This window comes from Lycium ferocissimum, chromosome 7 (genome assembly GCF_029784015.1).
Source record: "Lycium ferocissimum isolate CSIRO_LF1 chromosome 7, AGI_CSIRO_Lferr_CH_V1, whole genome shotgun sequence".
Lineage (NCBI taxonomy): Eukaryota > Viridiplantae > Streptophyta > Magnoliopsida > Solanales > Solanaceae > Lycium > Lycium ferocissimum.
In genome coordinates this window covers 41,619,507-41,680,454 of record NC_081348.1, presented here as the reverse complement: position 1 = coordinate 41,680,454, position 60,948 = coordinate 41,619,507, and the positions used below count along the sequence as shown (strand labels likewise).

General features: G+C 34.5%; 7 protein-coding genes across 14 annotated transcripts; 1 reads left to right on the top strand and 6 right to left on the bottom strand.

Moving 5' to 3' along the window:
- Positions 1 to 555: 555 nt before the first annotated feature.
- Positions 556 to 8,348, bottom strand: LOC132065106 (ribosome biogenesis protein WDR12 homolog). Its single transcript, XM_059458347.1, has 14 exons — positions 8,041 to 8,348; positions 6,183 to 6,283; positions 5,065 to 5,171; positions 4,547 to 4,582; positions 4,349 to 4,434; positions 3,952 to 4,019; positions 3,759 to 3,869; positions 3,534 to 3,656; positions 2,343 to 2,486; positions 1,805 to 1,919; positions 1,516 to 1,652; positions 1,387 to 1,422; positions 1,201 to 1,300; positions 556 to 988 (listed from the first exon to the last, which is right to left on the bottom strand). The coding sequence occupies exons 1-13, from the start codon at positions 8,210 to 8,212 to the stop codon at positions 1,208 to 1,210; spliced, it is 1,329 nt and encodes a 442-aa protein (XP_059314330.1). The 5' UTR covers positions 8,213 to 8,348; the 3' UTR covers positions 556 to 988; positions 1,201 to 1,207.
- A 4,617-nt stretch (positions 8,349 to 12,965) lies between these two features.
- Positions 12,966 to 28,318, top strand: LOC132065110 (pentatricopeptide repeat-containing protein MRL1, chloroplastic). 2 transcript variants are annotated; one of them, XM_059458351.1, is made up of 19 exons: positions 12,966 to 13,377; positions 16,147 to 16,996; positions 17,171 to 17,399; positions 17,761 to 17,824; positions 17,913 to 18,057; positions 18,261 to 18,376; positions 19,303 to 19,431; positions 19,585 to 19,758; positions 19,882 to 20,046; positions 22,183 to 22,323; positions 22,487 to 22,586; positions 22,941 to 23,049; positions 23,165 to 23,256; positions 24,276 to 24,366; positions 25,160 to 25,391; positions 25,484 to 25,576; positions 25,899 to 25,947; positions 27,259 to 27,352; positions 27,622 to 28,318. In XM_059458351.1, exons 1-19 carry the CDS (start codon positions 13,045 to 13,047, stop codon positions 27,854 to 27,856), a joined length of 3,441 nt encoding a protein of 1,146 aa, XP_059314334.1. In that variant the 5' UTR covers positions 12,966 to 13,044; the 3' UTR covers positions 27,857 to 28,318. The 2 variants fall into 2 exon arrangements, with proteins under 2 accessions (XP_059314334.1, XP_059314335.1); XM_059458352.1 differs by having other exon boundaries at positions 12,967 to 13,377; positions 16,240 to 16,996.
- A 717-nt stretch (positions 28,319 to 29,035) lies between these two features.
- On the bottom strand, positions 29,036 to 31,002 carry LOC132065105 (uncharacterized). The gene is made up of 3 exons (XM_059458346.1): positions 30,650 to 31,002; positions 30,443 to 30,524; positions 29,036 to 29,947 (listed from the first exon to the last, which is right to left on the bottom strand). Exons 1-3 carry the CDS (start codon positions 30,787 to 30,789, stop codon positions 29,147 to 29,149), a joined length of 1,023 nt encoding a protein of 340 aa, XP_059314329.1. The 5' UTR covers positions 30,790 to 31,002; the 3' UTR covers positions 29,036 to 29,146.
- Positions 31,003 to 31,237: 235 nt separating this feature from the next.
- LOC132065104 (auxin-induced protein 15A-like) lies at positions 31,238 to 32,059 on the bottom strand. The gene has a single exon (XM_059458344.1). It carries the CDS (start codon positions 31,702 to 31,704, stop codon positions 31,447 to 31,449), a length of 258 nt encoding a protein of 85 aa, XP_059314327.1. The 5' UTR covers positions 31,705 to 32,059; the 3' UTR covers positions 31,238 to 31,446.
- Positions 32,060 to 35,404: 3,345 nt separating this feature from the next.
- Positions 35,405 to 36,115, bottom strand: LOC132065103 (auxin-induced protein 15A-like). The gene has a single exon (XM_059458343.1). The coding sequence runs from the start codon at positions 35,864 to 35,866 to the stop codon at positions 35,588 to 35,590; it is 279 nt and encodes a 92-aa protein (XP_059314326.1). The 5' UTR covers positions 35,867 to 36,115; the 3' UTR covers positions 35,405 to 35,587.
- A 1,528-nt stretch (positions 36,116 to 37,643) lies between these two features.
- LOC132065101 (U11/U12 small nuclear ribonucleoprotein 65 kDa protein) lies at positions 37,644 to 44,800 on the bottom strand. 7 transcript variants are annotated; one of them, XM_059458337.1, is made up of 13 exons: positions 44,470 to 44,794; positions 43,464 to 43,727; positions 42,766 to 42,837; positions 42,392 to 42,616; positions 41,892 to 41,973; positions 41,528 to 41,710; positions 41,091 to 41,255; positions 40,833 to 41,000; positions 40,317 to 40,404; positions 40,073 to 40,131; positions 39,867 to 39,932; positions 38,255 to 38,393; positions 37,644 to 38,135 (listed from the first exon to the last, which is right to left on the bottom strand). In XM_059458337.1, the coding sequence occupies exons 2-12, from the start codon at positions 43,640 to 43,642 to the stop codon at positions 38,310 to 38,312; spliced, it is 1,371 nt and encodes a 456-aa protein (XP_059314320.1). In that variant the 5' UTR covers positions 43,643 to 43,727; positions 44,470 to 44,794; the 3' UTR covers positions 37,644 to 38,135; positions 38,255 to 38,309. The 7 variants fall into 7 exon arrangements, with proteins under 7 accessions (XP_059314320.1, XP_059314324.1, XP_059314321.1 ...); XM_059458341.1 differs by having other exon boundaries at positions 37,644 to 38,111; XM_059458338.1 differs by having other exon boundaries at positions 37,644 to 38,106; positions 43,464 to 43,730; positions 44,475 to 44,793.
- Positions 44,801 to 53,455: 8,655 nt separating this feature from the next.
- LOC132062219 (auxin-responsive protein SAUR21-like) lies at positions 53,456 to 53,755 on the bottom strand. Its single transcript, XM_059454835.1, has one exon. The coding sequence runs from the start codon at positions 53,753 to 53,755 to the stop codon at positions 53,456 to 53,458; it is 300 nt and encodes a 99-aa protein (XP_059310818.1).
- Positions 53,756 to 60,948: the final 7,193 nt, after the last annotated feature.

Genomic DNA, 60,948 nt, shown 5'->3' with positions numbered 1-60,948 from the left:
GATTCAACAATCGCAAAAAAATGTTTTGGATTCCTTGGGCTTTGTTTTTTGTGGCTTCGACATACTGGACCAAGAAAATGGACTGATGCTTTGCGTATTTGTACCGGAAAATTTTGACGCGTGCTTTATGAACATTCTTCCACTTGCAAAGAAAATATTGGTAATGGAACTGCTTTTTTCCTTTAAGGATTCAACAACGATGACATACCCAGTGAAATCTCACAAGTCAAATCTAGAGAGGATGGAGTATAGGCAGACCTTACCCCCAACATAGTGGAGGTGAAGAGACTGTTTTCGAAAAGCCCTTAGCTCAAGTAATGAGAACATAACAAATAAGGGAAAGCATTACATAACATTCAATAATCTTTAAGGATTCAGTAAAGTGGTTCCTCTCAAGAGGTTCTACATTATAATAGTCGAACACAAAATCTTTAATTAAGAAAGGAGGCATGTCAACCATTTCATCACATTCCTTGGTGATAGCTTGCAGTGACTCAATAACACATAAATCAGCGTAATTGATCAATATTTTTCTTATTTATCCGTTAGATACTAATAGTCTAACAACATTCTTTCATTTTCAAAATTGAATGTTTAAAATACAGTTACCATTTATCTTCCAAGAAATTCTTAACAAATCAATTCCTGATAATGATCGGATAGTCAGTATTCCCCAATAGGCTAGTTCAATGGTAAAAAATGGTACCGTTTAAACTGTAATACAAGGATCGAGTTAGAATTTCAAATAACTCTGAACCAATTTGCTTGAGGTTAAAAGTCTTGTAATAAAATGCAGAAGCTGCAAAGGTACATCCAAGAAATACAACTTCACCACAGGAGTATATGATACAAACCATGTGCAGTTAGCATAGACAAAATTGCTTCTGAAGTAAATTATCAGAACTTCAGCTTGACCCAACCGATTCTATTAGTAAACTTGCATTAATCTTTTGGCGCACAGTCGCCTCTGCAACAGGGGATATCAATCCTGCAAGAACAAATGTTAAATCATGTAAAACACATCAACCATCAATCTCTGAGTATGTACTACCTTTGTCCTATCAGAACTTTGATACAGATAAAACTCAGCTGTATCATGAGTTCTAATCCTTTTTTCTAAAATATTATTCTACTCCCACTGAACTAAGTGATGAAAGATAATTGGTCTCAAATGTCTACGCCAAAAAGAGAGTAATTTACCTCTACATCACAACACAAAAATGTCTGAAGAGATGCAAAGCTTCGAGTCAGCCCCACCACTGATTACACTTTCTCCTTTCCACCAATCCGCACACAATACCTGTATAGACAGCCTGATGTTTAGGAAATACTAATGTAATAGAACAAATACTCATAAACCAGATTTTAGAAGGCAAAATTTAGCACCTTGTCGTTGTGAGTGTCAATGACAGCAAGGGGCCACTGCAATACAATTGTTTTACCCAGGAACAGAAAATGTAAGTGTTTATAAAAGTTGTACTAGTAATAATAGAGACGTTAAAGTGTAGTACTAACCGCAGTTCTCAAGTCCCATAACATTACTTTCCCGTCATAAGATGCAGAAACCAAGTGAAACCATGACTTTTCATGCCACTTGCAAGCGGATATCCAAGAACTGTGTGATGAGAACTGATAGACAGGAGCTGAAGTACCTGTTAAGTGATATAGTTGTGTGACGTAAGGTCATCAGTTACTTGAAGAATAAACACAGAGAAAAGATATTTAAGCACAGAGAAACAGGGAGTTAAAGTTCAAGTAGGTGTTTAAAAGTGCTTCTGCAAGTTGGACAGAAAAAGAAAGAAACCTGGTTTGCGAGGATCCCATATCCTAAGAATGGGGTCAGAACCACCAGCAGCAATGAGGGCAGAACCTTCACCTCCACCTCCAACATCAAGGCAATTAATGACTTTGTCGCAATACTGTTGAAGAGGAAGGTGATCATTATCCATACTTTTAGGATAATACAGTTTCAAGCCCTCAACACAATAGACTAAAAAAAGAACTATGCATCTTGGCATTACAAAAGTTCAAAACTGTGGCTACTTATCATTATGGGGCGGTAGCTTTTTCTTCAAGGTGGTGTAATTTTTAAAAATATGAGATTGTTGACAGCCGAAGAGAAATGTTATCTCCGACAGAAAGTGAAAGCTAAATCACTAGGAATAGCATATGTAAGTGCTACACCTTCCACAAAATTTTCATAATTTCGTGTTCTGCAAATTGGAAATTTATTTCGCTCCCTCCAATCCATATGTCTGTTACTTTATAGGAAATACTAGCCTACATGCACGGGACACTAGAAATGTGACTGGAAGAACAGAAGAAAAGAGATGGCATCTCACCAGATTTAATGAATCCTTGCCTATCTCAACATCCCATCTTCTAATAGAGTGATCCCATGATGCTGAATAGATTGTTTCATCTTGTGGCCACACCACGGAAGATACACATTGTGTATGTCCTACAAGTGTAGATTTAGCCTCCTCCTGTGAGCATAAGATGTGACAGAAATTTTTTGAGTACACAATTCGGATAACAACATTAGGAAAAAATATTTTAAAAAAAAAATAAGAAGAGAGAGAGAGAGAGAGAGAGAGAGAGAGAGAGAGAGAGAGAGAGAAAAAGCAAAGATTAAGCAATTCAGAAAGATATAATAAGAGGAGATAACACCTCTCCTGCTAGCCAACGACTGACATATTTCAAAAATCAATTTTGACATTATTTTGGTCCTTCAGTTGAACATTGTCATTTAAGGAAATCAGAAGGTTGTTTGTCTTTCACCAAAAGGGACACAAAAGATTTTGTTAATCAATATCATTTGTCAATGAGATACAACATAGAAAGTCAGAGACACATTGGATCAAAATTGTAGCTGAAACAGCTTTGAAAAGAAGAATATAATGGCAACAAAGGTGGTAGATAAGGAACAAGGCAGGAAGCTAGTGGACCACCAGGGATGACAGGTATTGGGAACGAAGAAGAACAAGTACTCCCTCCAGTTCCATTTTATGTGATGGCATGTTAAGGTTACAAGTTTCAAAAACTTTATAGTCACAGAAATGTTATGGCATATTTTAGACCAAAAGTTCCAAAAATCTTCATTTTTTTTCTTAAACATGTCACATAATTTGGAACGGAGGGAGTAGCAACACAAAGTTGGAGGCTCTGCAGGAAAAAGGGTGGGACAATTGGATGGGTGTGGCATATAAGAGATAGGATGGAGAAGGGTGCAAAGTAGGGTTCAGGGAAGAAAATGTTTTCCAGAAAAGTACAAGTAGGTTGTTTTGTTACGTGTATGCCTTGCACTGGAAACTTAAGCCACAGCAGCCACAAACTGTTCTTTCCTCCTTTTTCACTGATTTTGAGAACAAACACATTACCCGCTCTTTGTTTTGGATAAGGTAGAAGTTAGAAGGGACATGTTATCCTTATTAAACAGGTCATGGATTTTTGTACACTATGCCGCATGAAATAGATGTATTTTTCTGTCTTCACTCTTTAACCTAGACAGGTTAGAAGAAATGTAGTCATACTTCTACTTGAGGATCTTCCTTTTCGGTATCCTTCTTCCTTTTCTTGACTGAAACTACATCACCTGTATCTGAGCCACTTGCTTGCCACAAAGCTATTTGGCAATCCCAGGACCCTGAACACACCTGTCAACACAATAAATACTGGGAGTCAGTAAAAGTTCTTAGAATCAATTTCTTCGTAATTTAAAAGCTTCAAATGATCAATTAAGTAAAGAGATGCACGACCATATCTCCAGCAGGATTTGCTGCAATACTTTGAACAGAAGCATTATGTCCATGTAAAATCTTAAAGGCTCTAATCCTCTTTATCTGATCCAAAGACTCATCTGCGTCAAACTTTTAAGCCAAACAAATACTAATTAAAGGAAGATGATGAATTAGGCAGTGAGTTATAAGTAGTGCAGGCACGTCATGTTACCTTCCAGAGCCGCAGTGTCCTGTCCTTGGAAGCCGTGGCTACTATTTGATCAGCACCACTTTGAGGCACTAAAGAAAATAAAAGGTATAAAAATGATAAACAAAAAGACAGAATTGCGGAAAAAATGAAGCACGGAGAATTAGATATCCAGGAGAAATTCAAAGTATAGTCCACATGATTGTCTTAGTGGTAAAGTGTTTGGCATCCAGTGTATTTCAGCATTGCAAGGCAAGTTAATAGAATGGATATCAACAAGAGATATTAACCGAAAAAGAAATATCAAAAGCAGGTGATCTGGGAGTATGAACATGGTATCACGGATAAATGATAATGGCAGGACGATAAAGCATAATGCTAGAAAACGAGCAACTGAGGAGAAACCATCTCCCACTGATACCTCTTGGTGTGACAACACAAACAGAAGTAATTGCACCAGTATGGCCCTCCAATAGATGTGTACAAGATCCGGCAGCCTTCCATATTCTGATTAGCACTATCAAGAGTTAGGTTGACACATTAACAGAAAAAAACAAATAAAACTGAGTTCTGAACCAAAAAATGCAATCAGCAAAAAAATATACAACCAGCTGATTACCTTCCAAAACCATCATAACATCCAGTCAAAACAAACCTGATAGATCACAAATATGCACATCTTGTCAGTTAAGGCAATCGTTCATTGTATGGAAAGAAGATCATTATACATTCTTAACTGTCACCAGCCAATATTTTAGGGAAAATAGCATATGGAGGATGAAATTTAACTCAAAAACACTTGGAACAAAAGCAGCACAATGTAATAATATCAAAAGTGTTGTCCTCAGAGATCTAGTATGTAAGATATCTATAAGTGAAGTGAATGCACAATAGACTTGGAGTATAATGTACAGAGATCCAATAGCCAGGGACATGAAACCATTCCTTTTAGTTATGTTATGCAGGCTCTCTATTTTTTTAATTTATTTTGGGGATAAACCACTATTTTCTTTCAGTAAAGAAGTTCCTTTAGAAGCATACAAACACTATGTTAAGTATATTAAACAAAGAAAGATATAGAAGGCGGACAATATTACAAGGATCGCACTGAAAAACAAATTTCACACTCATGCTTACTTAGAATTAGAACCATCAACTGCACTGACCCAGTCATCATGCAGAGATGGCTCTTCTTGTTTTCTTGGAGCCACAGCTCTAATGTACTCAATCTCTAATATTTTCTCCTGTAAAAATATTAAAAAAACAGTAAGAAACAGAATAAGGAGTATAAGAGCCACTGAATAAATGTATAACATAAGGACAATGTATTTTGTCAAAAATTTTAATCACTTGTGACTGAAATGAGCCACTTCTGGCTAGTGAGCGAGAACATACGAGAAACAACTAGGAAGGAACTAGAATTACAGAGCAGCAGTACTTCTAGAACCTTCAGGTATGCATATCTTTTTGCAATGCGTGCAATTACTTCAAACACCTCATAAGCTAAAGGAGACTAATTTATCATTTCCGGAAAGAAATTGTTTTCACATTACACTACACTGACTACAATTTTTTGTATTGATTGGTACTACACTATCTACAATTTTGAAACAGACCTTTTAATACTTTGGAGTTGGGAGTGCAAAAGCACACAGCAGGAGACAGTATACGTTTGGATTTTTCTACAATTTTGAAACTCCAATAACAGATGCAATTGCAAGCATAAACGAATTAAAACCCATGAAATAATGCAAAAGAACAATCCCACTAGCAGCAGCCAGTAGATGCTTTGTGGAATTAGAAATAAATCTAAGTAGTGGGTGACAGCATTTGAGCTAATCCAACTGTTAGTACAAGTTCAGCTCGAGCTCGGGCCACTTACATCAACTTTATGACTGGCTATTCATCCTTTTCTAGAATTTATTATAATTATTATTATTATTATCATCATCATCATCATCATCATCATCATTATCATTCTCTATCAGTCATTATGCTCAGATAAATTGAAGCAACAAACTTTAGCAGAATGTGATTACACATTAATGAAGCCACACAACACACTTCTGTTATCGTGTTTAAAATCAATGTTAACATGAATGTATAGAGTTCATGCTATATTTTCTTTGGAGACAAGATTAACCAGCTTCCATAAGGATCTTTTGATTTTTAAGTTGGTCTGAAGAGACAAAACAGAACTACTGGAATTTTGGTCATTCTAGCAGTCAAGAAGTGATTTCAGGAAAGAAACTTACAGCTGAAATGCCCTTGGCAAGGAGAAACTCTTCAAGTGACATGCGGACCAGTTCCCCATCAATGAGAAAATCGAAAGGCTCAGGATTCCAATCATCCTTTCCTAATAACAATCAAATGACAAGCAGGTAAACATACTAGTAAAAACACAACTAGCAGAGCTTGTCCAGTATACATGAGATCAGGCCCTTTATTTAATTAAATATGAAAACTGACTCTTTTATCTCTGATCCCAAATTTAGACACAATAGACAATTTGATAGTCATTTATAAGGATAAAGAAGCTCAGTTATGGCAACCAGTGTCCATAATAACAAAGCTCTTGGACCACAACCAGCAATCTATTCAACCCTTTATTTAATTAAATATGAACCTGACTCGTTTACTCTGATCCCAAATCTAGACACAATATACATTTTGATAGTCATTTCTAAGGATAAAGCTGCTCAGTTATGGCAACCAGTGTCCATAATAACAAAGCTCTTGGACCACAACCAGCAATCTATTCAACTTGTCAATTTAGGTTAAACAAATAGTCCCTCTGGTCCGTGATAAGTGACAAGCTCGTAGCTGAAAATACCAACTCCCAAAAACAAATAGGTATTTTGACTAAGTTACCCTTAATTAAATAGTACATTCAGATAGAAATTAGAAAGACTTTAAAAAGCTGCATACTTAGTTGATTTATCCCTTATTACTATTTCTTTTTCTTTTTCTTTTTTTTTTTTTTTTTTTTTTTTTTAAATCAAGATTACCCCTTATTACTATTACAATTACAATCAACATTTCAGAATAGTTAAATTGTTTTATCTCCTCATCATTTAGATAATCTAAGAATGACTCCTTGATAATTCGCCAGATAAATCAATAAAATATCAAATCTGACTTCTATATACTCCCCACAAACTAGAAGAAGCTCGTGGGAAGGTTATTTCATATAGTTTCTTGATAGGGATAAATTTGGAAGGAAACAATTAATACTTCTTGATTATGTAAAAAAATACTTATTTTAGACCAAAATAAAAGGCCAAAAGGTCATCTATTATGGACCAGAGGGAGTACCTATTTAAAGAAATTTACAAGCTCATAGCTTAAACAAGTGAGCTAAGCCAGTCCATTAAGCCAAATTAACAATTAAACTGAGTTCTGTACAACAGTAACGATGAACCATCATTACCACAAAAATCTACTTCAGTATGAACGACTATATCCTCTACAATTATACGTAATTTATTTATCTACAGCAAAAAAGGAACCCTTTTCACAACAATTCAAACATAAAAATGGTCCCTTTAGTTTGAGGGTAAGTTCAAAATAGTCCTTAAGCATGCACTTAACAGTTTTAGTCCTTTTAAGTTTGCCAAAAGTTAACACTTTTAGTCTTTGTAAACTATTTATCGAACTATGTCCGTTAGATTTGACGACAGTGGAAAAAGATTTAACTATAAACACCAAGAAAGTCTCGTCAAATCCTAAAATATGCCACACTAGAAACTACACTAAACACTAAAAAGATATAAAAAAATATAAAAAAAATAGCAGAAGCTTCGGAAATGGTACCTCTAAATATGAATTCCCGCTAATTTACTTTTTTTCATAGTTCCAGTCAAATCTAACTGAATAAGATAGGTAGATATTTGACGGAGACTAAAATTGCTAACATTAAAGGACCAAAACTATTAAGTGCATAGTTAAGGGACTATTTTATACCTACACTCAAACATAAGGGACTTGGTATATTTGTCATTTTCTGTGAAAACTAATCAATCAACTGCAATCAGTCAACTATATGAACCCTCTAATCTATCCATTTTCCGGTTAACAAAATATAGAAAATTATTACTAGGAAGCAAGAGTTACCGGATTTAAGGAGGTTGTTGACAATGGAAGAAAGGCCGAAACGGGTGAGATTGGAAGGAATAGCAATGGAAGAAGGCGGGGCCTTAAAGGGGGCCTTCAACTTCGTTACAAACCGGACTTGTATACGCCTTGCAGCCTCTTCCATGTCCTCATCAATATTCATTTTCCCCATCAAATAATGGATACAGTGGGATTTTAGAGTGTACGTTGCCCAAATTCGTAGGGTTTAAGGCGTTAGTTTGTGCAAGTTGGCGGGTGGAAAGACTTTGACAAGAGGGTTGGCCCTTTCTTTTTTCGGTTTGTACGAGTTATTTTGATAAAAATAACAAATTTTATTTCCATAGTTGACAATAACATAGAAAAAATGCGTTTAAGACATAGCATATCCAATGTATTTAATAAATTTCGGATTGAGGTAAATTAATATACATTATACATATGCTTGAAAACTGTGCTCAATTATTATATCATTACTCCAGTATATATGTTTAAAAATTACCTTTTACTTTATGAATAAATTTTATTTAAAAAAGGGAAAAGGGTCAAATTTACCCTCCAAGTATGGTTTATAATTTAAATTTGTCCTCCATCAAAGTTTGGGATCAAATTTGCCCTCTCCATCAAAGTTTGGGATCAAATTTACCCTCCAAGTATGGCTTATAGTTTAAATTTGCCCTCCATCAAAGTTTGGGATCAAATTTGCCCTTTCAGTCGAAGTTTGGGATCAAATTTGCTTCCCATTGGATACTTGATAAATTTGCCCTTATATGGATGGAAATGCGACTTGGACTCCACAACAAAAAAATTAGCCACGTCGGATCCACATAGGCTCCATGTAGACTCCCAAACTCAATTCTCTTTTTAACCCATTTCCCAATCCCAATTCTCTTAACCCGTCTAGACTATTGCTGACACTAAGGCACATGTAGTAATGTGAAAAGCCGGAGTTTTAATCGCATCGAGGTACACGCGTAATGCATAAAATAGGAGGCATGTAACAAAATTCTGCAGCAACAACAACGAATGTTTGATACGACCAATGATTCGTTGTTCTCTCCAGAAACATAGAATTTATCTAACCAGCAAAACTTTCTTGAACATGACATCTATCTTAGGTGAACTTCGATGGAGCTAACTTAACTCATTATTGTCTCCTCCCTGTCAAAAGCTCTAAAAAACTATTCAAGAGAACTGAAAATGAATTTTCAAAGCTGAACTGCACAAATTTATTTTGTCATCTTGTTATCACTTTTGCAGGATCATAACTTTTCCGATGTTACTTTCGGTATACATTTAGGAATATATTCTGAGAAAACTATTTTCCTCTGTTCAAAAATGCTCTAAAGAGTTCATGAAGAAACCTTCACTATGACAAAACAAATGTTGCAGGGGCACTTTTTTTTTCCCAAAAGAGTGAGATTGGGTGTACGTGGAGCGCATGTGGATCAACGTAGCTAACTTTTTGTGTTGTGGAGTCCAAGTTAGACTCCATATAAGGGAAAATTTATCAAGTATCCTAACGGGGAGGGAAAATTTGATCCCAAACTTAGACAGAGAGGGCAAATTTGATGCCAAACTTTGACGGAGAGGGCAAATTTGATCCTAAACTTTGACGGAGTGCAAATTTAAACTATAAACCATACTTGGAGGGTAAATTTGACCCTTTTCCCTTAAAAAAATTATCATAGTACAAAAAGTAAAAAATGATAAATATTGATAATTTTAGAGAGTAAAGAGGGTATTTGATCGGTAGAGGTGATCTTCTGAGTGCCCGATGGTTGAATGACTTTTCTGTTATAAAATAAAATAACCATGGCTTTACTAGGTACTCCTTCCGATTCAAAATAAGTGTCTACTTAATCTTAAGCACCTGCTCCTAGACAAAAATATGTATTTTGACTAAACTATTCTTGATTAACTACGTAAAAACACACTTATCCAAATAAGGGTAAATTCGAAAGAAAAATATTTTTTTCTTGATTATATAGGTGAACACTTATTTTGACCCAAAATAAAAATATTAAAGAACACTTATTATAGTTTGAGTGACTATTCGAGTGACAGGCTTATGGTAAATTTTAGGCATGTAAAGCTGTATTGATTGTCTTGGATTCTTGAAATATTTATTTTACTTTATCTAGTGAAATTAAAATAATAAATAAAGACTCTTCGAGTAATTACATTATTATATAAAATAAAATTGAAAAAATAATATTTTTGTTTTTTATTCATTTATTTTAACTATTTAGATAGGACTTTACTTTCATTTAACTTTTTTCACACATGTTCTTGGATGAAATTATGCCGATTTATTGGAAACAATCTCTCTACCCAGATAAGCTCCGGATGCCCTTCTTTTGGGGTGGTATTTAAATTTTGCCCCTCATATTTGTGGTCTTCAAATTTTGCCCTTCGGCTAAAACCCATGGTTCGGTTCGAACCCCGCTCGCTCAAAAATTTTAAAAAATTTGCAAAGTATAGTTTAAATTTCGCTATGCCCCCTTAAAATGTTGAAAAAGAGATTTTTTAGTTATGTTTAACTAAAAGTTCCTGCCGAGAAAGACATTTTGCCTTGAAGCATATATATATATATATATATATTTTTTTTAACTTTTTCAAGATAAACTTTTAGTAATGCCTTAACTAAAAGTGTGCCCCATAAAACATAACTAAAAGTATGGCCTATAAGGCGTAAGTTTTCCTTAAGGCATAACTAAAAGTTTGCCTTAGAAAGCAAAGTTTAAATTTTGCTATGCCCCCTCCGGCAGACTTTTAGTTATGTTTAACTAAAAGTTTCGGCAGACTTTGCCTTTATATATATATATATATATATATATATTTTTTTTTTTTTACTTTTCAAGGTAAACTTTTAGTTATGGCTTAACTAAAAAGTATCTAAAGACATAACTAAAAGTATGCCCATAGCGGAACTTTTCCTTAAGGCATAACTTAAACTTTGCCTTATAAGGCAAAGTCTATGCCTTAAAGTTAACTGCCTTATGGGGCATAATTTTGTTATGCCTTAACTAAAATTCGCCCACAAGGCATAACTAAACTATGTCTTGGGAAAAATTTCGCCTTATGGGGTATTTTTAGTTATCTCGGATCCGGCATAACTTTAGCTTTTCCTTAAAGATGTATGCTCGATCCAGCATACACTCCCCGATCTGCCTTGCGAAATTATTTTTTTATTTTATACGTGAGCGGGGGTTCGAACCCGAACTTCATGTATTCGCCCACCTTTCCAAGCGAAGGGCACAACTTAAAGACTACAAATATGAGGGGCAAAATTTAAAGACCACAAATTTGAGGGGCAAAATTCAAAAACCACCCCAAAAGAAGGGCAATCCGCGCAAAAAAAGGGGATATTTTCTAGGGAAAAAAACATTATTAGCCAGCCCAATGTTACGATTTACTTTTTATAGCCCTAAACTACATATAGCCATAAACTTTGTTTGCAAGGACAACATTCAAACTAGAATAGAAAGGAATTACCATGCCTACCGTTTGCTTAGATCATGGAAATGTGATTTTGTCGAACAATTTCCCAACAAAAGATCCCATGAGGTTCTCTAACAAATGAATCGTATCATTATTCTAGATCTATTCAAGTGTACAGTTTAAAAAAAAAAAGTTATCATATAATTTTTGTGAAAAATATCACAACACCAGATTTGTTATTCTCATAAAAAATTATCTTTTAAGTATCAAGCACTCCATTGAAGGGTACTTGAACATAAAAAATACATATTAATGATATGCATTTAATTTATACTCACTATGTATGCATGATACATGAAAGATGGGCAATGTATAAACTGGGTATACACTATTTATGCACATTATACATTGAGCCTACGGTGTATAATTCATGTATCTTGGGTATGTACTTACGATTTATGCATGTTATACATTGAGCCTACACTGTATAATTCATGTATCTTGGGTATGTACTTACAATTTATGCACATTTTACATTGAGCCTACAGTGTATGATTCATGTATCTTGGGTATGTACTTACGATTTATGCATATTATACATTGAGCCTACAATGTATAATTCATGTTTCTTGGGTATGTACGTACTATTTATGCACATTATACGTTGAGCCTGCAGTGTATAATTCATGTTTCTTGGGTAGGTACTTACTATTTATGCTCAATATACATTGAGCCTACAGTGTATAATTCATATATGGGTATGTACTTACTATTTATGCACATTATACATTGAGCCTACAATGCATAATTCATGTATCATGGGTATGTACTTACTATTTATCTATGAAAACTAATTGATTTTGTTGTAAAAATCAGAAAGTATTCACCCAAATTTTTGATAAGAATGGGGGCAATGTGGGTTTATGAATCCCCTATGAATATTGGAGAAGAAGAAGTTGTGTTGGGCGGGGCCGTGGTGGTTAAGGGTTATATAACGGGGAAGTTGTATGAGGATAAAACTTTTAACTTAAATAAAGCCTAGAAAGAAGGAAAATAATGGCTTAAAGCTATTAATACAATTTCCTAAATTGTAGGCTTAGATATTAATGGTCCCCTAAGTACTCTATTATTCCGCCAAAAAAAGAAAAGAACTATCTCCAAATGTCTAAAGCTGATAAAGAAAATTAAATAGGTTTATTTTAAGTTTACACTAGTTATGGGCTGTTATATGAGTTAATTTTTTTATTTTCTACCCTCCTCGTACCCCACTTTGTGTATGTTAGTTGTTATTGTTATGTTGTTGGATGGAAGAAGTTATGCTGCATATCCTGCTCTTTACTTTTTCCGATTTTGTATTTTATCACAAAAGAAAAGAGGAAAAAGGAAAAGATAAATGTCTAACGGCTCAGATTTCAATACATAACAAGCCACGCAAGCAACATCGTTCCTTCCGTCAGCTCCATAACTTCCTATCCAGTCATCACTCTATCTTCAAGATGAATAACTAGTTGTTGAATTCACTCCTCTCCTCACTTCCTCTTCTTCTCCAATACTTTCAATTTCATGGACTCAACAATCTTCTCTCCAAAACCTCTCACACGTTCTCTCATATCTTGTTCTCCAATCTCCTCTTCTCTTATTCCTCGCCGCCAATTTCTCGCCGGTTATAGTCATAATTTACTGCCACCTGGCGGCCTTCTTCGCTCGCGGAGGAAATGCCGAAATAATATCGGCTTTCAATTCTGCTCGAAAAATTCGAGATTTGTTCTTAAAGCTTCTCTTGACTCGCAAACGGTTGTAGTTGTTGCATCCGTTGTCACTATCTCTGCTCTTTCTATCGTCTTTTTTGAATTTAACAAAAGAAATAACGACAATGCCAATGCCAAGTTCAAGGAGGTAAGCTCTACTCTGTGAATAACATTACCGTTCACTTTTTACCTTTTTTTTTTTTTTGAAAGAGATGCCTATTTCTATAGTTACTCAACTAATATCTTTTACATCAAAAGTCACTCAACTAATAATTATTTCAGAAAGTCACTCAACTTTATTTCATAACAGAAAAGTCACTCAACTATAACTCAACTATAACTATTTCACCTGCAAATCACTCAACTATTGCTATTTCACCTACCGGTTCAGTTTTTACGTGTTTTTGTTAAAGAGATGCCAATTTCTAAGAGGTAAGCCTGGCAATTACTCGGTGTATAAATTCACTAGTTCAGTTTTGTTGCTAGATGTCGGTCAGTACGGAATACGGTTGTGTCTGAGTCTGTATACGTCTTTAGTGATTCAATTGTAGTACATGAACATGCTGTAGTGTAGAATGTAGATGTCCATAGCTAAATTCTGTTCTCATCATTTGACATAGATTATCGTCGGTTCAGTACATGCTGTATGTGTCAATTTTCTCTAGATCTATGGAAGAGAAATTGGATGATTACATGCAAAGCTAAGAAGAGAGAATGAAGAACAAGTGATTCAACCGTGTATATATATAGGCAGAATAGGTCGGGATCCCCCTGAATTTGTCGAGTTTTATTCGGTGTACACCTAAACTTTACGTTGGCATAATTACCCCTTGAACTTGGTAATATGACAGCCTCGACCCCCTAGATGCTGATGTGACAAAGAGCGTGAATGCACTCTCTTTTAGGCGCGTGGAAGGGATGAAAAATCGAAAATTTAGCTTCCAAGTGGGGTATTTTTCAACTATTAATTGCCACATAATCAATATAATGATTCATTTGTTTCAATTGTATTTCTCTTTGTTTTTTCTTTATATACATTGCATATTTTATCCCAATTGCATTTTTTCTTTTAGATACAATGATTATTTATTTCAACATGTATTTTTTTTTTCTTTTTTTGTTTTGGATCCAAATCTACGAACCTTAGTTGAAACTCTATTTTTTTAGTCAAATAAAAAGAAGGTTTAGCAAAAGTAATGAAATTTAGACGGTGTATTTTCTACAAAAAGAAAGTTGTGTGTTTTTCTTTTCATGCAATGACTATTTATTTCAATTCTGCATTATTCTTTTTTCGAGTCAAATTCGTAAAATATTTTGTTGGAATTTTATTTATTTCTTTTTGAGATGCAATATTTATTTGTTCTATGTGCATTTCTTCTTTTCCTGGACAAATATATAAATAACTTGATTAGAATATCATTATCTTTATCGAAAAGAAAAAAAATATAGTCAAAATAGCATTGTTCCGGGCTCTTTTTTACAAATTTGGACCGAAAAAAGATGATTCAATTAATTGGTGAACTTAAAAAGGTAAAAAATATAAATTTTATTCTTAAAAAAGGCCACATGTACAAAATTCATGCGGCAGCGTGTATATCACACTCTCATGGGTTGTCAGCGTCCAAGGGGGTCGTGCCTATCATATTGTCAAGTTGAGGGGGTAATTTGGCTAAGGTAAAGTTTAGGTGTGCATTGAATAAAAATCGCCAAGTTCAGGGGGTCCCGATGCATTCTGCCTATATATATATATATGTATAAAGGCTGATGAGCCAGCTGTCAACCTAATTATCCAGCTAAGCATAACTAACAACTAGGTTAACAACCTCTAACTGACTCCACTAACCGACTCTGCTAAGCTCATGTGCAACACATGTGCACTGCTCGAAGTAGAGACTTTTTTTTTTTTTTTTTGAAACTGGTAACTTTCTGCTCGAAGTAGAGACTTCAACAGTATGAATATGCACAGAAGGCTAACTCTTAATTTGCTAATCTTCAATTAGTAATTTGGAGTAGTGTCTGAGTAATATCAAGGGGAAATATTAGTAGTTTTTAAAGTTTAGTTTGATAGAGAAGTTGTACATCAAAATTTACATGTGAATAGTTACAAAAATTCATGAGAATTACATAAATTAATGTACTAATAGAATGTCCTAAAATATGAACTCTCATGTACGGACTCTAGCGTAGATGTCCTTAGATATATGCTAATCATATAGTTTTATGTGGATTGTCATTCACCATGTGCTGTTTGAATATTCTCCAAGGCAAACTCTTTGCTAATCTTGCAGGACTGAGAAAAGTGATAAAGGTTTAATACTTGTACATGTGATAGTTCATGTGTTCTAGTTTTTGGTACAACATACTCATGCAAATCGTGATAGGTGGTGAATTTTCCTGGAAGCAACTGCTAAATAAAACAGTTAGACATGGAAAAAGTCTATAAACGTAGCGGGGCTACCAAATATTGGAAATGCTTTGGTTTGCCAGGATCAGTTCTGACACGCGAACAACTATTTTGCTCTCGTTTTCACCATCTTCTAAATTCTTTTTCTAGTTTTGAGTTGCTTCATTTATCATTTTATTAACTCCCATGGGATACTTGAATGTCATTTAAAAATGTCGTGGAAGTTAGTACATTGTATATGAGGGAACCAATCTGGACAGAACACAACCCCTCTTGAACTATGTTTCTCAGTGTTTGGTCTTAATAGTCATCTTGGAAACATTGGACTCTACCATCTCAGTTCTTAGTTGCTGAATAAATTTATAGAAAATTGAAAATATTATGGCTGAAGTTTTCTGGTCATTGGCATCAAAGTAAGACAAATTTTTTCTCAACACATTAGCAAGAGGTGTTACAGTTGTACCAGAGTTACTTCAGGAGGACCATATTTCTGATGTGCACACTTTTTAATAGATTTCAGCTGAGTTAACTCATGCTCTGCGGCGACAAATAAGACATGTGATGAACTGGTTTCCACGTCATGTATTTGCTCTTATAAACATACAGGAGGAGAAACCTGTCAAAAACCAAATGAAGGAAGTAACCAAAGTCAGCAATGAGTGTGAGGATGGGGGGACAAATGTGCTGCAACATGGTGGAACCTCTTTGAAACAAACGTTCATTACCAACAAAACTGAGTCTCCCGATACTAATCAGTTGGCTCATAGTTCCGATGGCTCTTTGACCTCAGGGGCACCTGGACCTAATGAACACACTGAATCAGATGCAGTACCATCTTCTTTTGTGGCAGAGTCGAATAACATTTATCTGCAGGAAAATCTACAGGGAACTAAAATGAGTCACATATTGACTACAGAGGAAGTCAGAGAACCTGGATCTAATTCACACACCGAATCAGATGCAGTACCATCTTCTCTTGTGGCAGAGTCGAATAACATTTATCTGCAGGAACATCTACATGAAGCTAAAATGAGTAACATATTGACTGCAGAGCAAGTCAGTTCAGAGCGTAGTGTTGCTTTGTTTCCTGCAATCAACATAGATAAAAGAATTGATGAAAGCATGAAAATGGACCCGGAACTCATGAGGAAGGACGGATGTAAGAAAGCCCATAAACTTGTTGCAGAGGATGAAGTCAATATCCACAATCTTATTTTCAGGGACTCTGCACGCAAAGAGCTTTACTCGTTCTTTGAGGCATCTACCAAAAGTTTAAATGGTCAAGAAGCATTGACTTCTCATGCTTCCCTTCAACACATTGGCGTCTTTTCAGCCCCCTTAAAAGTATCTTCAGTACGAGCAGGTAAAGCATCTTTTCAGATTCTCATTATCCAGCAGGGTGTTCTACGAAAATGCTGCAACCTCATCATTCCATTTTATCATATGTTTGTACATCTCCCTTGAGAATTCTTTTTTTCGTGGTTTGTTTGCTCTTTCCTTCAGTATTGATTTTTGATGAGATTTAGTTATTTTCCAGAGGCTTTGGAGGAGAAAAGGCTTCATGGATGTTATAAAAAAGGACCATCCAACAAAAACGACTTTGCCAAAAGAAAGCATCATTTCACTAAGAAGGAAAAGAGTATTCTACCGGACAATGGTACCACAAAACAGTTTCAGATTCCTAATCCAAAGGGGATCCAAGTGTGTGATGGACCTCATCCATCCGACCAGTTCAGGACTTATCGCCATTTCCTTAGAGAGGGCAGGTAACCTATTCTTTGACAGGCTGACTTCGTTCTTTGGACTGGTCTTATGCTTGCCATTAATAATATTAAAGGTTTAGCACGTAGTAAATGATATTTCTGATGTACTTATAAAAAAATGATACCTAGGATGTCAACACGTCAACATGTTCTCCTGTTGGATTTTGTTCTGCTTCTTTCTTAACGAAGGGTTTGCACTTTATGAAAACATTCAGACTTGTGAGTTACGGGATTAAGCTGGCAAAACTATCGAAATGATGTAATTGGTTGAAGTAAAATTATGTAACCACTGGCTACGGGACACCCTTGGTCTGTTGCTCTTGTTTATACCATTCGAGCTCATGCACAAGAATTCCTGCTGCAGGTTGATGGACTGCATAGAAATCCTTGAAGATATGGGAAGGCGCGGTTCACTGAATATGGATAAAGTAAACTGGGAGACTTCTGCTTATATTCACTTCATATTCTATTTATGAAATTTGGCTGGTTCATAGTTTGTTAAAGCTCACATTACAGGTGTACCATGCTGGTTTCTTCCAAGTCTGTAAAAGTCAAAAGGCGGTGAAGGAAGCTTTCCGTTTCACCAAGCTTATCCAAAATCCAACTCTAAGCACATTCAATATGCTCTTGTCTGTATGTGCAAGCTCCCGGGATTTGGAGCGTAAGTTTTCTTTTTCTTGATGCTTATTCCTTTTTTTTTTTTTGGGGTAAGGTTCTTCGACACGGGTAGAGAGGACAAAGTGCAAGGGGATGTTATCTTTTTTCTTAAGACTTTGGAAATCAACTTTCAATAATTTCTTCGGAAAATACAAGCATTTGTCTTTATCCCATCGTAATTATGGTCAATTTATCGTGTTTGCTTAGGTGCTTTTCAAGTGCTGCAACTTGTCCGTGAGACTGGACTGAAACCGGACTGCAAGCTCTACACTACTCTTATATCAACTTGTGCAAAAGCTGGAAAAGTTGATACCATGTTTGAGGTAAGTACCGCCATTGTGATGTCTCATGAAAAATTGTTATATTTATAGCTTATAGGTGATTTCCATTCAAGGGTCTTTTTTTCTTGTTCTTAAATATCCTCTTTATGTGAGTGAATGTCAGGCCTGTAAGGTCTAATATATCAACAAAATGAGTGTTGCAAATGTGGATGTTAAGTTTGATGTGCGCTCATACAATGATTATAAATGATCACATTCAACAAAAGGTACAAGTAACACCGACGATAAAATGAGAGAAGGTCGCTTAATATGAGTTGGTTATGCCTTACGTCGACCTCCAGTTGCATGGTCCATAGACGTGAACCATGATAATAGAAGGTGTTAAAAAGAGAAGTTCTCTAGAAAGACCTACAATCTTTTGGAATCTATGTATTTAGAACAAACTAGATGAAAAAGATGCATATATGCATACCAATTAGGTTGTGATTAAGGCTTGGTCATAAAATTAGTACACTTACATTAGATCCAGGATGAGTCTTATTACTGTTAGATATTTGTAGTCAGTAGAAAATGTATAGAACTACAGGTATTAGAGAAGCTAAAATTTATTGAATATTAGATCGGAATAGGTCTTAACAGAGCGAGATGGATAGTGAGGGATTCATATAGCCGATCTTATCTAGCTTGGGATTAAGGCATAACTGTTGTTTGTAATTTTCAAATATCTTCCCAACAGGACAATGACGTCAAAGAGTACTTCATAGGGGAGAAACAAATTCACTTTCTTTCTCATAATTGCTTTTTAGACCTAATGATAGTTGATATGCTGCGCCCATTAGTCGCATTAGTCGCATTAAGGGTAATTTTGTTTTTAATATAGGTAAGCCTGCATGAATTCTTAGATTCGTATTGCCTATCCTTGCACCCTTATATGCCATCTTTCGAGTTGATATTTTCTGAAGTTGTAGGTTTTTCATGAAATGGTCAATGCTGGAGTTGAGCCGAATGCTAATACATATGGTACACTTATTGATGGTTGTGCTAAAGCTGGACAAGTTGCGAAGGCCTTCGGTGCCTATGGTATAATGAGATCTAAGGTATGAATTTATCTACTTAAGGTATATAAGATTTTAGAGGGTATTGCTTTAACTTTTCATTTGTATCAGCTTATCATTACCAAATTGTGCTGAAAAGTGACATGTACTTAGACAGCCGAATATCTCACGTTGGATTCCTGTTGTATTCAGTAGAATGTGAAGCCAGATCGTGTTGTATTCAATGCTCTTATCACCGCTTGTGGTCAATCAGGAGCAGTGGATCGTGCATTTGATGTCTTAGCAGAGATGAGAGCAGAAGCACGACCAATAGAACCCGATCAGATTACTATTGGGGCTTTGATGAAGGCATGTGCAAATGCTGGTCAGGTATATGTGCATTCTGTTTTTAGATGTTTATACTTGAAATCTATATCTCTGTTGAATGGGATTGATGTTCCCACATTCAGCTGCTCTTCTATCATAATTAACTATTGACCTGAATTGCTTTAGGTTGATCGAGCTCTAGAAGTTTATCGTATGATTGATAAATGTGATATCAAGGGCACACCAGAGGTTTACACAATTGCTGTAAATTGTTGCAGTCAAAGTGGTAATTGGGAACTAGCCTGCAGCATTTATGATGACATGTCCAAAAAAGGTGTTAATCCAGATGAGGTACTAATTTTTAAACTTGCTGTGGTTGCATGTTTGGAGATTCTTTTACATTTTGATGGCTTGAAATTCTTAATTATTCTTCAACATATTATGATGCTCAGTACGCCGACTGGGACAAGAAAATGTGGTTTTCGACGATGATGACATCAAACCCAATTCTCAACCACCAAATATTTCTGTGAGTTGACAGCAGTTAGAAAGCTTAGGATACCGTTAATCCACAAACAAGTTTGGAATCTTCAACACCAAAACTGAAATGCAAATAAACCCAACTATGACACTGCAACTGAATTCCAGCAGCTTTTGCCTTTCCTGCCAATGGCATCAGTAGACAGTTTCTTGGACATTAAGAGTCAACCCTTCAGAAAGGCTCCAGAATTTTCAAAGCTTGCTTCCGTATTGCTGTGCGGAGAATTCTTGTCCAAAATGAACCCCCTCCTCTGAAAGTCAAAGCCCAAACTAGAGAAATTACCAAAAGCAAAAAGAGAAAAAAATTCACATTTAAAATACAGAACTTATTTAAGAATAAGTGTCTGCACAATCTGTATTTCTGGTGTGTAATAGCAATATGTTCGTTAACCTAGACCAGAACATGGATTTACTGGAGTTGTTGGGTAGGAGAGCATAGCAGTCTGTCTGGTTTCTCTGTGTTTTTTTTTTTTTTTGGGTATCTTGCTGTACCATCTTGGTGCTGTTTCAATGAAACTTTACCTCATTAAAACAAGGTACGGAATATTTAATATTACAGATTTATCAGAATAACAATTCTATGAGCGGAGCCTTTTTGTTTTCCTTTTTAATATTAACAAAAGGATTTTTGCTTTTGGATGATCAACAAGTAATTGTAAACCTTCACACAATGTGACATCTACAGAGATTCATATTGAAACACAATATGGATGAACAATACTTTCCATCATTGCTTTTGAAATAGAGGCCAAGAAACACATCCCGTTGTGTTTCGACTTGGAAAGAAAGAGGAACATAGACTCTTTATTCTTAGTGATGGAGTTGGGATTGAATTTCCTCGAATAGAAGAATGATTTATTGTAAATATAGGAAACAACTTGGTCCTGTATAGAAGATGTTTTTTTCTTCTACAGGAGGTGATACATATGCATTCTTGGTCTTCTAATCCATATCAATATCCGTTGCTCTTCGCGTTCTTAAGATTTGCCAAGGGTCTATCAGAAACAGCCTCTCTGCCCCCAGACGCCACTTGTGGGATTACACTGCGTATGTTGTTGCTTCGTGTTGTTAAGATCCAATTCTAAAAGGAAGAATTCAATAGGCATCCAATGTTCCTTATATTAGATAGATAAGATAGGCCTAGTATTGATCTTACGTGTTTCCCCATCCATTTGAGGAAGATATGTTAAGTGATTGCCAATCTTTTTACCTGAATCATGAAGTTTCATTTTCTTTTTTCTTTGTATGGATTACTTCAGCCTTTTCATACTTCCTGCAAGGTGCTGACCTATTACCCGGTTGTTAGTCTGTACTTTACCTTATCAAAAAAAAATAAAAAATGTCCTGTTGATAGTCCTATTCATATACACATGATTTAGTGAAGGTAAACTTTTGATCTGAATAATATACATTCAGGCGAAGCATTTAGAGGCATTTTTTTTTTCCAGATATCTATTATCTTCTCATCGAATTATCTTTTTTTGAAAATTGTATTTAATGTCAGCTGTTCTCCTGGGAAGTACCCTTTGTTTCTCCTTCTTGCTCCAATTTTTGTTTGTTTGACCTTAATCTGCCCAACCTCTGAAGAAATTTGTTGCTATCATAGAGTATTATGCACTTCCTTGGGGCAATTTCATCCAAGAGGTATTCTGGCTTTCATTGTTCTATGTGTGCGAGTTTAGCTGAGTCTTTCTTTTTCATTTTGTTTTGATTGATTAGCTGAGTCAGGTTTCTTGAAATACAAATTTGTTGGCCTCTATCTCTAAAATCATGCTTCTCAATCTTGTTGCTGAAATCAGAGCTTAATGCATCACTATCTATCTCCATCTTACATCATTTTGTCAGCATTAACTTTGCCACTGAGATTTCTTACTTAAGTTCCGTATGTTTTATTGATAAGATAAGCAATTAAATTTAAAAAAACTTAAGTTCTGTTTATTTGTGCAGATGTTTATCAGTGCGCTGATAGATGTGGCAGGGCACACAGGTAAGTTGGATGCTGCATTTGAAGTTCTAGAAGAAGCCAGGACTAAAGGCATAAATGTGGGGTCCATATCATATAGCTCATTGATGGGAGCCTGTTGTAATGTATGAATACTGTTCCTTTTTGTGTTTCCTCGTATATACGAATGTACAAGCTCTGCTTCCTTATGGAAAAATTTAGTTTATATGGAACAACACGAAAAGTTTAAAAAACACACATTATGCTAATGCGACTTGGTCATTAAACACTTCTCCATTCCATTTGCAGGCAAAGAACTGGCAGAAGGCACTAGAATTGTATGAGGATATAAAAGGCATCAACTTAAAACCAACTGTTTCAATGATGAATGCACTGATAACTACATTGTGTAAGTCACACCTTAAGCTTTTCTCGGCATAAAGCATCTCACTGATGCTTTTTTTGACTCCAAATGTCTGCACTCGTGTTTTTCTTTCTCCTGCTTAGTTATTAGTTTCAAAAGGTTCATAATTCAATACCTTTATGTGGTCTCAGTCCATTGGTAGAGCTTGAAGGTTTCTTTCATGATTCAGAATTATGTTCAATAGCTGCTTTATAGACTTTCTAGATCTTCATCTTATTTTCTGCTGACACCTACTATGTTTATAACAGAGGATGGCCTTACTTTATAGGCGTCTGTATAAGTTGTTTCCCAGTTCTTAAGTATTTGCTTATTTTCCTCAATGAGATATGTTTGTAATAGGTTACGCCGATCAATATCAGAAGGCTCTGGAAATTTTTTCTGAAATGAAGAGAGTGGACCTATGCCCTAACACCATTACATACTCCACTCTGTTAGTGGCGAGTGAAAAGTAATAGCTTGAACCCTTTACATTGAGGTTTATGTATTATGATCATTTTCTCCTGTCAATATATCATTTTCTGTATATCTGAGTTTTATCATTTATTTCTCCTATCTCATGACAGAAAGGATGACTTGGATATTGGCCTCATGCTTCTTTCTCATGCTAAAAAAGATGGTGTTGCCCCAAACCTTGTTATGTGCAGATGTCTTCTTGGTGAGAATTATAAGCTTGTCATTGCATTGATTTTGCTAATCTTAACTTGATATACGGTGCTACAACATCACCAAAAGGATTGACTGCTTTTCTTTTATTTTGATATGTTCATTATGGTGGAAAATAAATGTTTTAGGTCCATCTAACAGATTAACAAGTTGAAATTGATCCTTCCATCGCTGAGACCAGGCACCTATATTATGGTTGACACTGACAGGGAACAAAGTTTCTGGGAACTTTTCTTTCCAGAGTCTCTATTGATGCTCATGTGACAGTTATGGTTACATCCACATTACATGGCGGGAACACAAGGATGAGCCTATTCTCTAAACCTCCAAGCCCTATTGCCTAGAAGGGCCTCATAACCTACAAGTTATTAGCCTGCTCGCTGGTGGATTTTCTGTTGGAACATTTATGCACTAATTGATCCTTCCAGCAATTCTTAGACCAAATGGAGGTCATAAAAGATGACATCATGACACCTCTATGCATAGAAGACTTTCTAAGCCAATGATAGACTTTCTGTTCATGTCCTTGTTACACGGTGACCACGAATGGATGGCCTACCCAAAAAAGAATGGAAGTGCATTATTTTGGCCAGTCTTTGCTAACTGTGTTATGGCGCTGTATACTCGGGCACCCCCCAGGGGGAAAGGACTTTTGCTAGTCACACCATTAGCAGTTGGAACTTCCTTCAAAACTGAATGTGCTTATTGTGGCATTTGCCCATATCCCCATGGTGACAATGTAAGGAATGTTTTTAGGATATCATCTAAGTTTCTAGAAGATTGGCATGCTTAGTAGATAAGCCAGTATTAGTAACCATGCCCTTACCTGGTCATTATAAAGGAGCGGTTCACAATCTTCTGCAGCTTTTGTTTTTTCTTGTCCTTCATAACAAGAATGTCAACTAGTCCTGCCATTGTATCTCAGTCATTCTGTAGCAGTGGATCTTTTTTTGTTGTGTCATTTGTTTTGGGCATCACAATTATTTGATTATTTGGATTTTTTTTTTATAGCTATGTGCTTAAGGAGATTCCAGAAAGCTTGTACACTTGGTGAGCCTGTCATGTCTTATAGCTCTGGTCGCCTGCAGCTGGACAGTAAATGGTATGCTTCTATTTAATCTGCTACTGATTCTGGATGTCTGTTAAGAAAGGATTGCAGAAGGAAAATTATATACTGTTATAGTGACGATGGAGTTGGCTTTGCCAGCTTTAACTTGATGTTTAAGATAAACATCTCCATCTAAAGTGCCTCAGGTGATAATTTATTAGTACCTTTCTTTATTGATATTTGATTTCATTTTTATCAGATACGAATTCTAAAAGCTTTGAAATGTTTAGGCCCAACTTCTATTAAGATGGATGTAAAATTATCTTTTAGTGAATGCCCTCAATTTCTTTGTAAAAGCAGTTGATATAAGAGGCGTATTGAACATATTGTTACAATCATTTATTGAGATAGCCTGATTGTCATTTTGATTCGTTCAGCATATTTCAAGGAAAATTTGGCGTACAGTGAGGGATTGTCTTAAGAATATTCTTTTCTTGAGTGGATATTCCTTTCAGGCTCAAGTGGGATTGGACTGCTTGTGCCTAGTCCAAACATAAAAGATGTCACTAATGTTAATTATGCATGCTGGCTTTGTTAAAGGAGTTATTAGTACACATAGTTGTCACTAATTCCTAGCACATTTGTGGCTGAATTATTTGAAATCTCAGAAGTTTGGGCTGGTGGATTTATCATCACATCTTTCATGTCTCTTTCCTGTTTCACCAATTACATGTCATTGAATCGGAGAAGAAGTTCGTCCCTTGAGTGGCTAAACGGCTCTTTATGGGCCAGGAAGATTTTTTTAAAATTTTTTTCCCCACTCATGAAATTCTTAATTGATTTGCAGGACATCTTTGGCCTTAATGGTCTACAGGGAAACAATTGCAGCTGGTGTGGTACCCACAATGGAGGAGCTATCACTAGTTCTGGGTTGCCTACAACTTCCTCGTGATGCATCCCTAAAAGAAAGACTTATTGAAAATCTAGGATTAACTGTGGAAACAACAAAAGTCTCAAACCTTTGCTCTTTGGTTGATGGATTTTGTGAATATGATCCCCGTGCCTTTTCATTGCTTGAGGTCCGTGGTCTATCTTAGTCATCGTGAATATGATACAACTTCATCTTGTTAGTTATGTGGTGGATCATCTCGCATATTTTCTTGTTTCTCAGGAGGCAGCTTCACTTGGAATCATCCCTCTGACATCCTTCAAGGGAAGCCCTATTGTTGTCGATGTGAGGAATTTGCATATTCATGCAGCTCAGGTAAGCTTGTCTTAATGGGTAGTAAATAAGCTTGACGAGCTTAATCGGTCTTGGCGTATTCACTCATAATTGTGAGTTTGTCCGTTTTGGCTGCAAAGATATCTTTCTCTTTTCCTGTTTTTATGTCTCCCCCTTTTGCAGGATTCCTAATAGTTTTTAAGAATTAGGAAGTTAAAATTTACTTTTCATGCATAAAGATCTGTATTCCTTTTACTAATCTTATACATTATATGGGTTCCCCATCCATTTTCAAAACAATTCTGCTGCTGATACTTTGTTTGACAGTTTTCTTTTTCTTATGATTTTTCTGAAAATTAACCAGGTATATCTTTTGACTGTCCTAAAGGCTCTCAAGCATCGTTTGGCTGCAGGTAAAGAATATTTTGCTTACTTAAAATGATATTTTTGTCTTTAGGTGCTATTACTTAAGTATTGCTAATGCATGCATTTTATTCCATATTCTGTCCTACATAAAATAATACATCACACAAGGTTGCTTGTAGTAGTAATGCAAAATTTTATACTAGAGGTCAAATATTGTACTCCCTCCGTTTCAATTATATGAACCTATTTGACTGGACACGGATTTTAAGGAAAAAAAAAAGACTTTTTGAACTTGTGGTGTAAAATGAGGCACATATGTTTTGTGTGGCTATAAATCATTGCATAAAGGTAAATTTTTTCCAACTATGAAAAGGGGTCATTCTTTTTGGCACGGACTAAAAAGGAAATAGGTTCACATAAATTGATGCGGAGGGAGTATTAGTTATGCACAGTTTTACATCTTAAACCTACTTTGTATTTGTTATGTGAAGTCTGCATTAGCAATGTACAGTTGTGTATTACAACAACAACGACAACATACCAGTGCAATCCCACAGGTGGGGTCTCGTATGAGGGTAGAGTGTACGCAGACCTTACCCTTTCTCGTAGAGATAGAGATGTTGTTTCCGATAGACCCTCGGCTCAAGTAAAGCATTTCAAAGCCATGTCCTCGGTAAGCTTAAGATGCGTCATGTCCTGTCTAATCACCTCCCCCAATACTTCTTCGGCTTATGTCTACCTCTCCTTACATCGACAATTGCCAACCTCTCACACCTCCTCACTGGGGCATCTATGCTTCTGTTTTCACATGCCAAAAAATCTCAGCCTCACTTTTCTTCTCTCGTCCACCATGGAGGGCACTCCCACCTTGTCCCGGATATCTTCATTCCTAATCTTATCTCTCCTAGTATGCTCACACATCCACCTCAGCATCCTCGTTTCCACAGCTTTTATCTTCTAAACATGAGAGAGCACGGGCCAACTACTGGTAGAGTTGTGTATTAATTATGCGGAATTTTATTATACCAGTTTTGATTTATTTATATGGAAAAACTAAGATGTACCAAGTTTACGGTCATTCAGAATAAGAGAATAAGAATTCAAGGGAACACTTATGGATCAATTCACAAGAACGAAGTTATTTCTAACGAAAACAACAACTTATTTCTTGAATAACACTGGGAGCTTACAAGACTACATATTATTATAGTATAAAGATAGAGCAAAAGCTTCTTTATTTCCTTATCAAAAATTATAAAATAGAGAATTCGAAAAGATCACAATACTGGAAATTTCTTCACCGTTAGAATATTTTGCTTTATGTTTAACATCTCTTGAAATGACGGAAAATCATGCAGGTGCAAAAATACCAAACATATCTATTCTACTCCCTGTAGCGGAGTCACATATCCAGACACCCACTGGCGAGAAAACAATTAAGATTGCTGGAAGGTAATGAGAGCTCTTTTCCTGAAGAAATTTCCCTTTTGCATGTTCGTGTGATGCTGCTTGCTTTGTAAATAATCACATACGTAAAATCTTTTTTTCATCCACAAAAAGGAAAAGATCTTTTCTTTTCTCCTGGAATTACATTAATAGCAGAACACCGAAAGGACAACTGTAGGACTCAGAAAATGATGTTAATTGGTAGTATAACAAGTCCTGCATTTCTGGCACGAATGACATAACATTTTTCTCAAATTCTCTTATTTGGTCAACAGGATCAACCAGGCAATTGCATCACTTTTGAGGAGGCTGGGTCTGCCTTACCCAGGGAACGAATCGTGTGGGAAGATTCGAATCAACGGTGTTATTGTGAAAAGGTGGTTCCAGCCAAAGTTTGAATCCCCCTTCAGTTGGAAACACACAGGTTTGAGCTTCTCCCCGACACGGCTACGAAAAGGAATAAGCCATCAACAGCGTGACATTCGAGCTGGCAATTTGTCCTTAGATTAGGAGAAGTTCAAGGAGGCTAATGAAACATAGACATCACATTGTCTTAATGAATTGATGCTTTGGTAGAATCACCATGATACAACAGAGTGCTGTAGCTGCCAGTTAACTTTGTAATGAAAATTGGAATACTGGCCTGGTGACTTTTTGATGCCAGAGGAGAAAGAAGCAAGAAGCATCCAAACCGAGGAAGCCTTTGTACTGCACAATCCGTGCTCATCAGTTGGACTATGTTCGGAGCAGTGGAAGTGCCACTGGTTGTTTCATGTGCAGTTTTTGATATTGAGTCGGGCTTATGGTGATAAGTTGATAAGTGGCTATTTTTGAGATGGATGTGTAATGTTAGCCAAACAATTCATAAGAATACCAGTTAATATGCTTACCATTGATAGGGATTTTGTTTGCAATTAGCACCTGATCCTCTCAATATTCATAATATAATAACTGTACCTTATTACATGCTAATTTGCAAAAGCAATAAAACCATACTTTTTGGCTCAAATTAATCACCTGCCCAATACACAAGACGCAAAGTTGAATATGGAATAAGAGTACATGTATTAGCATTATGATGATTAAACTTTTTAAAAGTAGAAATGCCCTTAAAATAATTTTTTTTTTGGTAAAAGTAAACAAATTTCATTAGAAAAGGCGTCAAGTAGATGCAAAGTTACAGAGAGAAACTTAAGCTTCAAACATAAAGCTGCATGAAGCTAGATTGGTGAGCAAAAACCTGTGCAAACAGTCTAAACCTATGCTACCTTAGAAACTCTGCTAAATAAGAGTCAAGGAGCCAATAAAATTCAAAAAGTTATCAACACTGTTTACAGGAGTATGGAAATGCTAACTAAACAAACTAACTAAGCAGATTCCTTTCAAAGAACTGGTAGGAGTTGATTTTCTATCAAAGCATCTATTGTTTTTTTCTTTCCAAATACACCAGAAGCTGGCTGTTGGGATCATTCTCCAGATCGTTTTAAAATGGATTTGTCAACTCTCCATAATATCCAGCTTTCAAAAGCATCTTTAGTAGAAGAAGGCATAACCCAACTAAGACTAAACAGTGAGAAAAAGAAGTGCCAGACAGCAGCAGTCACTGGGCAGTGCGAAAATAGGTGATTCACAGTGTCATTGGTCTGCATAGATGGCATCTGTTGATAAGAATGATGCCTCTCCTTCTGAGGTTGTCTTGGGTCAGGCAGGCCCTTAAAGTAATTCTGTCATTATTAATCATTTATAGACAATCCCTACATTATAATCCTACATAACTAGCATGTGAACTGGCAAAAATCATTACACCTCAGATCGAAACAATGCCGCGATTAAAGCTAAGAAATCATGCTTATATCCATCAGCATGAAAATGATTCGTAGGAATGATCTTGGTATAGAAGTAGAAAGCAAAACAAGCAAGTCCAGGCCCAACCCAAAAGATCCAATGCCCATTCCAAAGGGGGCCTCCTCTAACAATAGCAGCTCCAAAGCACCTAGCTGGATTCATTCCAGCTCCAGCATAACCCTTTTTAGCAGTCACTGTAGTTGAAATAAACACAAGGAGGCCTGCTAAAAGCCCAACAATGGACATCACAGTAATGAGCCCAAGTGCCTTGGACTGACGATGATCATAGGCCATCCAAAGTGACCCAAAAAGCAAAGCAAATGTACACAAAAACTCAAGCCAAAATGCTTGGGCTATGTCTAGGCCCACAGTGACTGGCCCATTGGGCCCTGGTGTAATTACTGTAATGGTACAACCACCAAGAGAGAATCTTTGTTCAATGGTACTACTTACCACAGCTTTGAGTGCTAGGGCACCTAAAATAGCACCAACACATTGTGCAACTATGTAAATTATGGCTCGTGACATTGATATTAGTCCAACAAGTGCAGAGGAGAAGGTAATTACAGGGCTAATGTGGCCTCCAGACACTGGAAAAACAGCAAGGATTAAAATGGTGAGTGTAATTGCTATGAGAATTGACATTATTAAATTTGGCATTTTGACATCACTTTCGAGGGTTGAAATCACTATGGTGTCCAACATAAAAACAAGAACCGCAGAGCCTAAAAGCTCTCCAACCGATGCTCGCCAGACCTATATATCAAAAGGTCAAGTAAACATGTTACTTTAAAAGCCAACTAAGCATAGTAGTTGCTTGTAGTGAATGTAAACTTTTACGTACTTAAAAAAACAAATGCAAGTAAGTTGTTAGAATCAGATTAAATTAGGTTGGTATAGTATAAAAGTTATTCATATTATAACGCACATAATTTAAATTCACCAGGACCATTCCAAGAGATATACATAGGCAGTGGTACACTATCAAAAATCTTAATAATCCATCTGTTCCAGTTTATATGAGACTATTTTTTTAACCTGTTCCAAACGAAATGACAACTTTCTATATTTGAAAATTATTAACTTTAGACCTTTTATTTCATTCTTGATGATATGCTTTTATAACCGTAAAAATGCCATGATATGCTAGATCTCCTCCAAGTTCAGTAATAATTGTCATGGATATATATAGTCACAAATATTGTATACAACATAGAAAAAAATGATGAGTAAGAGATGAAATGTACTAACATCCAAAGTGAAGAAGTCAGGCGAGCCCAACCTTTCAGCTATTGTGAGAGAAGTATATTTCTTCTTTTCGTCATCTAAGCAGCTAAGGAAAAGCCAAACACCGTACATATATATAAGAACAAAGGGAAAGTATATCAAACCAAAAATATGTATACTCTTAGGTTTATTATAGAGTGGTGAAGGACGGCAAAAAAAATTGATACTTACTTTTGTGTAAAAGATATAACTTTAATTTTATTACTACTTCCAAAAGAAAGCTGGCTCTCTTCATCCCCCAAAATATTTCCACCAGTAGCAGCCATAAAGATAAAGAGTTCTTCAAAGCTTTTAATGCCTTTTTTTTTCATGAGAAAATGTGTGCTTTAATCATTAATGGTGAGCTTTTTATAGCTGCCTAAATTAACTGTTTTTTTTTTAATATAAAATATTTAACTATATGCTTATTGTTGAAGTTTTTTGTATGTTTATCTATCGAGCTGGACTAGTTTACAGCAATTTTATGCATTGTTAGTGTCAAACTTCACTTAGTCTAAGATCCTTTTCACGCATATACCCTAAATCAAGCATAATGCTTTTCGTTCAACACTTAACGGAAAAATAAGGTAAAAGAACAAACAACATTAAAATCCCATATTTTGGCATTTTCATGGAATTCGATTTTTATAAGTTCACCTTGTAGATAATTCCATCTGGTACAAAGTTGTAGATAATTCGATCTAATATTATATCGTTAATAGCAATAAATGAATAAATAGAGTTGTAGATACTCATAGCTACACTAGCTAGTCTAGGGCATATCGCAGGCCAACTAATAACTGAAGAAATTTTAACGAATATGTTATCTGTATTGTTTGAATTAGAGTCTATGTGAGTCAAAAAGCACCAATCTTTGTGGTGCTAAACCTCACTTAGCTTCCAACTAATCAACTGTATAATATGGATCTCCTGCTTTGCTATACAAAATTTTTGAGACCTAAAAGAGAAAAATGATGTAAACTACATTCTTATATCCTAAACTGAGAAGTGATGCCAATGAAGATGTCTTCTGGACAGGGAATTGTGACACCACCCATTGGATGATCAAAGCCAAATTCTTCCTCTGCTTGACTTAGCAAGTCTTGAAATGAAGGCTGGTTCAAGTATGATATAGGTATCACAAATCTCTTCCTCTGCTTTTCCCCAACATAAACAGCAAAATGGCCCTTGGGAACATCCAAGGATGTCGAAGACTTCTTGATTATACGAGGAACGCGGATAGCCATGGTCTTTTATTTAAGATGAGCAAATGAAGAGAAGAATTAGTAATGATTCTGAAAGCTTTGAGTAATTTTATAGTATTATGGAGAGTTGTGGTGGTGGCAACTTCTTAATACATGTTTATATAAGCAAATGAAAAGTCATAAAATCTCATGATTTGTGGTGAAGAGCCATTTTGGGTTGGGCATCAGTTAAAGACAATGATATATCAATAACCACATGGTCATGCCTTCCAACTAGTTGACAAGATTGATTACTTTAGCTCATATAAGTTAAAGAACACTAGGTCCTACCCTTTTTATCATACAGGGAACAAAGGATCTCTTAGAATCAAATCCATAAATATTGTTGGTGCCTTGTGATTTCTAGGAATACTACATATACAAGATGCAAACTATGTGTCCCAAAAAAAACTACTGTAAGAGCAAAAAAAGTCAATAATATGTAAGATTTCACTGGTGGAGAGGCCTTTGTTGAACTGTTGATTGACAATAGCACATGAAGTATCACATGGTTTGCTACCCAACTCATTGTCAAATATATATGATCTTAGCTACTGCTCTTGAATATCAGCAGACCCCAGTGTTTTTCATGACAAGATAGAGAACAGAGGATCTTTAGAAATCAAATTGACAATAATCAGTAATTGTCTTGTTATGATTCAGCCTCATTCTGGTCAGGACCACTTGGTCTGCAGTTAGAAATAAGTTTACTGCATTATCTGACAAATTGAAGGATCAACTTTCCTGGTCAGAATAACCTGAGTTATTTCAATAAAATTTGAGAAATGTTTCCAGATTAAGTAGATAATAGAAATGTGTACTAGCTATCAACATGTCCGTGTCTGTGTTTTGCAAATCTCCATTAAATTATGAGTTGTCAAAACCTTATTATTGCCAGAAGTTTGAGCGCATATCCAAGAAAAGTAAAGATTATCTTATTGGGAGTTAATTATTTTAAATTCATTTTCTATTGCAGTCAGTTGCACTCAGTACTTCCACATTGCTGCAGAATGGCAGATCTAGTACATGTTGAGTTATACTTCACTATATGATAGCCACTACCAAGTGCATTTAACTTCATTTGAAACCATCAAATGTAATTATCATTTCACCAATTGAATGGGCTATGCCACTACAGAAGACTAGATTCTAGCTTATTCTGATTAGCAAACCATGAGAGTTGAGCAAAACTTTCTATTGCAGTGATTCATTACATTAACATATAGAATACAATGGAACCATACAAGTAAAAAGGTTCATTACTTCAATTTGTTTTGAAGTAGAAAAATGTGTCCTTAGTCTACCTAGTGTATCTTCTAACTCTAAACTGTACACAGTGGAGATCCTAATTTACAACTACACAAAATTGTGTAAGCAAAAAATGGTGACTGGTTTTCCTTCTCACTTCTTCAAACGAGATGTGAGATCAATGAACAAATCCTCACTGCAGGGAATTGTCACACCGCCCATTGGATGGTCGAAGCCAAATTCTTCCTCAGCTTGACTAAGCAAGTCTTGAAATAAAGGTTCACTCAATAATGATATGGGGATCACAAATCTCTTTTTCCGCGTCTCCCCGACATACACAGCAAAGTGGCCCTTGGGAACATCTCTAGTTGTGGAAGACTTCTTGATCATACCAAGAATAGCCATGATGAGAAAAGAAAGAAAGAATTACTAAAGAACTCAAAATCAGAGAAAGCTTTGAGAACTTTTCAAGTGTTGCTGAGAGTTACACACTTTGAATGTGTTTATATAGGCCAAAAGGCAACTCTGAGAATCCTGCTGATAGCAAGGAATTATTTCGTGGGCACCCCCGGAAGACAATATCACCTTAAGTAACATGCTTTTGCCTTCCAACTAATTGTCAAAGTATTGATATATTAAGGCCGTATTAGATCAAAACATAAGGCCCTACATTTTGTCTGAAGTGGGAACGTAGCATGCCTCACAATCAAATTGCCAAAGTGTGATTATTCATGTTTAAATCTACCCCTAGACATTTCTTGTCATTAACATGGTTTTCTAGTAACCATTTATCTGAAATATCGCAATTTTTAGTGGATTGAGTATAATTTATATATGGAGGTTTAAAAACTATTTCCTAAGATCATAATAAACAAAACACCTGATCGTTGGAACGCTTAAAAGAACCAACATCTAATGTGTCGACTTACAAAGTTGGGTAATTATGGAAATTCAATCATGAGGTAGACTTTGACCAACAACTTATATAGCAAAGTTAACCAAAAAAGAATGAAAAAACAAAATTGAGAAAGAGGAAGGAGAATAAATGTAATTTTTTGCACTACTGAATGGAAAATAAAGCAAAAAAGACCAAAAAAAAAAAAAAAAAGAAAGGGAGAGGTGGCCCTCCTAATTGCTTGGCGTAGTTGGTCTACAGCTATAGAGAACTCCTCAAGGCCAAATGCACTTTAGATATTTATATTTTACAAAATATATTTTGTTGAAGTAAAACACACAAAGTTATTGTTTGAATTCAATAGCTTGCAAACAAGCATCAATAGTTACTTCTACATAGGCACTCTTTTATACAACCATATAGCAAATACAGATGTAACTAATGGATTCTTTTAGAAATAAGTTGATTTAAATAAGTACAATTTTTCCTCTCATATCATAAGTCATTTAATCTGATAAGCTAATCAACTTTGCAGATAAGAGCTATCCGAGTTTTTCAGCTGGTCGAGAGAAATTCTAACAAAATCAAGCCAGAGTTTTGTTTTTAACCCCCTGTTTGGATGGTGGTTTCCCGTGGTTCATTAATGTATGATTTTCTATGAAACCATGTTTGTTTCCATTGTTCTTAAAATTATGTGGTATGGTGTTGTAAACCCGTGGTTCATTCCATGGTTATACAACCATAAAAAGTCCTAATTTTTGTAACCACGGATTTGGTGGTTTTTCCGTGGTTACGTATTTCATTTCTCCATTATACCCCTCCACTATCCACCCCACCCCACCCCCCGCCACTCACCCACCCCACCCCACCCCCACCCCAACTACCCCACTCCTCCACCACCCACCCCCACCACCTCAACCACCACCCATTACCCCTCACCACCCACCCCTCCACCACCCCCACCCACTACCTACTTATTTTTTAAAGTTCCTATTTTATTCTTTATTTGAGTTTTATTAATATATATAAATTAATTTCTAATTAAGAGTTAAGGGTATTTTAGTAAACTTAAGTTATTATACGACCATACAAAAAACCAAACAATACAAATGTTATTAAACCACAACAAACGATACAGTCTATCCAAACATTGTGTTCATTAATACAGTACAATACGATACAACACCATACTGTACCATACCATACTGTACATTAATGAACCACGGGAAACAACCATCCAAACAGAGGGTAAAAGAGCGAAAACGAAAATGTCTAATGAAGTGTGAAGTTGTGAACTATGAATGTCACTTATTTGATATTTTGAAATTTCTGCTGCTAATAAAGTGGGATTACACTGGGTTTGTTGTTGTGCTGCTGGTAAAGTTTTAGCTGCTGTCATTGCCAAAAATATTTCAGTGTTCAGGATAAGTTATCTTATTTAGAGTTAATTAACATAGACTTAAGCACTTTAGAAGCTCCAATTCCCATGGTAGGAGAGAACAAGGTCATGTAAAGAACTTTGTAAAACAGGACTACTAATTAACAAAATTGGATAAAGAATGAGTCTGAAGAGATTTCATTTTCTAAACTACTGAAAATTACATTCAAAATTGGGATCTACAGTTGTAGCTGACAGTAGCCCCCTCTATTTTCTTTTCAAAGATGTGGTGTCATTCCTAATTATTCTAATGTACAAACTGGAAATCCATGTTAGTTCTCTAGAAAACTGTGAAAGGAAAAGTCTCAGATCCTATTCAAGCGAGCAGTAAGATCAGCAAACACATCTTCGCTACAGGGAATTGTGACACCACCCATTGGATGATCAAAGCCAAATTCTTCCTCCGCTTGACTTAGCAAGTCTTGAAATAAAGGTTGGCTCAAGAATGATATGGGGATCACAAATCTCTTCTTTTGCTTCTCCCCAACATATACAGCAAAATGGCCTTTCGGAACGTCTCCAGCTGTAGAAGACTTCTTGATTATACGAGGCATCTTGATTATACGAGGCATACGGATAGCCATGGTCGTTTAGTTCAATTTAGATGAGCAAATAAGGTAGGAAAGAACTTTTAAGGACTTTGAAAGCAAAGAAAAGCTTTGTATGATTTCAAGTTTTGTTGAGCTGTTATGGTAAACCTTTCTTTGTATGTGTTTATATAGTCCAATGACAATTTGTAGAAGCCTACTGATATGCATTGGATAGGCATTATGTGGGCACCAGTTAAAGATTACTTGCGTGGTTGAATTTTGGTGCAGCACAGTTTAGAGACAATACCACATGAAATAACATATGGTTATGTCTTCCAACTAATTATCAAACTATTTAGACTTTGAAACTATGTCTAAAAGCAAAAGGTCCCACTGATAAAGGTCCCACTGATATTCACACCAAACAACAGATTCATGAAACCTCATCTTCTTGAAAATGGTAAAGGACCACTTGGAGCCATTTCTTGATGTTGAATCAACAAGTTGTAGTCAGCATTCCAATGATTGATCTATGAGAGCATAACCTGAGAATTTTAGGCAAAATCTGATCGTCCATAGTACTAAAGTGATGGCTCAGGATACAAGTTGGTGCTGCAGTTGAAGACTTATACAGTAACTACAAAATGGTCAATTTAGGATTATCATTAGTTGGACAATAGAGATTTGGATAAGTTGGAATATTTCTCCAGTTTCATTTATCAATAAGAAGGTCATAAGTCATGCAGTGTTTTATGTCAAGGAAGAGCAAAACCAACAAGCGCGTGCTTGTGTTATGCCACTGCTGAGCATGTGTGGACCTCAGCACTAATTTTGTAGGGAACAACTAACAGAAGATAGGCCTAAAGAATATAGAAGATAACCTCTAATGTGTAGGGCAATTGTGATTATGAGCAGGTATTAATCCATAAGAATAACATGCTGTGTTGGCTTAAATTTGTCAAGAAAGTCAATTGACTCACTGCTCCTTGAATTGATCAGATTACAGAAATGGAACATTGAGCTGACTTTAAACAGCACTTTTTTTGTGTTGAAACATGACAAAATGTATAGTCTTATGGACATGGTATGATATTTCTAGCTATTACTAATTCGGATCACATTGGCTTTAGATGAGGTCTTTCATTTTAACTACTCCGTTCATCCCAATTTGTTTTGGCGCTATGTTTTTTTTTTTTTTTTTTTTTTTTTTCTGTTCTGAAGGAATTGCCACTTTTCTATATCTAGGACTGGTTAGCTTTTGCAGTCTTATTTCGACAATAACATGATTTGTTGTAGGCTCACAAAAATAAATTATTCGATACAAGAGTACTTTAGTATTTTATCCATATCTAATTTCTGTATTAAAAACATCGGGTTCTTAATCTTCAGGGGTTTTGCGGGGCTCTAAATGGGGCGTGGTGGTGAATGGTGATCGTCCGAAATGGTAAAGCTAAACATCTGATTAAGAAATACACTAGTAGTATCAAATTGTTTGGAACAGTTTCTACTTTCTATCAAAAATGACTTATATCTGAATTTATCAGTGATACAGATAAATGAACATTAAAAAGTGATTCTTAAAGGGTAACCATCTTCCCAGGAGGAGATGTTGAACTACTTTTGGCCATTGCTGTCGTACTAAACCAAGAGAAAAAGTGCTTTGTACAATAGCTGAATTAATTGGCTATCTGATGCATAAAATTTTCCTGGTCCTCGAAGGTTAAATGTAGATTATGACGATTAAGCAGACATCTAAGCTGCAGGTACTTTACGTTGCAAAAATGATTCTGCAAGTGAAATGCGAGCTCGTAGTTAACATGCCACTGTAGACTCGGGGAGTGTAAATTTTCAATCAATACCATGTGCATGAATAACTGTTGTCAACAATACAAGAACTCTCTCTGACGTCACTACTAATGAAACAGCAGTGTCCTCTAACCTAATTTAATGAATTGCCAGTGAAACATCACTGTCCAGACTCCAGAAATTTACTATACACAACAAATGAACTAACAACCATTTGGCTCCAGCCGATCAATTTGCTTCAATGTAGAAATCATAATAACTTCTGTAAGGTTTTGGCTCCAGACATCTGGTGAAACCGTTGCGTAGGTAAAAACCAGATAGCCTGCCCAGAGTTTGACCTTCTCTAGTCCGGAAAGGAAGCCCTACTTTCCTTCCTTCCTTCCCCAAGAAGCATCTTCATTAGCTTGACTCCTTTAATGTACCACGGCACCAGCAATCCCGTAACTCAAATGATCTTTACTGACGTTGCTGCCCAAATCACGAGCTCACTGTACTAGTCATTACAGAGATGAGTTGCCTATAGATAATATGGCTTAAGGAGTAACTACTTTTGGTGCTGTATTGAGGTTATTTGAGATATACTTGTTAAAAAGATAAATAAATATAGCAACTAAGCAATAGATCATACGTACATACCTGACTTAGAATGTTGAGCCGAGGGTTTAAATTACCCATGTAGCAAAAATCCTCCCTACCTAGTTTTTGCTTTAGCAGGATCACGACCAAACTGAATGACGATAGGCTTGCCTTTAAACACATAACCATTCACCAGATTCTGCAATCATTCACTTCTTGTATTTAATGTTTACGAGTATCATCAAGTATAGTATAGCACCATAATATTAGCTAATTTTTAGACAGTCGCATGTGTTGTTATAAACTTATAAGTATATGATAAAAAGATTTTCCTTACATCCATATAGTACATTTTTATCCAACTTGAGGAACCTAACCATATACATGAATATACTCACTTTATATAACCCATTGGAAATTTAACACAGGTTCACGATTACATGTAGAAGGTTTATCACCTTCTGAAGAAATTTCTGGTTTTGGTTGAATTAGGTCGAGAACTGTTAACTAGGAAATTGCACCATCAAAGTACATCAAGGACAAAGCACCATAAAAGTACATCAAGGACAAAACATAGGCACATAGCACCAGCTGCAGGAGCTAAACAACAAAATATAACAGCATAGTGAAATTTGAAGAGGCTGACATAGATGCCACAAATGGCAATTCGAAAATATTTGCATACGTTATATCATTCGAATTTCAAATTTAATGATGCTTGCAAAAAGTTAATGCTGAAAGACCCCAGGGTGGTTCGCATGTGGTGCTTCCGGATCCCTCTTAGATTTAAGATCTATCTTTTAAAGAGGTCAATAAAGCCTACAACCACTTTCATGGTATTAATTTTACAATCCCACTGCGCAGGAGGAAAACAAAATACTAAATTACCAGTTTTTCCCCCTTGTTTCCCCCAGATTCTGCTATTCTTTTGAAATATGATTCTGCGATCCAGCACTCCAACAGATTAATCTAACACCCCTTTAAAAGAGGAACGTGGACATGATAAACTTTAACGCCGGGTCTTGTTTCCTTCATTTTTTTTTCTTTTTCAATCTTCTAACTCATCCTTCTTTCCCTGCCCCCTTCTTTCCCCCAACAAAAAGGAAAGGACCCTTCCACGGCATCCTTCAAAATAGCAAGTGCGCATTGATTATGTGGTAGTGTCTTGTGAAATGGATCAAAAAATCAGGGTGATACAGAGCAAGAAACATATTTGTGGTACTTTTACACTAGAAGCATGTGGATTTTTCACGAATATTCCATTAGTAACTAAAATGTGTCAACAATGAACTTAAATGAAAATGACATAATAAGGTTCCACAGCAAAAACATTTTTGGTGCTTCAGTGCCAGAAGAGTTGGAACACCATATTCTCTTGTTCCTATCAACCCATAAATATTATTTCCACTAATTACTAGTTATAAAATCACCAAAACCTACCCTTCATGACCCACCGTCCACCCTCTACCACTACTATTTTCACCTCCTTTATGCCCAACTAGACACCAGAGAATGACTTGTACAATATTTTAATATATCATTTTCCAGGGTAATTTTTCTGTGCAAAACATCACACCAAAAACTTTGAGAAATGCACCAAATAAAAAGTTCACTATGCATGGACCATCAAAGGAAATGGAATAAAGACACAAAGTAAGTATATATAACATACCAAGGCATTTTCAGCAAGTTCAACTGAGGGAAATGTAACAAAAGCTTGTCCACGCATTCTCCCTTCCTGTAATGGAAGTCATATAATTTCAGCAAAAACTCTTGAATAAATATCAAATTACCAATGGAAAGGAAGTACAAACTAATAAATAAAGCCTCAAGTTATCACAGTATTAGAAGAACTAGAAAAATATAGATGAACCTCACCTGCATTAACTTCACTGCAAGACTGGATTTAGCTTCACCAATGCTTCCAAATAAAGATCCTAAAGAACATAATAGAAGAGAAGAAATATAATGGTAAACATGAGTTTTGTGTACGTAACTTATTTCCAATTGAAGTAACTTCTTGTTATCCATCTTTTTTCTTTAAGCCTGAAACTACACGGAAGTCTGAGAAAAATTCAGAAAGGTGTTTTAATTTTGCAATGGATATGTGCATTAACCTTACCAAATATGAAGTAAATATCATCAACATTCACTTCCTTTGCTAAGTTCTTCAAGTACAAGATCTGTGAAGGATTCCCAGCACAATAATTCTGCATAGAAAGAAAGCTCACGAGTCAATTATTATTCAGTCCTTTGCTTGCACTAATAGCTCACATAGAAAGAAATCCATTTCGTGCTTGTACGGGGAATGTCCTCCTTTGACACGTCCAACAGTCCAAGCACAAACTTACTACTTGGCTTTGCTCATTAGTAGTACTTTTGATTTACTGATAATGAAGCGAATTAGAACAACATAATTTATAGAGTGGAAAGATGCAATCTTAACGAACTTCTATAGCAAGTACTTGCCAGCTTAAGTACACTAAAGCATTACCTTGCTCATCAATAAACCAGTGAACATTTCTTATCAATTGGAAATAAGTTACTTACTTGAAACTCATGTTTACCATTTCTTTCTTATCTAATCTGCAAGCAAGTGATTCATGGGAAAAAGTAACTACGCACAAATTTCCAATACCTTAAACATAGGAAGCGACAGAATTTCTTCTGGGGGCAATCTTCCACTTTTTAACTCTTCAAGGGTTGTAAAAGGTTTATGATCGTTCTCTTTATCTTCCACTGCCAATGGCATTGCACTCGCATCATCCTTCTCTTCATTCTGTACCTGTTTAGGTGCTACTTTAATCTGCAAGCAAGCAAGCAAGAACCTAGTATCACCAACTTCAACGAAGAACAACAAAGAGGGAGAAGACTTTTGGAGATCCAAGGCTATCACCTGAATTATTGGGTTCTTCTTCTTAACTACTGGCATCTCTTTAGGAACCAAGGCAGCAGCTCTCAATCCAACAGCCTCATGGGCAACATCCTTGTCAACTGCAGGACCCAAGATAGCTTCATGTCTGATACGCTTTTGTCTAGGCCCACCAACTTTTGAAGCTTCCTGAACCATTAAGTATACAAAACCATTAGAATCTGCCAAAAGTTCACTCTAGTAGCAAAAGGTAAAAGATCATGATGAAAAATGACAGTAAACACGAGGAACATAAAGATGGAAAGAATTAAACCAGAGATATACTTCATACAACATTAAAATTTGAGTCAGTTCCCCAATATCCTCGAGGTTTATAATTTATATTTCAAGTGCTAGTTAGCTGATTTCGCCAAACTCAATTCTAAAAGTAAAAGAATATCTAACAGCATAGAAAATATTACCTCATCAGAAGACTCCATTTCTGATTCACTACTTGATTGATCTTCCATTCTACTCTTAGAAACTGTTGGAGGAGGAAGAGGAGGGGGTGGAGGAGGAACAGACGGGGAAGTTGGCAGAGGCGGAGTCGGCAAAGCCATCCGAAATGGTGCTGGAATATTCATCTTGTTCATCAAGTGCAAGACCTATACCATGTCAAAATATGGGTATAAAAAGATGTAAATTAGACCTATTTTTTTATTAAAAAAAAAAAAAAAAAAAAAAGAAGAAGAAGATGTAAAATAGACTAATACCCACGAATAGCAAGGAAATGAGAAAATGAATTTGAGAAGCAGAAAGGAGATAGTAAATTATGAAAAGAAATACCTGTGTGTAGAACCGAGGAACAGCAATAAGAGCATTTACAATATTGGTAAGTATATGTCCATCAGGTGGTGGGTAAACATATCTGAATCACAAGCAGGATAGTCAGCTTTATGAACAATAAATAGAAGCTGGTTCTGTTTATCAGTACTGAAGAAACAATATAAAGACCTAAAATGTGTAAGATCAAGCAGATAGTATGTCTAAATCCTCTTAGTTCTTTGTTCTTTCTTCTTCTTCTTTTTTTTTTTTTTTTTGTGAGAGAATGGTAACATTTAGTTCTTTGTTCTTTGTCCTTTCCTAGTTTTCTCTGCGTATGCCAAAAGGACCAGGAATAGAGCCTATAATTTACAGGTCAAACAGAGGTGGCATGCCTACAGACGCATGAAATATTTGCATACAGTGAAAGATGCAAGTCAGCTGTCATAGCAACTTATCCACCAAATTTAGATGAAAAAATGGAAAAAAGACTTTTAAAAATCATGAAGCAGTTGAAAACATACTCGAGGTGAGGAGGAAATGGATAATCCACCCCAAGTCTTTCAGCAATGGGTTCACTGCCAGGATAAGGACCTGCTCTGGATCCCCCACCAAATTCTTTAGCAGCAGCATCTTGGATCAAAGAGACGGATTCATTTCCTATCCGAGGTTCACTTTGTCCATATTTATCTCTTTCTGTGCTTCTATTAGCTCGTTCCACCGCTAAGGTTTTACCGAGAAACCGTACCCTAACAACATATATTGGCAATTAGACTTGCTTACTCTCTTGAGATAAATTAAAAAAAAAAAAAAAAAAAAAGAGGAGGGCATTTAAGTATGTTTATCTAAGATGACCGAAAACTGAGGACAATTAGAAAAGATTCAAAGAAAAACATACCCATTCAAATGCTGTTGCGCTTGGTGAGCCAGACCTTCATCCTTGAAATCCACAAAAGCACAATTCCTCATTCTGTCCAGGATAAAATAAGATCCAAATAACTGACAAAGTTCCAATTAGAGTCCAGTAGAGTTATCCATTCTCAAAAAAAAAAAAAAAATGTCCAGTTGAGTTATGTACTAGCGAGAGACATGAAAAACATTGAACCAAAGGCTGATGGCATCAATTATCTGTTATCCCAAGAACTATGATGATTATCAAATAAACCAAAAGGGGAAAGGGAGAAAGAAGCCTCAAGGACAGGTTAGTGCTAGTGCCCAAATGGAATAAGCACAATGATCCCAAATACAAGGTACACATCAATGCATTTCATTGGGTCACAAGCAATTTTAAAAGCAAAGGCGGGAGGTGAAACATTTTACTGAAATGGAATGAGACATGAAATTTTGGGTATGGATCCAACTTTCTCTCTACTTGTTTGTGCCAGAGGAAGCTGATTTCCTCTGGTTGGTGGTGCATAAGTAATATCATATTCCCATTGCTTGTTAAAAAAAATATAAGTTACACCAAAAAGATGAGCCAAATAAACAGATTTAAGAAACATAAGATTGCCAACCTTCTCGTTGTTTTTAAAAGATACAAATAAAAAACAAAAATAGCAGTAAAATTGGGAATTATGGAATAGTTCTTCAGAATACCTCCCACTAGTACAAGGACGGATAGAAGTTGCCCCATAATTGGAGAGCAATCTAGAAAGGGTTTCATGAGGAATTGCTTCTGGAAGATGTCGAATCAAGAGGGTAGACTCTTTAACTCCCTCCATCGGCCAATGATAAGCAGGCTGAGGAACAGGATTTCCAGTCATGTAAGCATCCATTATAGTTCCTTGTACTCAGTGAAGTTCAATGTTCAATGGAAATGACTGTCAAATTTTGCTTGACGAATCACAAAACTTCCAAATGCTGCACCACAAAAAAGAAGAAGAAGGAATTAATGCATTGGGGATTTGAATTATAAAAGGCGGTGAAGAAGGTCGCCGTGGGAACATTCTCATTAGAGTTATGATAAAAAGGGCAGCCGGTGCACAAAGCATCCCGCGTTAGCAGGGTCCGGGGAAGGGCCGCACCCCAAGGGGTGCAATGTAGACAGCCTAACCTAATGATGCTTCCACAGCTCGAACCCGTGACCTATAGGTCACACGGAGACAACTTTACCGTTGGAGTTATGATCATTTACAAAATAAACGCGGGTTGAAATCAAAGAAGATTTTTGGCCAAATGTATGAGAAGCTCAAATGCAACCATCAAAATGCGCCCAAATTTCAAATGTCACTTCAATCTTTCTTATCTTGCCCATTTCAGTAAAAGAAGAAAAAACTAAATTATCAAAATGCATTTGCCATTAAAAAGGGGAATGCTCAATACCCTGATCACACCAGATATGGAATAATTCAATATTTGCATTTGAATAAGAAATCAATGAGGCAATTAATCACAACTCACAAAACGAGTCCTAAAACGTGATGATTTTCATAAAGGAATTTTCTCAAACACCTTGTGTGCACTATGCAAGAACGATTACACTTCAACAGTTAGATAAAACCCGCGATTCCCAATCTTCAAAGAATAATACGCAAATGAAATTTGCTTTCAAGTAGGGCAAATTAAAGAATAAAACAACAGCAAGCAGAAGAAGATACCATACCTGTGTAGCGAAGCACTCAACAATGTGGTATCAATGGTCTGTAATGTTGAATTTTGCCTGTGTCATGCCTTTAACTTTGTTAACAACTACTAGTGTCTATAATCAATCAACTACTGAATCACAAATTCAGGTTAATTACACTGAACAAACCCTAAAGTATGATCCAGTTTCAAATATTAACCCTATATTTAAAATCAGACTCTTACTTCCTAAATTTCTATATTTACGCCCCTATAAGGTATAAATATTTTACTTAAAAATTCTTATTCAGTACTTTAAAATAAACAAAAAAAATATTTTCTGAAATATGTATCTTTCAAAATTCATAAATAAGAAAAGAACAAATTATCAAGGGTCAAAAACACACCTGAACTACACGTGTGAACTCACACTCCAAAAGGCGTGTGAACTCACACTCCAAAAGGCAAGTGAAGCTAAAAATTTTTCAAAAAAATTGTTCACAAGGCATAAGTAATGCTATGGTGGCACCTACATGGAAATTAAAAAATAATATTCTTTTAATAAAAAAATGTATATTTTAAAAAAAAACTGCATTATTTTTTTAAAAAAATTAGCATTTTTTAAAAAGCAAATCTGGATTTAAAAAAAAATATTAAAAAAATTAGAAAAAAAAAATGATTTAAAAAAATGGAAAAATTGATTTTTTTTAAATAATCAGTTTTCTTATTTTTTTTTTAAATAACTTTTCCATTTTTCAAACTTTTTTTTTTATTTTCTATAATTTTTGATTTTTTTTACAAAAATTATTATTTTTCAGATTGTTTTTTAAAACAAATAGTTTTTTTTTTGTAATTTCCATGGTGACATTATTTATCCACGTGGACAACACTTGTCAATATTTTTATACAAAATGGAGAGTGTAGATCATATGTCATTCAAGAATAATTTGAGGTGTGTTTTGCAAACTAAATAGTGATAGTTTATGTAGTTTTCTCAACCTTATGATAGTTTAGGTATAAACTCAAAAATCAGTAATAATTGGGGTGTGTTTTTGACCCTTATCTCAATTATCTACTATCAGTAATAATTTTTTGCACTTTAAACATGTAAGTCATTTGTATTTTTATTTAATTATAATATTTTATTATGGAGGAATTCTCTTTTTATTTTAGTTTTGTGTAGAATTTTCATTATATAAGAGGTTTAAATATTTATTAGAAAAATAAGAATTTTTTTTCTCAAGATTTAACTAACATAGAAGAAAGGGTCAATAGTCGAAATAACATAGACAAAATAAAGGATTTTTTCCCATACAAAAAAAAAGGAGTTGATTCACCTGAGTTGGTTTGTTTAGAATAATGTTGTTACAATGATATATTTATTTGTTTACTTTTTTAAATGCGGACATTGCTTGTGAAAAATCATGTGTACGTCTTTGTTTGGGTTGGTTTAGCTCATACAATTGGCATCAAAGTCGATGATTTGGTGAGCTGAGCATAGAAATAGTGGAGTGATGGCGTAAAGCAGGTTGGTTAACTGTCTTTACCCCTATGTGGTCTGGCATACTACCTTTATTCGGATTTTGACTATGCGCACATAAAAAAACGCTAGCATATGAATCTTGGTGACCATAAATATTCAGAAAATATGGATGACACACGATTAATCAATTTGCATATAACCATGAATTTAATTTAATTTGGTTAGTGGTCTATCTTGTGGAACTTAGAAGGGGGGTTGATAGATATCGAAACAAAGTCCTTGTACTGTTATTTGATAAAAAATATATTTCAAGATGGAAATAAGGCAATATAATGGAATTAAAGTTGGAAAAGAATAACAGCGTGGTGTGGTCCAGTATTAAATAATTTACGTTCCATTTTGGGCAATTGGCGCGAATGCCCCTCTTTTGGGCTGGTCTTTAGATTTTGCCCCTCAAAATGGTGGTCTTTAATTATTGCCCTTCCGAGCAAAAGCAACATAGTAAAAAAACATTATTACCCCCGACCGTTATATATAAAAACAAATATCGTTATTCTCAAATCCTTGCTTCTTTCATATCGTTAACCTGTGCCAACTTCGTTCCCAATTTTTCACATTATTCAAATCGTTGTTCCAAGCGTATTTCTCAATTGATTTTGCTGCTACAACATCCGTAAAAGGTACAAATCTTAATTCAACTCAATTTAACGATTTTATTGAGTTTAGATTGTTAATATTTGAAAAAAATCATCTTCTACGATCTGATTATTAAGAAACAGATGACATACAAATTTCAGTATTGAAAATTGCGCATGATAAAATTAATCAACAAAAATAGAATTGATTGGATTTGTTGCTTTGTTCGATTTTAATTACTTTATACCTTAATTAAATTAGTATACAATGCTTATTTACTTGAAATTGTAATAATAATAAATTCAATTTAAATCGTGCAATGCTTATCGATTTAAACTTGAATTAAGGCAAACTGTGTACAGGAGGCAAAAGGTCAATTTACAAAAGGTCAATTTACAAAACCAATTTCATAACAAGTACGGAGAAGGCAAAATTTCCGGGTTTATATAGAAGTATAAATTAGTCCGATTTCGTCAATCCTCTTGCAATCCGAACGTGCATTTGATTTAAATTGGATGAAGGTAGAGGAGGTTTTCAAATTATGCATTATCATCAAGAAAAAAAAAAGGGCAAATGCCGGAGGAGGCAAAAGTTCAATTTACAAAAGAGTATATATCGCAATGTTATGAACCAATTTCATAACAAGTATCCGGAGAAGGCAAAATTTCTGTTTATATAGAAGTATAAATTAGTCCATTGCATCAATCCTCTAATTGTGCATTTGATTTAAATTGGATGAAGGTAGAGGAGGTTTTCAATTTTTTTATTTTTTTAAACCAAAAACGAGTTATTGCATTATCATCAAGAAACAAAAAGTGCTCATGCCGGAGGAGGCAAAAGTTCAATTTACAAAAGAGAATAGTATCGTTATCGGCAATGTTATGAACCAATTTCATAACAAAGTTGCGGAGAAGGCAAAATTTCTGGTTTATATAGAAGTATAAATTAGTCCAAACTTGCATCAATCCTCTAATTGCAACAATCACAGGCATTTGATTTAAATTGGATGAAGGTAGAGGAGGTTTTCAATTTTTTTATTTTTTTAAACCAAAAAACGATTGTTATTGCATTATCATCATCAAAACAAAAAATGCCGGAGGAGGCAAAAGTTCAATTTACAAAAGAGAATAGTATCACAGATTATCGGCAATGTGTAACCAATTTCATAACAAGTATCGGAGAAGGCAAAAGTTCGGTTTATATAGAAGTATAAATTAGTCGGATTGCGTCAATCCTCTAATTGCAATAATCAAGCAGGTGCATTTGATTTAAATTGGATGAAGGTAGAGGAGGTTTTCATTTTTTTTATTTTTTAAACCAAAAAATTAGTGCATTATCATCAAGAAAAAAAAAAGTGCTCATGCCGGAGGAGGCAAAAGTTAAATTTACAAAAGAGTATAGTATGCCGTTATCGGCAATGTTGTGAACAAACTTTCGAACAAGTATCTTGCGGAGAAGGCAATACTTCTATTTAGAAGCCATTAAAGTAAAATTCTACAAAAAGATACTTACACTTCATTACACATACATTTAAATATATATATGTCCACAAAACATAAAATCCTAACTTCATAAGTACATCGGTTCTAATTTCATGTGTACCCATTCCAAATTGCCCCATCGTCAATTTGAACTGAATAACCTCTCGCCTTACAAATCGTAATTCTCTTGCGTATCATCATTTTCTCAGTTTAGAGCACCATAAAGAGCCCTCGTAAAATCTATGTCTCTTTTGATGAATTAAATGAGTAATTTGCAAATTTGCAATATTAGGATGAATTTGGTTATGAAGATGGGCATGTTCATGTGCTTACCCGTGCATTAACATGTACAATATGTTGATTTTGGTTCATTTTGTATGTGATTATATTCGATGTAAAGTGTTTTTTTTTTCCTTCTTCCAAAAGTTGTGTTGGTTTATATAAGTATAAACCAACAATCGTTTTTTATTTTTGATAAAGACCAAAAAGGTTTTTCATTTTCATGAAAATTATCATCTCATGGAATAACTAAAAAAAGTGCGCTTTTTGAAGAAAGTTCAATTTACAAAATGGTGAATAGTATGCCGTGTCCGGCATACAATGTACATGCAAAGTCAATTTAACTTAAATTTTCAAAACTAACAACTTAAATACATTTCATTTTGGTTTTTTCTCAAGTGAATCTTTGAGAAGTTTAACAAAAAAATGACACCAAGAATCTAGTAGCCTTCAACGGCAAATGGGACGCCACCTACAATTATGTTATATGAAACCAAGCTAATACTTGTCAATGATGGTGTAAATTTTCAACAATTCACTTCAATGTATTTCCGGCATACACAAGATACTCAAGAAAAAGAGACCAACATATGGTTTGCGGTGAGAAAACATCCAAAGGGATGCGTGTAACAAACGACATTGATCTTCACACTTGGATGAAGGTCAAGCCAACAACAATGACAACTTAAGGTTTTCATTTTTTTTATTTTTTGCGGAGAACAACCATTACAAGAACATCATAATGACGTCTATCTAACGATCAAGGACAAAACCAAACAAAAAGTGCTTATCATGCGAAATTGGCTTGATGATGAACAAAAGTTAAAACCTTTTACAAAATAGTATCAAGTATGCTACAATGGCAATCGCCAAGAACGTGAAGCAAGTTGTAAACAATGACAGCATCCAACAAGTATCACTTACTACTAGAAGGCAATACTTGAAACACTATTACGCAACAAAAAGAAAGCAAGAGGAAGAGGATACAAAATGATACAAAATTCTGACACCTAGTGCATCGATTGATCTTAGAAGTTGGCATTTTATTCAAAGACATACGGTGAAAAATTTAAATATATATATAGAAAAGTCATGCACGGTATTACAATGTGTTGAAAAATCCTAACTTTTCAAAGTAGTTAACTTTGAAAAGAGACATAGTTGTTCAATAAATTTCATCACCTGTGTACTTCCATAGCGGAATACCACCTAGTACGCCATACACTACAAGAGATCAATTTGTCATTGAAGAAATGAGAAAGACATGTTGGAATAACCTTGAAAGCATGGCGTTCCCTCCAAATCGTAATTCTCGCTTAAAAATAACTACACACTTCATTTTCTCACATGATGAAATTAAGAAATCTCGGGACAACTAACATCAAATAGACTGTGACAATAAAATTTATGTCTCTTTTGAAGCATCAATCGGCAATCACGGTGGATGCAATTTGAAATCAAAAACCGCGGTGTGCTCATGATATTAAAAGATGGAAACAACAAAGATAATTTCCGAGAATAATGAATCCTGCAAAGTGGATACACGTGAAAAATGTTCACGCGTGCTCATCAATTCTTCCGTCGCCACGCATCCACCGCAATCAAGAACATGTACAATATGTTGATTTTGGAACTTCATTTTGTATGTGATTATATCGATTTTGCAACTACACAAGTAAAGTGTTTTTTATTCCCTTCTTCAAAAGTTGTGTTGGTTTATGGGCACGTTCATTCCACACCAACAAAGCGTTAACAACCAATGTCGGGACAATGAATTCTATCGAGGAAAGCAAGTGGAGTTGCCAATATTGACGGCATGTATTGATTACATCCAAAAGCCGCAAAATTGGTTTTTGAGAAAATAAAGACGAGACCTCGAGGTTTTTCGAAAAGATAAGTAGAGGCTTCACATGAAAATAAGTACATTTTCCTAACATACACTCCCCCCCCCCCAATATTAGTTTTGCGAGAATAGTTTAATTTTAACCAAACACAAAAGTTATCTTCCGGATAAAGGAAGAACTATGACGATTCTTTTAACTAGCATGGAATTATTAGGCATAATTATGAATGCTTTTATACTCACAATGAAAGTAAGTAGATTTTACCAACATACACTTCAAATCTTAGTTTTATGAGTAATGTATAGTTTAAAATCAAACAAACACAAAAGTTTTCAGACAAAGGAAAATGACCTTATTTTATAAATAGTTCTTAAGCGGAGTAATTTTATTTTCACTTTGTGCAGAAGTACGAAAGGGCATAACTTACATACGAAAATTGCGAAAAAAATATCATCATTTATATTGTCAATTTCCACGGTAGAAAACATAACTCCCGTCAAATTTGTTGTGAAAGATAAGGATATCAATACAATTTTCAAAACTAACAACTTAAATACCGTGCACACATGCCATGGCAGTTATAGACAAAAAGAAGTTTGCCAAAATCTACATTGGTTTTCAAGAAACAAGCCCCAAGAGACATCAAAGGTGAAATCTTTCTTGGAAATCAAGACTCATGGATTATTCCACAAAACATTATGGATATTAAAATAACGATGTTAAAATAAGACTTGGAAGAAAACAAACAAAAAGATATCGCCCATCGACAAAGTACACATACTTAGATGCAAGTTCTTTGGACACACGCCACCGTACAATTATGTTAATCAGAAAAGGAAATGTCATCCTAACATCACACTCTTATACATGGTTTATATGAATTGATCTTATGATTTTGACGCATAATGCGCACTGCCGAAAGAAATGGCAAAACTTTGGTAGTACTAAGACCGAGACTTCAAGCATCAATCACACATTTACATTCTTTCTTTTATTATTTTCTTTTACTAAGTTGTTATCTTCTTGTTGTTGATAATAAAAAACTATATAAGAGAAAGAGATAAATGTCCCTACATGAAATCTACAATTCTCTACCATAAAACATTGAGGAAAAAAAAAAATCATCAAATTTAATTATCCAGCTTTTATAATTTAACCATTAACGATTTTGTCGGGGAAACAAAATTGGTATCTCAAATACTACATCCGGTAAGTTTAATAATGTATGCCTTGGGACATAACAATATTATTCTCTCGTTGTTTTCATGTTTCACATTTATCGGATCGCAGTCTTTCGCTTACTAAAATAAATAAGTATGCCGCGCGGCATACTTATGGGCTTTGTTGCTTATATAATATTTTTAAAATCTTGGAAAATTGGATAAAACATTCAAGACAATACAATTAACACTAAGTAAAATATTTCATTCATTCATAGCAAAAATTCATTCATACTAAAACAACCATTATGGCGTCTCAACTAATCCCAATAAAATGCGTTGGTCGTTCAGAAAAGTTAAAAACGTTTTATCTTTGTTGTTTGATTACTGGTATGGGTGGAACTTCGTTATAAAATGAGGTCACAACTCCTATTAAATAACCACCATAAATTTGCATTTTTCCGTCACAAATAATCCCCAATAAATGCTAAATAACTTCAAATGGTTTGTCTTTGTTGTTGGTTATGGCAAGTTTTCTTAACTTAAAATTAGGGAATGGGCGGAACTTCTATTTACATAATGAGAAACTATGCCGACCCCGCAAACTTCTATTATATAACAACCATGAAGTTGTGATGGAAAGCAGTATAACTTGGATTTTCAACAAAATATGACTTTTATGAACAGAGAAGTTGAGATTAAAAATGAACACCATCAAATTACAAAGGTGGTTAAAGTTGAAATTTATAACACAAAACAAACTGTACAATCTTATAACATTTACAAAAAACACAAGGGCGCACAAAAAAAACAAAATTACATAGTGCAAAAATAACTAAGACAAACTATTTTTTCCTTTCTTCTGAGATCTTGCTCAACTAAAACAATCTATTTTTTTGCTTTCTTCACAGATCTTGCTCTCTTTTTCATGTCATACTCACAAATACCGCATAATAGAAGAAAGAACCAAAACACATAAGATTGCATAAAAACAAAATTATTAACAAGAAAACACCAAAAAACAAAGACACACATAAATTAACTTAATTCATGAAGTTATCTTAACAAAGCATAACTTTATGCATAACCGCATAACTTCGATTTCAAAAACCAATAACTCTGCCGACCCGCATATGTTGCCTCGTACAAACAGTCTTCATGAAAACACAAAGTTACTAAACAAAAAAAACACCAAAAATCTTAAACTAAAGCTTATAATCGGAAAACATATAAACTATCATAAAAACCAAAAAATCATAACACATACAAAGTAACTTAAATCACGAAATTATGCCGGAATAGGCATAAATGTAGTTTCAAAAAACAAAAATTTCGCCACATGCATATGCCGCCTCGCACAAACACATTCTTCACAAAAAACCAGATTATTAAACAAAACAACAAAGAACAACATAAAGCAAATGTTGTTCACAGCAAAACTTTAAAGATTCAACGAAGAGAAAACCAAAACGCATATCAAAATCAACTAAAACATATTACGACATTCATAATACGACATTCAAAAAACCAAAATATATACATGGGCAACGAAAACTAAAGTTCAAAAAATCATACAGACACTTTAACAAAACACTATAATTTTAAATCAAAAAGGATCACTTAAATATAAAAAACGACGAAGACAAAGATATCAATTCAACAAACAACAATTTAACATAAAAACAAATATTGAAACGAGCAAAAGATCCAAATTAGTACCTAAATTTTGGAAAGATAAGACAGACACAAAACAAAGGAGGAACGAAGAAGAAAAAAGAAAAGAAAAGGGCAAATGACGAAATAGAAAGGGTTTTAATGGGGTAAGGGTAATTTCGTCAAAAAACTTTCATTAATAAATGACATGCAAAAATTAAAGAAAAGCGATAAATGAAAGAAAAAATATAAAACTAAAACCTAAAAGAAGGGCACTCCGCGCAAAAAAATGTTCCATTTTTGTAGACAACGAAGAATTGGTAAAAAGTTCGATTGTATATATTCTTTCCTTTCCTTTTATCTCAACAATAATACGAGCCAGTGAAAAGGTTTTGTACATTAAGTTTACAGCTCTTGCGTGGCAAGAGGAAAAAATAAATCAAAGAGAACTTCTAAATTTTTAATCTAGTCTGCATCATGGTTCTTCATATTATAAAGAAGTGTTCAATCTAGAAGTGACATGAAAAAAAGCATCCTCATTGCAGGGTATTGTGAGACCACCCATTGAATGTTGAAACTCGAACTCTTCCTCTGCTTTTCGTAACAAATCCTGGAACGAAGGATGATTTAAGCATGCAATTGGAATCACGTACCTCTTCTTCTCAGTTTCTCCCACATAAACTGCAAAATGTCCTTTTGGAACATCTGATATATGATTCCTAGTAACAACAGAGTGCAATTTTTGGAATTGCTTCACACTGGAAATCACAGATAGCAAACGAATACCCATGATATGATCGCTTTTTGATGGGAAGTAAATTAACTTGGTGTGTGATGGACTGTGATTGAAGTGGAATTTGTACTAATTGAGATGAATGGACTAAAGGTGTTTGATTTAGAAGAACTTGTTCTGAATTGTTTGCACTGGAAAGGTTATATTTATATTAGTTGGTTTCATATGTTGCCAGCACCTATTAGCTGTTTTTTTTTTTTAAATTTGGGCTAATGAGAGAGGGACCCTAACTAGCTCACATGGCTTTGCTCAAATTGCTCTATAAAATACTCAATTCCCTTTGAACACATCAGCCTAAGTGGTTAAAAAAAAGTCAGTAGGGATTCGAAGTTTGTGGGTTTAGGGTTAATTGCTCTAATTTTTTGGCTACTCTGCTAATCGATAATTTGTACATATTTGATAAAAAATTTAATATAAATATATGTTTCGGACAAAAGCTACTGGATTCGGCCGAACCCATGGCAGAAGGGCTAGCTCCACCCCTGGTTAAGAGTCTACTCGTCTCTATGTGAAATGAATTCATTTTAGGCTATTGTACCTGATCCCCCTGAAATAGTTGGGAACATAATGGAAAATTTTCACAACAGATGCATGTGATGAAATTTCCTCCCTAGCAGAACTGTGTATACATATGCAGAAAATATTCAGAAAAGTATACATATAATAAAATCACATTCATTCTTTACCATGAACAGTCTTAAATTACTAGTACTTACTATTTAAGAAATTTTACTGATACGCTGAGGTATCTTAAGAATCAAGAATTTACAAAGATAACTAAATGAGGTACACTTGCATTTTCTGTTACTGAATTTTGGTGTTCATAATTTGTTGGGTGATGACGGTGGTCTTAAGCTGATGATATGCCACCATTGGATTTCGCCCATTGTTTCCACTTTGGACATGTTTTCGTACATAACAATTTACTGAAGGATTGATTTTTCTCTTTATAATTCAAGTCAACATAAAAAAAAAAAATTCATGTCAAATTGCAACTATCATACCTTCCCTCACCCGCATGTTCGCTCATTTCGTGGGATTAAAAGGCTAAAGGTAACTTCTTTTTCTCTCAAATTCCCCCGAGTTGAACAATAGAATTTGTAGTGTTACTAATACGAATCGCATTGGCCTAACTCTACTTCCTACAATATTTCAATTGTTTGACACTTTTTTTTCAGTTCTAAAAAAATTGTCGATTTTTATATTTATAACTAGGCATATAAGGTCGTGTCCCCTTTGCTGTTTCCTCTTATTTAAAAAAGGCATATTGGAGAAAGTTAAATCAAAGTTGGCTGCTAATTGCTGCTCGAAAGAAGTTTGATGCAGAGTAAGTATATTTTAATATGTTTCTAGCTGTTAATTAACTACTCTTATATTTTAATCGTTTCAAGTTTGACCAGCCACTTGCATCCACACTCAATAATTGATGTTTGTTCTAAAAAAAAAAATATGAATATTACTTTAGATCGTAATCATTTTACATAAAACAATAATTTTCAATTTGGATTAATATTAACTGCATTAGTATTCCTTGTTTGTACACATCCCCCAAAATTTTATTTAATTCCGTGTTATTGTCCGTCACTATATATCGAGTATTAAATTGTAGTAGTATAATTGGTTTGTTTGGATTGGGGACCTGAAAAAGCATCTTTCTGACTTTCTTTACATCCATTTGACTTTGTTGTATTCTCTAAGAATAATGATCTGACATTTTACATTGTGCTTCACATAACAAACGCAATTTGTTCTTCTAATTTTTTTTGTCCATTTGCTCTTCTCAATGTCATTTGCCTTTTATTTTCTGCCTTTACGAACATCCATATGATGTCGCTGATTGTTTTTTATTTTTCTTTCCTTCTTTAGACTGTCATGAATGCATATAAACATTGATGAATTCTAGTCTTTTCTTTTTACCTTTGTCTCTCTTTCTTCGTCCTTAACTTTGCTTTGCAACTCTTACTGATGAGTTTTAACTTCTTTTTCTTTTGACCTTCTTCTTGGTCTATTGACTGATTCCGGATATGCATGGTCTTATCCAAAAATAACTATAGTGGTCATGACTCAAAATTCTAAGGGGCAGTGATCCGACGCGGATCTAGGATTATAATTTTGTGGGTTCAGTACTTAGGTTTTAATTACTAAAGGGAAAAGAACATGGATGCCCACTAAAAGCAAATAATTTACACATTCATACCCCTTTACTTTCATGCCACCCAAACAAATTACCCAAAATGCCCATTTGCTTTTTCTGGTTGACATATGCGGATGTCATCATGACGCGCGCGTCAGCTATGTTGTCCTTTAGTGTTTTGTCCTATTCGCGTTTTTATTTTGAAAATCTTTCCAGTGCTTTCTTTCACATCTTTTTTTTATTTTTTTTATTTGTCTTTTCCTTTTTCTTTTTGTCTCCACTTTTCTTGTTAACAAAATGAAAAAAATATCAAAATATGTTTTGTTCTTTTATGTTTTATTTTTGAAAATGCTTCTGTGCTTTCTTTATTTTTTTCTCTGTCTTTTCCTTTTTCTTTTTGTCTCTTCACTTTTCTTTTTTAAAAAAAAATGAAAAACAATATCAAATATGTTTTGCCTTTTTTATGTTTTTATTTAGAAAATGCTTTTTTCTTTTCATCTCCTCTTTATTTTTTTTTGTCTTTTTCCTTTTTCTTTTTGTCTCTTCACTTTTCCTTTTAAAAATGAAAAAGATAACAAAATATGTTTTGTCTTTTTCTATTTTATTTTAAAAATGCTCCGGTGCTTTCTTTCACCTCCTCTCTTTATTTTTCTCTTTGTCTTTTCCTTTTTCTTTTCGTCTCTTCACTTTTCCTTTTAAAAATGTAAAAGATAACAAAATATGTTTTGTCTTTTTCTATTTTATTTTAAAAATGCTCCGGTGCTTTCTTTCACCTCATCTCTTTATTTTTCTCTTTGTCTTTTCCCTTTTCTTTTTGTCTCTTCACTTTTCTTTTTAAAAATGAAAAATATCAAAATATATTTTGTCCTTTTCTGTTTTACTTTGAAAAAGCTCCAGTGCTTTCTTTCACCTCCTTTCTTTATTTTTTTCTTTTGTCTTTTCCTTTTTGTTTTTGTCTCTTCACTTTTCTTTTTTAAAAAAATGAAAAAAATATCAAAATATGTTTTGTCCTTTTCTATTTTATTTTGAAAATGCTCCGTTGCTTTCTTTCACCTCCTCTCTTTATTTTTCTCTTTGTCTTTTCCTTTTTCTTTTTGTCTCTCACTTTTCTTTTTAAAAATGCGAAAAATATCAAAATATGGTTTGCCTTTTTCTGTTTTATTTTGAAAATGCTCCAGTGCTTTCTTTCACCTCCTCTCTTTATTTTTTTTCTTTGTCTTTTCCTTTTTCTTTTTATCTCTTCACTTTTCTTTCTTAAAAAAATGCGAAAAATATCAAAATATATTTTGTCTTTTTATGTTTTATTTAGAAAATGCTCCAGTGCTTTCTTTCATCTCCTCTCTTTATTTTTCTCTTTGTCTTTTTGTCTCTTCACTTTTCTTTTTAAAAATGAAAAAATTGTCAAAATATGTTTTGTCCGTTTCAGTTTTATTTTGAAAATCTTTCCATTGCTTTCTTTCACCTCCTTTCTTTATTTTTTCCGTTGTCTTTTCCTTTTTCTTTTTGTCTCTTCACTTTTCTTTTTGAAAATGAAAAAAATATCAAAATATGTTTTGTCCTTTTCTGTTTTATTTAGAAAATGCTCTGGTGCTTTCTTTCACCTCCTTTTTTTTTTTTCTTTGTCTTTTCCTTTTTCTTTTTGTCTCTTCACTTTTCTTTTTAAAAAATGAAAAAAAATATCAAAATATGTTTTGTCCTTTTCTGCTTTATTTAGAAAATGCTCTGGTACTTTCTTTCACCTCCTTTCTTTATTTATTTTTCTTTGTCTTTTCCTTTTTCTTTTTGTCTCTTCGCTTTTCTTTTTAAAAATGAAAAAAAAATATCAAAATATGGTTTTTCCTTTTCCGTTTTATTTAGAAAATGCTCCGGTGCTTTCTTTCACCTCCTCTCTTTATTTTTTTCTTTGTCTTTTCCTTTTTCTTTTTGTCTCTTCACTTTTCTTTTTAAAAATGAAAAAATTATGAAAATACGTTTTGTCCTTTTCTATTTTATTTTGAAAATGCTCCTGTGCTTCTTTCACCTCCTCTCTTTATTTTTTTCTTTGTCTTTTCATTTTTCTTTTTGTCTCTTCACTTTTCTTTTTTAAAAAATTAAAAATAATATCAAAATATGCTTTGTCCTTTTCCTCGTTTTATTTCTGAAAATGCTCCTACCGCTTCCTTTCACCTCCTTTTTTTTCTTTGTCTTTCCTTTTTCTTTTGTCTCTTCACTTTCCTTTTTAAAATGGAAAAAAATCAAAAATATGTTTTGTCCTTTTTCTGTTTATTTTTGAAAAATGTTCAAATGTTTTCTTTCATCTCCTTTTCTTATTTTTTTTTCTTTGTCTTTCCTTTTTCTTTTTGTCTCTTCACTTTTTAAAAATGAAAAAACTATCAAAATATGTTTTGTCCTCTTTTCTCGTTTTATTTTTAAAAATGCTCCAGTCATTTTCTTTCACCTCCTCTCTTTGTTTTTTTTTTTCTTTGTCTTTCCTTTTTATTTTTTGTCTCTTCACTTATTTTTAAATGAAAAAAATATCAAAATATATTTGTCCTTTTCGTTTTATTTCGAAACGCCTAAAGGCTTTCTTTCACCTCCTCTCTTTATTTTTTTCTTTGTCTTTTCCTTTTTCTTTTTGTCTCTTCACTTTTCTTTTTAAAAATGAAAAAAATATCAAAATATGTTTTGTCCTTTTCTGTTTTATTTTGAAAATGCTCCAGTGCTTTCTTTCACCTCCTTTCTTTATTTTTTTCTTTGTCTTTTCCTTTTTCTTTTTGTCTCTTCACTTTTCTTTTTAAAAATAAAAATAAAATCAAAATATGTTTTGTCCTTTTCTGTTTTATTTTGAAAAAGCTCCAGTGCTTTCTTTCACCTCCTTTCTTTATTTTTTCTTTGTCATTTCCTTTTTCTTTTTGTCTCTTCACTTTTCTTTTTAAAAATGAAAAAAATATCAAAATAAATATAGTAGCTAACTGTTATTAAATATATAAAACAAAAAAAAAATTGCAACACAAAAAAAAAAAAAATGCAACACGAAGTAATTAAGAAAAATACTAAAATCACTACTTTATTTATTAAGAACCTAAATTAATAAAGAAATATTTTAATAAATTTATAAATTTATGTCTAAAATATATTTTGTATTTTTTTTCTTTCTATATCAATAAGATACCTGATATAGTCCATTTTTTATTTTTATTTTTCTATATAAATTATCAAAAAATAAACTGATTCTAGCATAAAGTATACCAAATCAGTACATAGTTGAAGTATACTTTTTTAATATATTATGATACTCACATAGTATATATCATATACTAACTAGTATATATCATATACTAACAGGGTATTGTAGAAGATTGGTTCATTCCTTTAAAATACTACTTAGTCATCTATGATAGCCACATGGTATATCATATATTGACAGGAGATCATAGAGGACTAGTAGTTCATTACTTCAAGAAAAATACTCAGTCCTCTATGATACCAACCTGGTATATATCATATACCGCCATAATATCATGTGACTGATTCATCCCTTCAAGAAAAACACAATTCAATCATCTATGATACCCATATGGTATCGTAGAGGACTGGTGCAGTCCTTCAATGAGACACTGGCCCGTTCACGTGGGTATCGAGGACTGATGTGCAGCCGTATCCCTTCACTTTAGCATTAATGTTGACATTAGCAAAATGGTTGAATGAGGAGAAAGCATTTAGCTGCTATGATCACGAGAGTAGATTGGGAATACCTGTGAACACGGAATTCTTGGAGAAATAGATCGGGTATGAAGCTTTATTTAATGGGATCCTGTCGGCTCTAGAGTATATGAAAGTGCAAATGTTTGTCATCTTTGTCATTTCAAACTGGAAGGTTCCCGATATAATGAATTCTCTTATCTTGTTCTTAATAGAGCTAATTATATCAAAGTTGTCTTTTCAAGAATCTTCATACATTCTGTTTGAATCTTTCATGATATTAATAGTTCAAAAAGAACTAGGTGCTGTGGTTAGGTTGTGTATCACAAAGTAAGATATGAAAAGCCTTGTCAAGTAAAACTCTACTTCGTAATGGTATCAACTATTTGTTGTGGCATTGTGAAAATCTGATTCAAGCTATGGTGTCAACTATATGTTGTGGCACTGTGGAAATTTAATTCATGTTAAGAGCAACTAATTCATGGTATCAACTATTTGTTGTGGCGTAGTTTTTCTCCGTTCTTAATGTTCATTGAATATTCTCTTATTTCCATGTGCATAGACAAAGACTTACGTGTGTTCGCTAATTGCATATCTCACTTTGTTGTTGTAGCAGAACGTGGACGACGTGATTGAGTGGGCGTTCGGTTTTTCGGTTTTTTTCAACTTGTGACTAATATTATTTCGGTTTCGGTGTTTTGTGACGAACACCGAACCAAAGCTTCTCGGTTCTTTTACAGTATCATTTTTTTTTTGAAGTACCGGATCCTTGGTTTCGATTTTTTCAATTCGATTTTTTTTTATATGCACGTGATGATTTTAGTCACGCATTATCTTCCACCAAGGTAGACCAACTATCAAGATTTTAATACTTTCTTTTAGCAAAAAATACAAACGTATCCGAAATGGAAGTTGTGAAACAATGTGTCTTTTATACGGAGGTTAATCATTCATTGTCGTGATACATTTCTGCAAAGCTACATTCACCGTTGCATTTTTGTAAATCCTTTCTGCTAATTAACTCCAAATTCCTTAATATGTGACAGATCGCTTGAGTAAATGAGATGTACATTGCCGTACCACCATATTCTTTAGCACTAACGATAATAGTTACAATAATGCCATCTTTTTCGAGCATGCTCAAAATTACATAAAGTTAAATAGCCATTTTTTTGGTTAATCAAACTGTAGGCCAAAACGGTCAGTAGCACCAACAACACCTCGGACTATTTATTTTTTTTTTGGCTAATTTACAAAATTTGGTTTAAACCGAAAAATCGAACACTAAACCCCAAACACCAAACCGAACACCGAAATTTCTGAAAACCGAAACCGAACCCGAACCGAAAACCCGAAAAACCGAATACCGAAAAAT

Bases quoted from the DNA above. Each gene is read 5' to 3' on its own strand.
- LOC132065106 (XM_059458347.1), bottom strand. From the start codon at position 8,212: ATGGGGAAAATGAATATTGATGAGGACATGGAAGAGGCTGCAAGGCGT. The intron at 3,870-3,951 runs GTAACATGACGT...TTGGCTTAAAAG, and splicing joins GGACACTGCGGCTCTGGAAG to TTTGACGCAGATGAGTCTTT. The intron at 2,487-3,533 runs GTATGACTACAT...TTATGCTCACAG, and splicing joins AGGAAGATCCTCAAGTAGAA to GAGGAGGCTAAATCTACACT.
- LOC132065110 (XM_059458351.1), top strand. From the start codon at position 13,045: ATGGACTCAACAATCTTCTCTCCAAAACCTCTCACACGTTCTCTCATA. The intron at 24,367-25,159 runs GTATGCTTCTAT...ATTGATTTGCAG, and splicing joins CTGCAGCTGGACAGTAAATG to GACATCTTTGGCCTTAATGG. The intron at 25,948-27,258 runs GTAAAGAATATT...AAAATCATGCAG, and splicing joins CAAGCATCGTTTGGCTGCAG to GTGCAAAAATACCAAACATA.
- LOC132065105 (XM_059458346.1), bottom strand. From the start codon at position 30,789: ATGAAAAAAAAAGGCATTAAAAGCTTTGAAGAACTCTTTATCTTTATG. The intron at 30,525-30,649 runs GTAAGTATCAAT...GCTTTTCCTTAG, and splicing joins GTTATATCTTTTACACAAAA to CTGCTTAGATGACGAAAAGA. The intron at 29,948-30,442 runs GTTAGTACATTT...TTTGATATATAG, and splicing joins CTGACTTCTTCACTTTGGAT to GTCTGGCGAGCATCGGTTGG.
- LOC132065104 (XM_059458344.1), bottom strand. From the start codon at position 31,704: ATGGCTATCCGCGTTCCTCGTATAATCAAGAAGTCTTCGACATCCTTG.
- LOC132065103 (XM_059458343.1), bottom strand. From the start codon at position 35,866: ATGGCTATCCGTATGCCTCGTATAATCAAGATGCCTCGTATAATCAAG.
- LOC132065101 (XM_059458337.1), bottom strand. From the start codon at position 43,642: ATGGATGCTTACATGACTGGAAATCCTGTTCCTCAGCCTGCTTATCAT. The intron at 41,974-42,391 runs GTATGTTTTCAA...CTTGTGATTCAG, and splicing joins CCATTTCCTCCTCACCTCGA to ATATGTTTACCCACCACCTG. The intron at 38,394-39,866 runs GTATGTTATATA...GAATGATTGCAG, and splicing joins AACTTGCTGAAAATGCCTTG to AATCTGGTGAATGGTTATGT.
- LOC132062219 (XM_059454835.1), bottom strand. From the start codon at position 53,755: ATGGGTATTCGTTTGCTATCTGTGATTTCCAGTGTGAAGCAATTCCAA.